The sequence below is a fragment of the Macaca nemestrina genome, chromosome 1, assembly GCF_043159975.1.
Source record: "Macaca nemestrina isolate mMacNem1 chromosome 1, mMacNem.hap1, whole genome shotgun sequence".
NCBI lineage: Eukaryota > Metazoa > Chordata > Mammalia > Primates > Cercopithecidae > Macaca > Macaca nemestrina.
The window spans coordinates 144,060,607-144,132,695 of record NC_092125.1 but is presented as its reverse complement, the minus strand read 5'-3'; the positions used below and the strand labels follow the sequence as shown (position 1 = coordinate 144,132,695).

The window sequence follows — 72,089 nt, the reverse complement described above, 5'->3', positions numbered from 1 at the left end:
GTCACCTTCACAGCACTTGTTTGATAAGGAAGGGGCATAGTATAGTTCAGGCAGAGTGGGCAGTCAGCACAGTGGGTAGTGATCAATTCTGTGTGAATTGATCCCCAATCATAGTCTCGGTTTGAAATAGTCACAACTGGTTACCCTGTGTTCTTGCAGTCTGTGTTCTTATTCAGCCAGTCTCGCACAACTGCAGTTTGAATTTCTAGATCAAGCTACCTTAATCTGAACACACGGGCAATATCCAACTCACCCCATCTTCAGAATTCTCACCACTGAGCTCATTCTCCAGGGTCATTCTCAGAATTTGTCCCAGGCCCAAAGAAAACTCATTTTAAATCTCTGCAACATGTCAGAAAAACATGACCAACTGTCAGAAAAACATGACAAACTGTTTAACAAAAAATAAATAACTAAACATTCCTCATCAACAACAACGTGCTCAATCATACACAGCTGAACCATTGGGATTCTGGCAAACTTCCTGAGAATGCATTTTTTTTTTTTTTCCTTGAGACGGAGTCTCACTCTGTTGCCCAGGCTGGACTGTGGTGGTGCAGTCTCCACTCACTGCAAGCTCCAGCTCCCGGGTTCACGACATTCTTCCGCCTCAATCTCCCAAGTAGCTGGGACTACAGGTGCCCGCTACCAAGCCCGGCTAATTTTTTGTATATTTTTTAGTAGAGACAGGGTTTCACCGTGTTAGTCAAGATGGTCTCGGTCTCCGGACCTCGTGATCCACCCCCCTTGGCCCCGCAAAGTGCTGGGATTACAGGCATGAGCCACCGCGCCCAGCCAAGAATGCAAAATTACGGGTGGCCTTGATTCATAGACTTCGGTTCTTTTCTTCTGATCTGACACTTCATTAGAACAAACTTGATCCATGATGCTGCGACTAAATTTAAACACCATGGCCGGGCATGGTGGCTCACGTCTATAATCCCAGCACTTTAGGAGGCCGAGGCAGGTGGATTGCTTGGGCTTAGGAGTTCGAGCCCCCCTGGCCAACATGGCGAAACCCTGTCTCTACCAAAAATACAAAAATTAGCCAAGTGTGGTGGCAAGTGCCTGTGATCCCAGCTACTCGAGAGGCTGAGGTGGGAGGATCACTGGAGCCCAGGAAGTTGAGGCTGCAGTGAGCCATGATTGTGCCACTACACACTAGCTTGGGTGACAGAGCAAGACTCCATCTCAAAAAAAAAGAACAAGAAAAAGAAAAAAAAGTTAAAATATAAAATGTATGTAATTAAACATTTTAATTGAGAACCCTTAAGGTAAACTTCCTCAGACCTCTGTTCAATGCGATTCTCCCTCAGTCCTGCACCAACCTCAACTCCCCTGTAGGAGGCTGTGTTCTCTCTGGTTATGCCTTCCCCACCAGAGTACAATATCTTTAAGAAGAAGAATTACTATATTTATCTTGGTATTCTCCCTCACCTCTGTCAGGTCCTCAGTGCTTTTTTTATGTGTTGTAGGCATTCAATGTTTAATTAATAGATATAAATTCAATGTTTAATAAACTTATTTCTTTAAAGAAATAGATTTTCATTCTCATAAAGTATTTTTCAAATACTAAATTGAAAAAAAAAAAACTTTAGTGTTAGATAAGATTGTCTTTCCTTTATCATAAAATTTTTCTCAAGACTCAGAAAAAACCAAACTCTTATCAAGGTGGCCACATGGAGCATAGCTTAATGTTGATGACACTGAGAGATTTTCTTTAAATTTTAGTTGTTTTTCAGGGAATCAGCCCAGGAGACACCTGCCAAACCCAGGAGTTAGGTGGTTATTTCATGTGGGTCATGGAATTCAACCACCAGAAGACCAAATTGTAGTGATTGTTTCATTTTCTATTATTTGTGACTTTGCTTATGTCACTGGATAGAGGAACTGGCCACACTTACTGTTCATTCTCATCCCCTTTATCACCTGAGTGTAAAGACCCTACCTTGAGGTATTCTTCAGATGTTGTAGAGACAGAATATTTTCATATTGGCTTCTTCACCAGATTCTCAGCTTGCCAGAAAGAGCCAGGAGGCTGGATTGGTTATTTTAAGACAAAGTTTAGGGCCAATAAGACAAAGGTAAAGGATGTAGTCCTTTTAAATCCTGCTCCTGTTTCAAAAGTTTAAGTTCCCTTCTCTCCATAACGCATTTTCTGACTACTTACACCCATGTTGTTCAATCTTCGTTTCCTTTGAGAAGAAGATGCCCTTGTTTTCTGTGTTCATCTAAGTTGTGGGCTGCTGGGGTCAGGGACCAAGTTTTATGCTTCTTTGGTATCACCCATGATGTCTAGCACACGGCTGGGCACATAATAAGTGCTGTGAGACAAAAATGGAATCTCTGGACCCCAAACTCACTATGTCAAAGGAAAAGTTAAGCTTTTCCTTTGAAACTGAGTCACTTAAAAAACTGCCTTCTTTTGTTATCAGGCAGCTGCAACAATAAAAGGCCACATATCTCCCCAGATAGTCTCCTTCACAAATTGCTTACAGAGAAATTCCTTGTAGGTCCCTAAATCTTTCAGAATGCATATCTCTCCTATAAATGAGCCCTAAAACAGAGTGAATCTCATTATGACAATAAGATAACAGCTCATCTTCACAGGTATGGTATAAGGACAAGACTAGAAATCATCCCTCTGCCCACCTCAAGACAAATTCATAATTGACTTTCCCCCTATTTTCACGTTTATCTTATGTAAAATGTAGATTTACTGAGCATGAGGGGAACACATAATCACCATTCCTCTACCCACTCCTCACATGCAAAATGTGAATTCACTGGGCACTAATCAAAGCCTCACAAGAATGTAACTTCTTCCCTCATTGCCTACCCTCCCACTTCCCTTTTTTGGTTTTTTTTTTTTTTCTTTTCTCCTTCCCCTCCTGCTGGCTCTTTCCCCTTTAAATATTGAAGTCCTCAAAACTCTCTTTGTAAAAGGCAGAGATCACAGACGTTCCTGTATTTGTGCTTTTTCCTGGTAAATGTCCTTAACCTGGCAAAATAAACCTCTAAAACGATTGAGACCCGCCTGTCATTTTTTTTTGGTGCTTAATATCACTATTTTAGACTTGGGTAAATCCGGCTGTGGAAGTAGTGACAGAGTCTTTTAGAATTTTCTTCTACCAAAAATAATTAATCAGAAAGTCCCTGAGAGAATTTCAGATATTTCTGTAAGGATCAAACCTAAATTTAAATACACTCATAGATCTGTTCATAATCCCAGTGTCTCACACATATAAACTCAATAAAAATTTACTGAATGACCAAGTAAAGAAATGTTCTTTCAGCTTTTCCTTCGAGACTCAGAAAAAAGATATCTGCAATTCCAGAATGGACTGAGTGAACAAGAACAGATCAGTGACACAAAGCCAGCCTTCTTTTTCCCTTTCAGGGTGACTCAAATTGTAGTCCTAATCTGAACAGTGTGAGACACAACTCCATCTCATATAACTCAATAGTGCATTTGCTATACTCCCATTTACACAAACTGCTCAGATGCCCCAAATGCTGAGTCTGTTCGCCTTCATTCTATTCCTTTGGGAGATGCCGGTACAAACTTGTTTTTCCTTTCTTTTTTAAATGGAGATGTGATCACCATAGCAACTAAAAGATATAAATCTTGCCTAATTGAATTAGTGTGCTCAAGATAATAGGGCACAAACTGAGTTAAAACTGGGATGAGGGCAAGAGTGGGGAAATGGATGAAGATGATAAAAATATTTACGTCCCTAGAATTTCTGGGTTTGGATTAATTGTTTCATAAGGAATATTTTTGGCCTTCAAATGCAGGGCCACTTGGGAGAGAAGCAGGTGGGGCAGTAGTTGAGGTGTCTCTGCAGTTGATTCGCAGTGAAAGGCAGGTTATGAGTATAGGGACAGCCCTTCGGCCATATGGTCCCCTCCCTATCCTGAGGATAAGGACATTTGAGAGAAGCCAATGGTATTGGAGGGCCAGAATCGAACTTAAGCCGCTTAGTTGGTACAACTGTAAACCCTCCCTCACAGGGGCTGGGCCCTGAAACCTATCTAAGCAGGGTAAAGAAAGGTAAAGGGACTTCCTTGTCGAAGAGGAGGTTCCCGCGTTCGCACCCTAGCTTTCCCTCAGGGTTCAACACGCGTTATATAAATGCCAAGTTACTCAGGGGCGCACACGTGAGAAGGCTGGGGCCCGACACACGCGGTGTACTGCCGGTCACCAGTGTGGCGCGCTGGGGGGACACACCAAAGCCCCTGTCCCTCCCGCCTCTGGAACGCAGTCCCCGCTCTTTCCAGCTGCTCCGCGGGGCGTGTGGCTGTGCGCTGCCTCCTGCGGATCCGAGGCTGGGCGAGGGGGCCGCGGTGGCCACATGGCGCGCTCGGGGAGATAGCAGCTGCGCTTTGTTTCCAGCAGAGAGGTGAGTCACCGGCTCCCGCAGCCCCAGAGCTGGGCAAACACTCAGGCCCAGGCAGCTGAAAAATTCACAGCAGGAGCAGCTACCCAAGCGGCTGCAGGCTTTTCCTCCTCTTCCTCCTCCTCCTCCGCCACTGCTACCGCCACCGCCGTGGTCGCCGCCTCCGCGTCCTGCCTCCGCCCAGTCCCCTCCGCCTCCACCCGCGAACTTAGTCAGCGGTTCGCGCCGCCGCGCGCCCATTGGCCGGCGGAACGCGCCGCGTCACAATGGAGCCGGTCGGAGGCGGTGAGCTGGGCAGCGCCGGGGCTTCCCGCTGAGCCCGCAGCCGCCGGCAGCCGGGAAAGTGCAGGCGCGGGGCCGCCGCCTGCGCGCCTGGAGCGGCCCGGGAGCACGCCGAGAGGAGCGCGGGCGCCCGGGGCAGGAGTCGCGCAGGTAGGTCGGAGCGTGACACCCGGGTTCCAGGAGGGGGAGTCGCGCCGACCGAGGTTGGGAGGAGGAACACCGGGTACGGGGACGCAGCAGGTGGGGCTGGCCGAGCAGGTGCGGTTACCTGTGCACGCCTCACCTGCGAGCCAGGCTGCGGGTCGGTGGCGCGGCTGCGGAGACGAGTGGCGGCTTCGTTCTGCTCCCTGCCTTCGGGAGAGACAGAGCCCCACACTCAGAGGACCTCTCCTGTGTGCTGGGGTCATTTGGGGCAAGAGGAGTGGGCGGTCGCGCGGAGGCGGTTCCCTCTGTCTCCCCCGGGAGTCTTGGCGTTGCACCTGAGCGTGAGTCCTCGGGGCGGGGCGGGAAGGGGGTTGCGCTTTCCCAGGCTGGCGTCTCGCTCCAGGTGAGCGCAACTCCCCTGAGGGTGCCCCCATTAGGTTGCTCTCTTTTGCCCCCTGCACTGGCGCTGTTTATTGGGAACTATTTTACGCTCTTGGATACTCGTTGTTTGCCTATAATTTGGTGGCGGTGTTGGCTGTTGATTTGTTTGAGAAGGAAGGGGCAAGCGATACCAATTTAAAAAGAAGACTCAAGAGTTTCCCCTGAGCTTAGTTGAGCAGGTGCTGAGAGGTCAGAAGGGTGGAGGCTCAGTATTGGCTCATTAATCTGTGTCCTCAACTGACTTCCTAACGTCCATAGATTGCCTTTAGATGACATTTGTGGAAGACTTTTTTTTTCTTTGTGGTCAAAAAGACACCCCTCTAAAAGAACAAAACCGACATGTGAACTTCCTTGAATAAATTCACTTCGCCTAAAGACAAAACAAACAAAACATCCCACTGATAAAAGATATAAGTATGAACATTTTAAATTGTAAATATATAGCCAAATTAAAACAATTTGTTCAGCGTATATTAAGACATTAAATAGCATGATTTTTATTAAAAGACTTAACCCATTTGCAAATGATATAATAGTCTTTCCAGAACACCCCAGAAATCTAAAAACAGATGTATCTTGATCAGATGATTCTGTCCCCTAAACCTAGGTGTAGGAGTGAGGATGGAAAAGAAGTCAAACTGCAGTATAATTTTTTAAACCATTCCAGTACCCTTTATGTGTACAGGCTACACCTCCTGAAAACCCCAAATGCTCTTTGTTTTTCTGTTTGTTTTGTTTTGAGACAGAGTCTCAGTCTGTTGCCCAGGCTGGAGTGCAGTAGTGCAATCTCCGCTCACTGCAACCTCCACCTCCTGGGTTCAAGTGATTCTCCTGCCTCAGCAGGCGCCTGCCACCACGCCCGGCTAATTTTTATATTTTTAGTAGAGGCGGGGTTTCACCATGTTGACCAGGCTCATCTCGAACTCCTGATCTCAAATGATCCACCCACCTTGGCCTCCCAGAGTGCTGGGATTACAGGTGTGAACCCAAATGCTCTTTGAATTGTGGGTGCCCGGGCGACTTTCTTTTTCTCTTGGCTTTCCTTGTCAGCAGCTCTACTCAGAGAATATAAAGTGACAGCCAACCCTCCAAGGTAATTGGGCCTGTGTAATTTTAGAATATAAGCCCTAACATGTCTGATACTTCTGTAGGCTAAAAAGAGGTCCCTTCATTCTGGTAGAGAATGGGGGTGATGATGTCATTGAGTGCACCCTTGGGTCATGGCACTTTCCTTAGCCTTAGTATCCCCCAAAACATTTTTAAATCTGCTTGTAGGAATTAAGTTTACCATTCTTTGAAATGTGTTCTCTTTTTCTTCAGTTGGTAAGGTGTTCCAACATGTTCAGCCTATTATGAATCTTTCACATTCTGAATGATTTGACTAGTTGAGATTTGCTTTTTTAAATCTCTACCGCTGTCACAATTTCCCATTGCTATTTTAATTTTCAGAATCCTCAGAATGAAAACACCAACAATAATTAAAATGAAAAGAGGCTTAATAAAACTTAAAGGATACTAAGCCCTCCAAGTATTTTAGGCTAATCTATGTGAGCGTTTTCCTGCAGTGGCCTGAAATTTGTTATTTTTTGTTGTTTTCTGAAGTTTAAGGGGGAAAATATTTTAAAATTTAAAACATCCTTGCTTTAGCCAAACTTTTTCTTATAAACAAGGGTTTTTGTTTTTGTATTTTAGTTTTCAAATTCTTCTGATGATACCTGAGTATTTTATGTTTTCTGAATTTTTTACTATTCATAGCCTGTTTAATCCAATCCCCGATTTTCATTTGGTGTGTCTCTAAAGTTGAATTCTCAAATTTTACTCTTATTTCTCCTTCCCAGCATCCTTCTACCACACACTGATATTTTTAGAAATGAATGCATTCTGATTCTGTCATGTTCTTACACACTTGGTGGAATGATTTGCATTGCCTTGCATGTAGCGGATACCCTACTGCTATCCTGACTCCCAGAGCACTGGGTACATCAGCAAACAGTTCAGACCTGTGACCGTTCAAGAGGAATTTGGGAGACCCAGTTATAGTGTAGAATTTATTTAACCATTTGTAAAATGCCTTCTAATTTGTGTCATATCTGTTTTCATATTGCTGCCTTTTATTGCTATTGCCTACTTTCATTTTCTTCCCCATCTGTATTTTCTAAACTTCCTACATGCCTTTATTATGACTTAATTTCTCTGGTGTTTAAACTAATGCCTTTGGCAGACATAATAACCTATTTTTCTTTTTCTGATCATTAAGATTGATCTTAAATAAAATTAGGCCTAGCTCCAATCATTGATCTCTCTCCTGAGTTCTTATCACTGTGGTTCATTTAGAAACTGAACAAAGGGTAACAATAAACTCCCTGTTCTATGACTGCCTTTCCTTTAGGATTCTACTGAATTGCAACACAATTTACATTTACTCCTTCAATGCTGCCAAGAACCTGAGTAAAGGAAATTAATAAAAATGAGTTGTCAGGGCTTCAACCTTGACCTTTCCCTTTGGCCTTTTTGACCTTTTTGCTGTTTTTGATATGGGTCATGTGATTCTGCTTGTTTCTTTCTAGACTGTATATATTTAAACTTCATCTCTTGCTTTTTTTAAATTTCAGAGTCCCTTTAAATTCTTTCTTCTCATCTGTCATCCTGTGACCATTTCCAGGGCTCCGTTCTGCAATGCCTGTTCTTCGACTGACAAGCACAGCATCTTTCACAGACACTGCCAGCTGCACAGCTTCTATTTCTCTTCTGTTTCCAGCTCCATGCAGGTGACTGAGATCTTCCTCTGCTCATCTCTGATGGAGACCACATTCTTTATTGTTGAGTAGCATATTCCTTTTGATTCTTTCTCAGGTAGCAGATATAAGAGCATATTTGAACCTTCCTTATTCTGTCAGATTCCTTTTCAGCATTTTGGAACTTTTTTTTTTTTTTCAAAATCTCTTGCAAATTACAAGCAAGAGTTCTTCAAGGTTTTACCTAAGAGAACAAACTTTGCAGACTGACAGGCCTGATTCTGAATTCTGTGCCATCACTTTGGATGAGTTGTGGATTAGTTAAAATTAGTTGCCAGCTACAGAGACTGCAAAGAACAATGGCTTAGTCAAAATGATGCTTGTTTCTCTTTCACATTAAAAAAACTTGCAGAGAGGCAATCTATGGCTGGTATGATGGTTCTACAGTCTTCTGAGAACTAGGCTGATTCTACCTTTTGGATCATCTACCATAAATAAGATGAGGTCCTCAGCTTCATGATCCCAAGATGGAGCTTCAGCCATCACCCCCAAGTTCCAAGTAGCAGAAAGGAGGAAAGAAGGAAAAAAGAAGGAGGGGAAATGCAAGAGCCCATGGTCTCTGAAGGAAAATTCCTGGATGCTGTCATATACTTCTTGTTATATGTCATTGCATAGAACTTAGTAACATGACCTCAGGTAGCTGGAATAGAGACTCGGAAATACTATCCTTATTCCAGACAGTCTTATTCCTAGCTAAATTTAAAAAAAAAAGAGAGGCTCAGATCCTTAGCAAAAAGTGGGGAATTTTGGAGATATCCAAACACCATAGCTATCCTAACCCTCTTTTTTCTTGACTAATACTGTCTTTCTCACAGGAGTCTTAGGATTAAAATAAATGTTATACATTAACACATCTAATGTAGTATCTGGCGTAAAACATGCTTTCAGTAAATGCTGTTTATATTGCTGCTTATTTCTTTTCCTTGAATTGTCTAGTTTCTCTGCTACAACATCACTGGCCCCCAAATCCTATTAATATTTTAAATACTTGGGCACTTACCCCACTTGGTGTTACCAGACTGCTGTGTTGTATCTTGTCATGGGAGGAGATGAGGTTTTTGAGTGTCAGGGAGCAAGACATTATTACTCAATGTCAGCATTTATTCTTAGCCTAAAAACATGGCCCATGAAATCAAATAGATCTGGACACAAATCCTCCCTCAGTATGCAACCATAGTCTCTCTCTCTCTCTCTCAGTTTTTTTTATCTGTAAACTGGATAATAGCTGACTGTTAAGGTTGAATGAAAAAAGTATATAAAGTGCTTAATACTGTCCTCAGTAAAGTGGTAGCTTTTCTTTTTTAATTTGGCCTAACCTGTGTGAGCCTTTTCCAAAACAGTACTTATTCTGTTTTTTTAAAACTTATAGAATTATCTGTAAAATCAGTTTATCACCCAAGTGATAGCAAAATTTTTTCTATCTATGTTGATATAACAAAATACAGAATGGTTAATGATACAGAATGTTTAAGCCTTAACCTTCCTCAGCCTTGAATTATTTTTGGCTGAGCCACTCTCAGAAGCTAAACATCACCACCATTTAAAATATTTCACAGTATTTTTTCTTCAGTAGCTATTAAGCATTTAGTTTGTGCCAGGCAATGATGATGAGCAAAAATGTACATGGTCCCCACCCTTATGAAGATCTGGGACCATACTGAGGAGGACAGGTGAATCAATCACTCACTGCAAACAGATGAGAAGTTGTCACTGTGAGGTTGCTATAAAGGAGACATTGGTTGGGCATGGTGGCTCATGCCTGTAATCCCAGCGCTTTGGGAGGCTGAGGCGGGCAGATCATCTGAGGTGGGGAGTTCGAAACCATTCTGGTTAACATGGTGAAACCCCGTCTCTACTAAAAATACACACACCCACACAAAAAAAAATTAGCCAGGCGTGGTGGCAGGTGCCTGTAGTCCCAGCTACTCGGGAGACTGAGGCAGGAGAATGGCATGAACCCGGGAGGCGGAGCTTGCAGTGAGCTGAGATCATGCCATTGCACTCCAGCCTGGGTGACAGAGCAAGACTCCATCTCCAAAAAAATAATAATAAATAAAATAAGAGTATATCATATATAACTTCTTAATGTGACACTCAGGAATAATCTAATGCTTTTACAGTTTATTTGGGCTATATTAGCAAACTTTAAATACAGATGCTGTCTCCACACAACAAGCAGATGCATCTGAGACGGCACTGTAAAGTAGTATATTTTTGTAGAGGGTCAGAGGGTTGATCTACATCATCCTTAGCCAATGGAATTTGAAACCACATGGCTGAATGGAGAAAGACTGTTGGCAAAAAAAATCAGTAGCCCATAAAGCAGCAATGGAAAATGACCACAGGATGGGAAGTATGAGCAGTGTGTTTCAGAGGGTTGGGTGACTGGACTAGGCATGGGATGGCCTTCTCAAAGACGGTGGACAACCCCCACGGCCAGTCCCTCTGTACCTTTCCATTTTGCACAGACAGGAACCAGCATGGCAGGGGGTGCTATTGGCAGGTGCATTAAAAGGTACCATTTCTCCTTGCCGTGTCCTGCTGAGCTATTAGGGGAGTTTGTGGGGGAAATGATGCCTCTCTAATCCCTGTAACAGCCTTGGCGGATGGCAGGGAACACTCTACTTTGATGCATCTTCCACGTATTGTGGTATTTTCCATGTATTGTGGTATGACGTGACTGAGCCTTGGGGGTTAAACCATGAGCCATTGCACTGCAGAATGTTTCTTGCTCTGAGTCGACAAATTTAAGATAAATTCTGTTCATCTAAAGATTTTAACTTCATTTCTCTTAACAAAACTGAGTTTATTCCTGGCCCCATTTCAATGCTAAAATAAGCAGTCCTAAGCTAAGCAATGACTTGTCTTTGAGAAGCGTTTGTGGATCATGTAGGGAAGCTTAAATTTTTCCCTGAAGGTTTGATAATTTGAGTCTATGAAACAAAGTGATAATAGCTTCACAGGAAAAAAAGGCTGATAAATTTTATTATGTGCACATGTATGCACAGGAGTTGTATAAAATATTTTAAAAACTCAAAGAAATGGCCAGATGGTTAATGCTTATATACCATCTTGAGGTAACAGAAAGAACAGGGGCTGAGAGCATGGCTAAAAACAGGTAATGGTGGTAAACCAGGTTATGGTGGCAAGACAGGTTATGGGAAGGAGAGAAGAGGAGGCCTGGCCAGCAAAGGTGGTCTTGTTTTCTAAATGAACCTCTCTGGTAGCAGCCCTCAGATAGAATAGATGGTAAATGTTTCTTTCAGACCTTTAAATCTGTCAGACTCTCAGTTAATCTTTCCTAGATCCAGACAGACAAGGTGGGGCCTCAGAGAAAGCCCGGCTGCATCAATGCAGATACTCTACAGACATAAATCTCCCCAATAAATGACAGCTTTACAGGCCTACTTCTGTTTTGCCCTCCTAACAGCCATCTCAAAATATGTCAAAGAAGTATATTTTGGGGTGCAATATTTTGGTTTCCTTCAGTCATCATGCTGTTTCTCAGAGGCACAGTGTCATGCATGGTGGTCAGGTTTGCAGGCAATCCTAAGAGAGTTTATCTTGGCCACTGGTACCCTCAGGTGTCAGAGTCTTTCACCCTCCCTCTCCCTGGAATGCCCTTGTAACTTGGACTTCCTGCTTCGGATTTGCCCGGGTATTTGCAATTCCTCCCTCAGTGGCACACCAAGCTCCTTCCTACCTCAGGGGTTTCTCAGTTGTTGTTCTTTCTGCCTGGAATGTTCTTCCCTTATAAATTTCCATGACTACTTTCTGCTCAAGAGTCAGCTCAAATGTGACCTCAGAAATACATTCCCTGGCCAAAAGTACCCATACCCCCTACCTATGTTCCCATCATAGTCTTTCAAACCTTGGTTTATTGTTTGCTTGCTTGTTTATGCTCTATTCCCCTCACCCCCACCAAAATATAAGTTCTGTGAAAGCAAGAACTTTGTCTCCCTTGTTTAACTGCTCTCAAGTCTGGTGTGCAGTAAACGTGCCCAAACTGCTGCATGTGATAGTGGGTGAATAATATTACCTCACTGATATGATTTGGCTGTGTGCCCGGGCAAATCTCATCTTGAATTGTAGTTTACATAATCCCCACGTGTCGTGGGAGGGACTGGGTGGAGATTATTGAATCATGGGGGCAGTTTCCCCCATCCTGTTCTTGCGATAGTGAGCTAGTTCTCACACTATCTGATGGTTTTACAAGGGGCTTCCCTCTTCACTGGGCACTCATTCTGTCTCCTGGCACCCTGTGAAGAGATGCCTTGCATTATGATTGTAAGTTTCCTGAGGCTCCCACAAGCCATGCAGAACTGTGAGTCAATTACACTTCTTTCCTTTATAAATTACCCAGTCTTGGGTATGTCTTCATTAGCAGTGTGAGAATGGACTAATACACCAAGTAGTTATAAAATGGGAATAATAATATCCATGCCACCTACCTCACAGAACAAATGAGGGCCTGGAGTTAGTGTATTGAATGCTTTCCTCAGAATTTTCTGTTCACCTTTAGATTCTGTGTTTTTGCCAACAGCAATACTATTTACCCAAGTATATATCCCAAGTTTCTTGGAACCCATTCTGGGCTTCTCCTTGCTTTATTCTCCCTACAGTCCTCTTATAGGATTGGTAACCCATTTGTCTAGAGTCTATAGCCTTCAAGTCTTTCTATCACTGTCCTTCCTCTACAGCCCATTTTCTGCTGTGAGTCTTCAGGAACACTGCCAGTTATCTTCTAACTGATAATGACTTTGTAGTCTTGAGCATAGTGTCTGCTACCATCACCTACAAATTTATTGTCCACACTGCAGAAAATAATCTTTCTAAAAGACAAATCTCATCCCATAATTGCCTGGTTTAATAAGCCTTTCATGGCTCCCTATGCCTCAGGATTAAGTCGAAACACCATGGTGTGGCATGTGTGAAAGTCTTCCTTTGTCTGACTTCTGCAGCTCTTCAGCTTCATCTCTTGCCACTCTGTCATTTCTGTGTCCGCAGTGCATGTACCATAGACACAGTGTGCGGTCACACCCCCATACACCAGCTGTCCTAAACTATTTGCAGTACAGGGAGGAAGGTTCTAGATAGCCAGATGGCTTCATTCCATAGCTTTGTTCCTTCCCTTTATTTGGGATCCTCTTGACAAGCACACGACCATCTTTCAAGGCTCAGTTAAAGCATACCTCTTCTGAAAGACCCTTCCTGACACCTTCTCTCTGCCTGTCACCCCCAACAGCTCCTCATTCCCGCTTCTGTGCCGCTTCTGAGCTATACCTATCATAGTACCTAGGCTAAGGAACATCTTGGCCTCCTCCTGAATGCTTCTTCATGATAAACACTATATTTTGTTCATTTCCTGGGATTTCTGGGCCAGATGTCATACATGGCATACTGTGGGCATGCAGTGGATATCCAGGAGAGAATTAGGGAATAAAATTAGCATAATTATTACCTAGTCTAGGGCTTCATTTCAATAATGTACTTTTGACTGGTATTTGCATAAAATTTTAAAGAATATCTCCTTGAAGGTTAGAAGTAACAAGGTATATTATACATGCTGTTAATAGATATCAGTTGAATAGCTAAAGTACTTTGTTTATGAGCTACGGTTTATTGAACACTTACTGTGTTCAGAGTTCCAGATTTAGCAACTTGTAGGGGATGCTTGAGATGGCTTTTGTACTTTAATGAAATAATCCTGACTTTGGCTTTCTATTAGAAGTCAAAATTTTCGGTGGTCAACACAGGCTCTTCTTCTTGGCTTACAAGTAGTTTATAACAGTATCTCTGAATGTTTTTGAGTATCCTCTACAAGGATTTTGAAAAACGATTTGTTCTCATACATTTTTAAAGTTAATGTCTAAAATTTTTCATCATAATTTTGAATAGTTGCAGACAGTTGCATTTCTAATGTATAACTATTGGGTTTTAAAATCACTCTTTTAAATGTACCCAATGGAAGTTAAATTAAATATCAAAGTAATTTGATGTCTCTCATCATCCATTTAAGAAACATAAAAATAAGCTCTTCTAGAAAAGTCAGGAATTTTACATAGATCTTTTTTCTCATGGAACTCATTTTATTCCTCTTCTATTCTATAAAACTTAATCCCAATGTAACACTGTTATGATTGAAAGTTTATCATTGATTATGATGTCTTACTTTTGTGACATACACACACACACACACACACAATATATTTGTTTTTAAAAAAGTACTTGTGACAATAAGGCTCTAAATGTTGAAAAACATTTCTTTTGAATTGTTATTATGATTTTTCACTAGTACACAATTGACCAGAACAACACATATAATCAAAGCAAGTGTTTCTTTTTAAATGGAAGTGCTTAAGAAGTCTTGCCATATAAACATGGGAATGAAGTCAGTATAATTCCATTCTGTCTTCTAAACTCCTGAGTTATATGCCCAAAGATATCTGATGATTTATCACAAAAACGATTTTTCAATTGCTTGATGGTTTGATTAGGTCTTCCTCCAGTGTTGATCTAATCAAAGAAATAGAAACTTTACTCTGACTCCCAAAAGGATTTTTCTCAGGCCTGAAAGTCTTTCACTTTGTCGGTATCTGTAATCCTATGGTTATTTCAAAATGGCCCTCTGCTTGGGGGCCTGGAGATTTTTACACCCCAAGACAATGCACCATAAGTGAACTCCTGAGAAATAAGATGTTTGCCTTTCTTTTTTACTGCACTAAAAGGGTGAATTTGAAAAGGGGACAAAGAATATGGTTGGAAAGAACAAGTTGGACAATATGTATTTTGAAGGAGGTCCTCTTAGGCAGGGTTAATTGATTTAGAAGTAGATTCCACCACATTGTCTATCGCTCAACCATTAGGTCCCTAGTAGGCCAATTTAAAGATTCCCCCTTGGTGTACACAGGGATATCAGATAGGGAAAGAGCATGGTTAGAACATATCACTCTTTTGGACCTAGGCATGGTGGCTGGAGCCTGTAATCCCAGCTACTCAGGAGACTGAGGTGGAAGGATGCGGTGAGCTATGATAGCACTACTGCACTCCAGCGAGGGTGACAGAGCAAGACGCTGTTTTACAAAAAACAGTAACAAAAAAGAACATCACCTTTATAAATATACCTAATAGAAACTAATTTGATACCAAAGTGATTTAGTTACCATCATCCATTTTAAGAATGCACGAACAAACTCACCTAGAATAGTAAGAAATTGTATACAATTCATTGATACCCATTATTAGACTAGATAGGAAAAGAACATTGGTTAAAGATAACCAGACGCTTGACTGACAGTCATCTGGGTGAGTGAGTGACTGGTTTCTAAGAACAAGTCTTAATCCCACTGGGAAAAAAAATGCTTAAGCATTTTATCAAGAAAACTAATTTCTTGGAAGAGTTTGTGAATTCCAGCATGCAAAAAGGTTTGGTCCTGGGCTAGCTTTGGGGCATATTTTTTTTCTTTACAGATAAATGCAATTGAGAGGGAAAGGAGTGGACAACAGGTTGGAGTTGGGCCTGGCCATCACCTTGTTAAGTTGGGAGCCTTTCCTGGGCCCTCTGGATTTCTGGACATTCTGTTCCTGTTTAAGAGGGTACTGTATAGCTGTCCCCTGCTCTCTTGCCTTCATATAGCAAAACAGCCTATAGCAAATCTCTGCAGAAACCCCCCCCCAACACATCACTTACTATGATAGACATTTGCCCATCACTGCTAACATATTAAGTGTTTATATTCACATTTATTTTCCTGATGACGTGCAGTAGAGGATACAAACATTATCCCCATGATACAAACGTGGAAACTGAGTTCCTGAGGGGATATGTGGCTTATGTAAGTGAACCACACAGTTACCAGCAGATCTGGCACTCGAATCCTGATAAAACAGCTTTTTCTATAATACATTGCTTGGCTCCTTTTTACAGGTGTATTATTTTAGAAAAATCTCTAAGGATTGGGAAACTTGCCTTAAAGTAATAGTATGAAGATTGAGATAGATAATTTCATAAAATGCCTGGTAGAGTGCACGGCTCATAGCAGGCCCTAGAGTTTTTGAAAAGAAAATTAATGTATTTGAGTATTTGCTCTCACATGCTTCATTTTACAGATTTTTTAAAAATTAATTCATTCAGTAGATTTTTTGAGCACTTAATATGTGCCAGGCACTGTTAACAGGCACAGGGAAAAAATCCAACAGAGAAAACAGAACAAAACCCTTTTTGCATGAAGCGTATATGCTAGAGGAGGGGAAATAGGCAAATGCAAGGTATCATGTCATGCAACAAAGTGCTATGAAGAACAGTAAAACAGAGTGAAGCACTAGAGAGTGGTTCTTGGTGGGGATTAGGTAGTATACAGTCAGGGACAGCATTTCTGGGGTGGGCAGTTTTGATACCGAGTATTATGCTCACCTGAGTCTGAGTTCAAGCTTTGAGTTTATTTGGGTAAGTTGATTCGAATCATGGTATTCCAGAGTTGTACGGAAGTAACCTGAGAGGGTACTTTTAATTTTTAACTTTTTAATATTATGGATATACTTGAAGGTCTTTCCCAGAATACACACATACTCATATGTGTACAATTTCAACATGCCTTGAAATCATCCTTAGAGTCCGCAAGCTCATACCCCTGTTCTATTTCAGTCATTTCTTTTAACTGGTAAGATACTAAGATTGAGAAAGGCAAAGTAAAAATTTTCCACAGTGTCACAACTAATTAGTGACTGAATCAAGGACCTAAGATTCCCACAAAGTCATTTATTGTTTTTTCTATTAAAATGTGTAAGTAACACCAGGTCTAGTAGGGGAGGCTTGAGGCTTGAGTTCAAGGCTGTGGCACTACGATCATGCTATAAATAGCCACTACATTCCAGCCTGGGCAACATAGCAAGACCCTGTCGCTTAAGAAAAAAAAAATTTGCAAGTGGCTAGAGTGTTTCTCCTGATTATTTTGTATATGCATTGCTATGATCTGAGTCTGAGTGTTGGTGTTCCAGCAGAATTCATGTGTTGAAACCTAATCCCGAGGCAACAGTAATGAGAGGTAGGACATTTGGAAGATGATCGGATTGCAAAGGCAAAGCCCTCATAAATGGGACTGGTGTTCTTTTTTCTTTTCTTTTCTTTTCTTTTTTTTTTTTTTTTTAATTTTGAGACAGCGTTTTGCTCTGTTGTCCATGCTGGAGTGCAGTGGCATGATCTCGGCTCACTGTAACCTCCACCTCCTGGGTTCAAGCAATTCTCCTGCCTCAGCCTCCCTAGTAGCTGGGATTAAAAGCACATGCCACTACACCAGGCTAATTTTTGTATTTTTAGTAGAGATGGGGTTTCACCATGTTGGCCAGCCTGGTCTCGAACTCCTGACTTCAAGTGATCCACCTGCCTCAGCCTCCCAGAGTGCTGGGATTACAGGCATGAGCCACCACACCTATCCAGGATTGGTGTTCTTATAAAGGAGGTTGGAGGGAGGTTGTTTGCCTCTCCCACCACGTGAGGATACAGCAATAGGGCACCATCTATGAGGAACTGGCCGTCACCAGTCACCAAGTCTGCTGACATCTTGATCTCGGAATTCCTAACTCCTGGAACTGCAAGAAATAAATGTTTGTTGTTTACAAGCCACCCCAGTTCATGGTATTGTTATAGGAGCCTGAATGGATTAAGACATGCATCATTTTTATTTACACAGAGTAAAACCTCCCCAAGTAGTTTGTGTGGCTGGTAAGACTTCTTGTCCTGTTTCCTGACCAGTATCACAAGATAAATAACATTTCAAGTATTCCAAATGTCCTAGAAAATTATGAGCAAGGAGAACTCTGGCTGGTGGCAGGAGAGTAAAAAGCAAATTAAGAAGTGGAGGTCTTGCAGTGGGAAAATTTCTTTCCTTACCAATGAAATTTTGGCATGGCAAAGAACAGTTAGGAACTGATAGTGCCTTTGAAGGTCTGAACCAATGGACAGCAGAGAATATTCCTCTTTCTTTCATAGAAGCAGTGACTCCCTTAGAGTGAAGCATCAGCCATCCCCCACCCCAACCCCAGTGATTTCCTTTGGGGACATTTTATACAGAGACTTGGAAGATAAACTTGTCACCTTTAGGAAAATATTCATCGTAGTAAGTTATCTTCCCAACCACACTTCCTTAACAGATGTCTCAACTTTTAGTACTGCAAAGTAACTAAACATTTTAAGTAGCAGTCATCCACACTGCGGCATGAATACGTCATTTCCAAAACTGGATGCTGTTTAAAGGTTTCAGTTAGCATCTTCAAGATTGTTTTGTTTTGTTTTGTTTTTGAGACAGAGCCTCTCTTTGTTGCCCAAGCTGGAATGCAGTGATGTGATCTCAGCTCACTGCAACCTCCACCTACTGGATTCAAGCAATTCTCCTGCCTCAGCCTCCCAAGTAGCTGGGACTACAAACACCCACCACCACGCCTGGCTAATTTATGTGTTCTTTTAATAGAGATGGGGTTTCGCCACATTGGCCAGGCTGATCTCAAACTCCTGACCTCAGGTGATCCGCCCATCTTGGCCTCCCAAAGTGCTGGGATTACTGACGTGAGCCATGGCGCCCAGCCCCTTCAAGGTTTTTAATACATCTGGCTTTAAAATCTCAGAAGCCTAGCAAGACTATCTCCTAGAAACATTGATATTTATTTAAATTTTAGGGTGTTTTCTATTGTTGCTCTCTTAAAGGCAAAGAAAACCTATTTTTCTAGTTAGAATTACCCCTTAATGCATTGACAACTCTGAAAGAAGAAATTCTAGCCTTTTCTCTCTTAATCAGTGAAAGGCCCTTTCCCCCATATTGCCCTCTCTGCCCCCCATTTTTGGGTATTTCTAGCCTAGTTTTTCATCTGTATGCCTTGTTACTATGGTGACAGGCACCATAGAAATAGAGAACAAAGCAGATGTAATAAGCGTCTCCTACATGGTTTACAATGCTAAAAAGAGATCTAAGATTTTCAGGCATTGCTTTTTCTTCATTGATGGTAGAAATGGACCAGCCCAACATTGTTGGGATATAGGGGCTGGTATGGGCTGCTTTGGACCCTGCAATTCCCATTGTCCTTGACTTTATCAGTCCTTATTCTACCCAGGAGTCATGAAGGTGAAGAAAGACTAATGGGAGTCTGCATGGAAAGTGTAATATAGAAATTAGGGCCGCAGAAACAGCGCGTTGCAAAGGACAGATACTTCTGCTGAAGCATATTCCATGGGAGGGAATCTTGAGCCAGCTGTAATGTTCACCACTCATTGATCCTTTTGCTTGATTTTGCATTGTTGAACTTAACCTTTCAGTAGAAAGATTTATCAGCTAGGTTTCTCCCACTTCAAGGTACTTAGCCTATATTAGATTTTTTAAAAAATTAAATAAAAATAAATCTGGATTGCTAATAACTTGCAATATTTGCTCCTGGCCATTGTGGCCATTGAATTTTTTAAAATAAGTAGTTAAACAGCTCATGCATGCTTATCTTGTACTTGTTTTAGAATTATAATTAAATATTTAGCAGATATTGTGAAAGTTATTGTTTTCCATAAGATCCAGGAGAAATTGTCCATAAACTGCTTTTAACCTTCTGCATGCATGTTTATTATTTTATTTATTACATCTTCTTGTATCATTTCTGGATATCTTTAATCAATTACCTAAGATTAAATAAAGTGTTCCAGTTACTCAATTCCATCACCTGGACAATTATTTTTAAGTTTATTATTTTTTAAGTTTCATGTTGCTTATATTTTTTGTTGGGGACATGTATAGTTTTAAAATAATACTATGTTTAGAATATAAAGTTATGATACATGAATCAAATGTTTGGAGCTATAGAAGCTGAATGATCCATGTGCCCATTGCATTGTGGTATGAGGGCCTGAAACTCCTTCTACCTCTAAATTCTTGTTTCTTTGCCTATGTGGCTCATTTCTTTTTGCTTGATGAGCAAAAGAAGTATTCTTTCCCAATTTTGTTATCTGTTGTGATGGCGCTAACAGTGATGTGAAAATATGTCTGAATCAACCCCACACTTTGAGTTTTAAAAAACCCACACCGTGTAACCTTCCCCAGTCATGTCAGCTTTTCCCCTTTGTGGCATGAATGAAAGAACAAGAGCATTGGAGTGGGAGTTGGAACACCCAGTGCTGACCTTGGCACAGCCTCTGCCAGGGGTGAGCTTGGAGATACATTTATAACCCTATACACAGCATACGGCTTCACCAGGAAGAGCCCAGGAGCCCCAAGGAAGGTTTTGAGAGATTATATTGATTTGTTTTGGGAAGTAACACTGGCAACTCTATGGAGGGTGTGCTGAAGATGAGAGAGATCATACTGCAAGACCAAGTAGGGCAGTGGGATGAAGTAGAGGAGACTAGTAGAAAAGTTAGTTTAGAAAGAAGTCATAGGATTAAATATCCTGTTTCCTTTTATCAGAAGAGCCTATGGTAATTACTTAAGTCAAACTGTGATTACTGACATTTTACTAGTTTTACTATAACTTCTAACTTTTTCAGAGAAGGAGTGGATCATTTTGAGCCAAATGATTTGCGGTCAAATGGTCAAATTTTGGGTTACCAGTGAGTGTGCTTTATATTAGCACAACTTTAAAAATCATAGCTTCTAAGCATGGATGTCTTCTGACTGGAAATGGGAAAGGATTTGGGAAAAGTACTATTTGTTGTATGGAAGAATAATGACATTTTGCACAGGAGAGGTTTGCTGAAACCAGGTCCTCCAGGCAGTGTAGCTCATTGTCTTCCAGAAAGCTAAAAAATTATGGGCTCATTGGGTAGGGTTTCTTAGCCTAAAGAGAATAGAGGTTGTATTTGTGAGGAGCTTATTCTTTCATGGACTGCTGTTCTCTAAAACCTCCCGGGCAGAGAGAGTTCCCATCACTTTTGGTGGTGTCATCGCTGTGAACGTAGAAAGTAGACCAGGTAGAATTATTTCTGTTTTTATCAGTTAAAAAGCTGACTTTCTGAGACTGCATAACTTGGCTAAAGTTAAGGCAGATGGTAGGCAGATAGGAGTTCAGTCTCCTCCATCTTTTTCCTGACTTCTACTGTACCATGTGCCTGAAGTAGCCACCTTCACACATTCTTTGGAACAGAAAGTGTTGACTATACCAAGAATCAAATTTCCCTGATAATTTTTGTAACTGTCCTCTTGATATAATCTACAAATTATATTATTTAAATGAATAATTCACAGATTTAAAAATTTCAATGTGCTATACGGCTTTTACCTTTAAAAGTTGTAAAATCCTGGGAGCATTTGAAACTGAAACGCAAACCCAGGGCTACTCTCATGTACCAAACATATGGAACTAGACAGAGATCTCCTGGCCTGGAACATGTCTTGCTTTCATGACGTCGTGGTTATTATTTATTTCTTGAACCTGCACCTACCTTTAGCTAAGGGACTAGAGAAGAGTATCATCTGCTAGGGCAAGCTTTTGAGCTCTCTGGCTCAGTTCTCACAGTGGCTCAGTCTCCTAAGAGTTTCAGAGTCTTCAAGGTGTTTCCTCTACCTGCCCCACAGCATCTAAAGCACTTATTATGATTATAATAAAATAACAGAGGATTTGTTTAATCTTTGTCTGTGTCACCAGACTATAAATTCCATGAGGTAGAGATAGCACCTGTTTGAGGACATCACTGGTTTTGTTTATTTTGTTGCTTCTCCAGTGCCATTTACCACGTAACAGCCACTAAATATTTACTGAATGAGTGAGTGAATGAGTGAATGAATGAATCCATTTAGCCTGTTGTTCCTTCCATTGAGCTAAGCTACTTTTTATTTTTCTCAGAGATCGCTTTGAAGAATATTCATATTAATGCTCATTTTACTATTATGAATTTACTAGTCGTGCATGTTTAGATAAGTCACATAACTGTCTCAGTGGCCTTATCTGTAAAGTGGAGAAAATCTCATGGGGTTTTTGAGAGTTTTAAATAACTTATATAAGCACTTATAAAAATACTTAACATAAAGCTGTCATCATGAGTATTGGCATCCGTTATTGTTATAGTATACAAGTATATTCAACTACTTCAGCCTCACATTAGCTACTTCTTAGGGCTTATGTGTCCTCACACTAGACTTGTTTTGTCTTATGTACTGGGGGGAGCTATTAAGGCAAGCTCCACCAGATTTATCTTTTGTAAGTTGTCAGTTCCATTAACTAGACTTAAATTTACTTTTTTCTGGTAATTTTTAAAGTAGAGTCAAATTACTTAATGCTGAAAAATTAGGCTTGCATAGTTGTTGATCTAATAAAAGCACTATTGACAAAATAGAAAAAATTAAGCTTTCTCGGGACAAGATCACAAAAGCCTCTACATTTCTGTTATAGCCTGAAACTTTTTCAGTCTTCACATTTTCTGAAATTCAACCTGATTTGGTAAATAGACAAGTAAAAGAAAACTGTGGTCCTTCACATTTTTAATGGATATTTTGAGACATGTAGACTATAACCTCGAAAAGTCTTTTATGCAAATTGGTCATCATGGGTAACAACACTCAAAGTATTCAAAGTAACATAAATCTAAGGTATAAATTCATGTTTTATTTGTTAGGAGTCTTAGAACTTCTTTGATTCTTTTTCTGTTGTGCATGAAGGTAACAAAAACCAGTGAGTGGTAGTTTTCTTATTATAAAACAATCTTTACAAGAGAAAATTTATTCTAATATTATCTAAGTTTTGAAAAACTGATTTTTTTTTTTTTTAAGATGGAGTCTTGCTCTGTCACCCAGGCTGGAGTGCAGTGGCACAATCTCAGCTCACTGCAACCTCTGCCTCCTGGGTTCAAGTGATTCTCCTGCCTCAGCCTCCCAAGTAGCTGGGACAACAGGCACATGCCAGCACGCCTGGCTAATTTTTTTTTTTTTTTTTTTTTTTTTTTTTTTTTTTTTTTTTTTAGTAGAGATGAGATTTTGCCACATGGCCAGGCTGGTCTCGAACTTCTGACCTCAGATGATCCACCCACCTTGGTTTCCCAAAATGCTGGGATTACAGATGTGAGCCACCGTGCCTGGCCATTTTTTTCTTTTTTTTCTTTTTTTTTTTTTTGAGATGGGGTCTTGCTCTGTCTCTCAGGCTGGAGTGCAGTGGCACTGTCATGGCTCACTCTAGCCTTGACCTCCCAGGCTCAGGCTATCTTCCTGCCTCAGCTTCCTGAGTAGCTGGGACCACAGTTGCATGCCACCAAGCCTGGCTAATTATTATTATTATTAATTATTTGTAGAGATGAAGTCTTGCTATGTTGCCCAGGCTGGTTTTTAACTCTTGGACTCAAATGATTCTCCCTCCCTGGCCTACCAAAATGCTGAGATTATAATCATGAGCCACTGCACCCAGATGATTTTTAAAATCTCTATAAATGTCTGTTTATGCAGAACAAGATGTAAGAATACATAGTTATTTGGTGTGTGCAGTAGGGTTTCATGAGAAGGGAAGGGAAATAAAAGAAAGGAAGCTGTTGTTCAGTAGTTTACACTTTTGATTCTTATTGTTTTCCTCTCTAGTAACATCCCAGGGATGTTACACATGGTGAAGTCATATTTAAAAAAAAAAAATATTTCTAAACAAAATGTTTCTTTCCCTAATGAGATTCTGGTTTGGGTGCTTTATTGTCAGTGTGCTGGGAATTTTGGAATGTTCTCTGTGTATTTCTATGATTTTGACCTAATAATCTCATTTGGATTTACCAGGCTCAGCAGCTGTTGTTTTTATCGACTATTGCTAAGTCGTATTAATGTCCAAAGTTGAAAAATCCTTTTCCTGTGCTGGCCTAGATTATTCAGAGTTTTATAAAATTTAAGTCTTTTCTCCAATGCCTGTGATTTTTATTTGCTTGTAAGAAACCTTATAATATTAATATCCCAGTGGGTTCTTGAGATGGGCTAAGCCTATTTGCAGATCTCTCACAGGATGCTAGTGATGTTTGCAGGATGGTTTGTAGAACAGTGCTTTCCTGATAGATCCATCTATCCTCTTTTCTACTGGAGCAAGAAAAAAGCCTCAATTCCATTGACTTTAAGTACTGTTTGGTGTAACATGATAGATCGTTGCAATTTGATATTAATGATTTTCCTTTGGCAAAGCAGAATGCAAAGTTGAGAAGTCAAAGACATTGAGAATGCCCTAGGAGAGCATAAACTCAAAATTATAACCATTTTATTGGATACAATTGAAAAGTTTTATTTGAAGAGGAAATCAGATGTTGAATTTTGCCTTTTGATTTGATTTTTAATGTAATAGGAAGTTTTCTTACATAGTTGAAAACATATTGCTTTCTTTGTAATTTCTAATTTGTTTGTTTTAATGATAAGGCAGTGGTTTTTGAGGTCTGAGAAAGATACTAGTATGCTGTTACATTCCTCCCAGGGTGAGTTTTCTTGATTCTTAATCCCATCTGATCTCTGTACTGTCACATTCCCTTTTTTTCTGTTGGGAGTTTAAAATTATTCTCCTTATACATTTAGGATTCAAACCAATAGCTTTTCTTGTTGTCTAGGGATATGGTTAATGATTTCCGCATTTACAGGTAAAGATGAGCATCAACAGTGTACTTTATCAATTATAAAATCATCTTTATATAATAATCATATTTGATTCTGACAATTTAGAGAGGGAACGAGGAAGAATGACTGCAATTAATTCCTGTTCCTCAGAGAAGTCACACAGTATACCCCAAATAGCATGTAAACAGAAGAGCAGGACAAGAACCAGGCCTTTTAGCTCTGTGTCCAGTCTTCTTCCCACCCTCTCATACTGTGTCTGCATACCCTGTCCAAGACATTTACCAAGGCATTTACCAAGACATTTCCCACGTACAGAATTTGGTTAATATGCTGAATAAAATTATTGTGTCAAATTTTAATAAACTCTATAAAACCAAGTGTGTATCCTTTGGTTCTTTCCCTGTTAAATGTGAATTATTGCACTATATGTACGGCGAGAGAGCTTTCCTGCTTTCAAGGCCAGTGACAGTGAGTGTCCAACTTTAAGGTAAGAGCAAGAGGACAACAATAAGACAGATGTCCCAAGGAGGCATATGACTCACAAGTTCAGTGGAAACATCGTAGGAGGTGAGGCTTGCAGGATGTGATAAGATTTGGAAAGCTGAAGAAGGGGGTGGACGGGAAATGTTTGAGCAGAGGTGTGTAGGAAAGAATGTATGCAGTACTGAAATCATTGCAGATGAAATGATACATCCAGGATTTGCTTCAAAACACCTGGCATGGGTGTGATATGAATTGATCATTGTTGAGACTGGGTAAATGGTATATGGGGGACCCTTATGATATTATTCATACTTCTATATACATTAGAAAATTTCCATAGTAATAATTTTTTAAAAATAAAAATGGTATGTGTTTTTTGGACAATAGGTTAGGCTGGCCTGTCAGAATAGAGAGCATTGTTCAAAGGCATAGTAGGAAAGGTTGGAAAAGCAGCCTGGCACCCAATTCGATGGTGAGAGAGGATTTGTGAATGTGTGCTGTGGAGTTTCGGTGAGTGCTAATAGGCACTGGTTCATTGGTTGGACTTGAGTTCTACTTGACTGTGAGCCCAAAGTGGAGTTGCAGTCCAGTGTTGGCATCTTATCAAGGATGACAGTACTCCACTTTATCATCTGCTTCAGGACTGTCACATCTAATGTGCCATATTCAGTTCTGGAAGGCACATTTAAAGAGGACTTTTTGCGAACCAAGTTTCAATGGTGGGATATGTCAAGCCCAGAAGAGTAACTCACATCTTCCTAGCAATCTTCTTTCTGTCAGAACACTCCGTCAGCTCATGGTTGTCTACCTGGAATAGACGTATTTTCCCTTCTTCCAAGTCTCTCTACTACTCCCTTTCAAACTCTTTTTCTTTTGAGAGCCAAAGAATAGGCAATAAAAAGCAAATTAATCACATCTCTATGATTCCTGAGTGACATGAAGGTACATAATCACAGTGGCATCTGACTCAACCTCCTGGCAACAGACTAACAGCTGGATGAGCTATACCCAGAAAGGAGCCCTTAGTGTAGCTTTCTGAAGCAAAGTTCCTCCTCCTCCCTGCTGAAGCTGTTTCTCTATAGCTCAGTAGAAAAGACAAGAGATGTATCAGAGAAATTTGGGTAATTGGTAATATTAAGGAATTGTTAATTATTTGTATATGATTTAGTAATGATTCTAGAGCTGACACACATCAGCTTGTGAAAGCTGTTGTGTTATAGGAATTTTGCAAGCTAGTCAAACATAGTCATTAAAAACTAAATTGTACAAACTTAAAGTACTAAAAGTAAAATAAATACTCAAAACTCTCACTCCCTAATAATTTTAATATAATTTGTAGTTATCTGTGCTGTTAAGGTTATTGATGTCTAAGGTGTCTGCAGAGTAGAAGTACTCTATAATGACGTATGACACATCTCTTCTCAACTCCACATTCAGTGACATCATGTTGGTACTTTGAAGTTGGCCATGGTGGGAATCATGGAAAATGGCAAAGATCCAGGGTCCTTTTTTTTTCCTTTTTCTCAGCAAACTGGTTGCTAAATATTTACCAGCACACCACTGGGTATTATGATGATATTGTGGTTATGTCTTAAAGACTCTTTCTGTTTTAGGGATCCAGACTGAAATAAGACAGAATATATCTAGAATCTGTTTCAAAATAATCCAATGAGGGTGGGTATTGTGATGTTGAATCAGAGTGGTGGGCAGATGGGTGTCATCGTACCGCTCTCTCAACTTTTGTGTATGTTTAAAATTTTCCATAATAAAATGTTAAAACAGCAATTGTGGAATGTTACAATGAAAATAAATTGCCTGTACCTAGTAGACATAGATAGCAATCCAGTCTGGCACCTGTCTGTCCTTCAAACTTTGATGCCAACATCCCTTTGATGAAATCATATTCTCAAATTTTTGAGCGCTTATTTTGTAAATGGTTCACATAGGTCATTGATTTTAAATATCTGTTTCTCATTAAATAAAATCAAGAAACCACTATGTGCAGTTTATCATGCCCATCAGGGCAAAGGAATCCACTAGAGCCTTCCCAAGGATAGCAGAAAGCTCTCTTCATAGTGGGCGGGCGGGGAGGCGGGGGGGGCATTCATTGTTGGAATGCAATCCTGTTTGCAAAACCAGTTGTACGAATAGGGAAAAATGAATCAAGTAATTGCTCAGAAGGCTACTTGCGGCTACATGACAGCTGTGTACCCTTCAGATTTATTTTCAGTCTAGCTGATTTGAGTCATTGCCCAAAAAAGGAGTGTTGTCAAGTGAATTGTCTTTTATGCAGATGATGACAGCCTTTCTAAATATTGCCTTGCTGATATAAGGGATGTGTTTGGAATTATTGGCCTACGAATTAAACTAGTCCTAATCCAAACGATTTAAAAAGTTCTCGCTTAGGTTATATATTGATTACATTTCACAAAGAGCACAAAAGAACTATATTTTTTCTAGCATATATTTAGACATCAAATGGAAAAGTTATAGCATGAATTACTCAGAATACATCATTTTTTTCTAAGTTTGAAGTTTTAATTTCATTCTTAATATCAATTTGGAGTATGGTAATAGTTTCTCCTTGGATTTGATTATGCAATAATACATACAAACTAAATCCAGTTTACCAGGAAAAAAATTTGTGTTGAGTAATGAATGCAAGTGGTCACTATGATTATCCCGTCAAACAGGGTAGTGAGGAAATTATTAGGTTTTATAATGGGGACAGAGAAGGACAATCAGAACCTTGAGGGGGAAAGTAGTCTATTCTGTCTTGTAATGTTAAGTTAATGTGAGTTTCTGGTCCGTGTAGAAATACAGACTTAGACCATTCTCTTAAGTTAATGACAAAAAAATTCAAAGCCTCGAGCAATGAAAACAACAGATGCAAACTCAGATTTGTTTTGACCCCTCAGTTTTGTTTCACCCTGGGCTGAAACAGATGCTGCAAATAGGAATTAAGATCAGGGAAGCCAGAAATCAGAAGAGTGTGGGTAGGAGAAAAATCATTATAACTTCTCCTCATAAGACAGAGCTGGACAGAAAAATCACCTGGAGAAACTGGGAGCCTTTGTTGACACTTTGCTGCAGTTTTTCCCATGTTAATTCCTTTGTACCAATACCCTTCAGGGCCCTGCAGGGTCCCGCCACAGCATACATTCTGAGAGTTTGTTTGAGGCATATCAATATAATAGAAGTCATAGTTCGAAATTAAGTTGGAGCATGAAGATTGGGGTATGATTGCTAAGAAAAAAAGCACATATTAAGTTCCTGAAGTGAGATAATCACAGGCTTGTGATTATTCACTCAGAAACCATTTACTGAGCCCCTACTATCTGGGCTAGGCAATGGGATACCACAGTGAGCCCTGCAAATAGAAGCCCTGTGCTACCAGAGCTTACTGCTTACTGTGCGGAGAAATGCGATAAACAGCATAAGTATATAGTACATTAAATGGAGACAGATTCTGTAGGAAAAACAAAACCAGAGCAATTCTTCAAAATTAAATTCCCAAAGGATAACATTTTCCAACTCTATCAAAGCTAGCAAAGAAAGGAGATTGATATTTATAAAACGTAACGCACACCACATCAGAAATTATTTCATGTTTCCATTAACCCTGTTGATATGATAAATATATTCACTATCTCTACAACCATTAGAGAACAAATTAAAGATGAAGTAGCTTGGGAAAGGGAGCAGCTTTTTAACACTGAAGTGAAATGAAAAATATGCCCTAATGTTTTGTTAGTGAGTTGACAGTTCATGATCAGGAAGACAGTGAGCACCTGCAATAGGGAGGCTGGAAGTTATTTTTATAAAGAATGTCTTTGATTGCTTCCAATTCTATTTATCTCCAGTTGGACAACTAAGTAAAAGTCATTTGAAGAGATGTTTTGTAGTTATGTGGATGCGGGTTTGCATATGTGGATGTTTTCGAACATATAAACTTCATATTTTAATGAATTCAGTCATCTTCACAAAAAACTAAATTGTCCCAATTTTAAATGGAAATATTCTGGAAGGAAGGTATTAAATGAGTTCTTTTATGTGGGAGATGGACTGAGACTGCATTGAGTTATTTAAGTAACTTTTAAAATTTTACCAAGTGCAGGTCTTTAAGTCCAACATTGGCCCGAGTCTTCGGCAAAAACAGCCTAACAAACTCATTGATATTTTTTCCTCTCCCTAGGGCTCCAGTTTGTGTTTTCAGTTGCCTACTAGACCTCACTACCTGGATGGCCCACAGGTACTGCAAACTCAGTGTTTTAAATAACACACTCACTAGCCTCCTTCATCATTGACCCTGTGGCCAAAGCTAGGGTAAGTCACTTGTCGTTGAGTCCTGACTCTCCTTAACATCTAATCTGCTACCAAGTCCTTCTAATGGATACCTAAGGAGCCCTAGAGTCTATGCCCATAAGCTAGTTAGCAGAGCACCTGCTTGAAAGCACTGACAAGTAATAGTAGTATTTTTGCTTCTGTCTGCTCTTCTCTTCCCACTCAGTTACATCTTAGTTCAAGCCTCCTTTCCTGATGTTTATCATCTGGACAATTGATCTATCCTGGTCTCCTCCCTATGTGTATTTCTCCTTTTTAATGAGTTGTTCATGCTGCTACCAAAGTGGCAAATTCTAACTTTTTAAATTTAAGATTTGACACTGACTGGATTAAGTCACTGCCTTTCACAAATACCTTTTTGGGTTCAGTAGAATGGTACCTGTGTCTCATTAGGTCTGGACCTAAATGTTCTTTTCATCTCACCTTCTTCAGCTTTCCCATTAGGTTCACTTGCAAGAACAGTACTCAGTCAAACCTTAGCTATGCCAAACCTTTAATAAAGTATAAAAGATTAATTATGTTAATTATTAGCCTTGCTTTGAAATGAAAGGGCAAAATTCACCACATAGCTTCTTGGGCTTCCACTGAATATTGGAATATTAACTAGCACTTTATAACAGAGCCTTTCACCAGGCCAACTTTACTGCTCTTCCCTTTTCCCATCTCTCTCATCAGCCAGAACCCACCGTTCTGCCTAAATTCCTTCATTCCTTCATCCACTGATACTGCCATGGTCTTCACTCTGACTGCTTCAGCATTGAATGACTGCAGTAGGATCCTGCCTGGTTCCCTTACCTTCATTTCCCCTGGCCCCTGATTCTGCCCCATTGTATCTCTCATGCCTCACCAGATTAATTTTCCTAAAACATTGCTTGCATTCTGTTTTAGAATCTATAATTGTTCTCTTTTGTAAGTCAATTCAAGCCATACGCTCATATTCTGGAATCTCCAACCGTAAATGTCCTCACTGCCTCATTTATTTGCGAAGTCGTCTCCCTCTGGCCGTGAAGATCCTCTGCAGCCTCACTGCTCTTCCTCAGACAACACCCTTCTGCTCTGTCCCTCCCTACCACCCCACTGGAGATCTTTTTCCTGCCCCAGCCCATGCATATCCCTAACAGCTCAGAGATACCTTATCTATATTGCCTTCTCCATTCCCTGAGCTATACCTGTTCACCTTATGGGAGGAAGCTTTGGATGGTTGGAAGAGCACCATGTTTGGTGTCAGTAATGGGATCAAGCTGTTGCTCACTAGTCATGTGTCTTCAGCAGCTAATTTTTTTCTCTCTGAGCTTATATCCTTATTCTAAAGTCAAGTATATGATTTAAATGACTGAAAAAAAATGCTCCAAAAACTTTTGAGCATTATATAGATGTTCAGAGTTGTTCTACTCCACTATTTAATCCTTTATTTTTTTTCCTTTTCACCTTGTGTATAAATTTCCCATTTTCCTAACTTTGTAAGTGTTTTAAGGATAGATATAAAATGAAATATACTTCCTTATCTTATTCGGACCATACCACAGCAAATGCTCAATGAATTCTCCCTGTCAAGAGAATTCATTGAATATAAATATAAAGGATCAGGCTCTGTGGTGAAAGTACAGTATTTGATAAAGTGAGTGAGGGAGTAACAAGAAAAGAGGGTGCCCAAAGAAAAGGGGACTGATTAGGGGACTGGCCAGCCTCAATACTTTTTGGTGCATCCACAGACAAGCTCTGAATGAGACCCACTAGCCAGGCTCTTCAACCTCTTAACACCATGGCAATAGAATTGACTCAGTTTCTTAAGTGTCACACTGTTCTTAAAACATAGTAGGCTCTCAAGTGTTTCTAGAATTCACTAACCACATGATTTGCGTATTATATATATTTATACACATGCATGTATGGTGCCAATAGATTTGTCTGTCACTGCTTATTTATTCATAGTTTTTTTTCCCTTTTAAATTTCATTCTTATACAGAGCAGCAGTATGTCTGCTTTGTCTGCAGAGTAGCACTAATGTTCAGATTTGCATTGTGTTTGTGCAGTGTCTAATAGGGGCTACCTGATCACTTGCTGAAGTCATAGGTAGTTCAGGAACTATCTTCTTATTTAGATCGCTACGAAGTTTTCATAAAAATATTGTCCTGTGTATAATACTAAACTTACTCAAATCCTGCTTAAAATTAAAAATAAGTATAAAGAATAATAATTAGTAAATGAGAATTTATTTTATTTTTGCATGGTGTCTTCTAGCCCCTTCTCCCACACCCGACCTCCTTGGAATAAGAAATATGGTAATGGAAACCAGAAATTGATGATCCTACTTAGTATCCATCTTAGCAGAAAAATTTAAACAGTAGTGAGTTTTGTTTGCTAACACTATCCTTGGACAATAAGAATAATCGTTAGGTACTTATAATAACTCTCACTATGTTTAGGTCACTGAGTCAGTTAAAAGCAGACTAATCAGTAAAATACATTTTCTGGTTTTACAGAGCTTATAATTTACAGTAGATTAAAGGGAATGACAGTAACCCCAGCAAAATAATTAAGAGAAATGTGATTTACTTGTTACCTAAGAAGCAAAAGATACATTTTTCTCCAAAGTAAGTCATTAAAGATTGCAATCGTTTATACCAAAGTTGATTTGCTAGCATGAAAATGATTGCTTAACCCTGCTCCCTGCATTCACCAGGCGGGCTGGGTGAGTGCTTGTGTTTCAGATGAGCCAGCCTGGCTACAGGAAAAGATATTTGCATAGAAGACTGGGGACATTGCCACACAACAAAATGAAGAATTATGCTTTCAAAATTCCTTTTATTACTGCCTTGATTAAATTGTTGTTTCCAAGGGAATGGATTTTCAGATGAAATTTTAATATGCTTCAGATAATTCCAATTGTGTTCTTTCGTTTTACTCGGCTTTCACAATATGATCATATTTGGTTTCACTTCCTGGTTAGTGCACACAAGCCTGTTGCTGGGAAATATTTGAATAAAGTGTTTATGAGAGAAGACTATTGTTTCAAAGTAGAGGAAGGCATTTTGGTTTGATTTAGACTTAGTTCATGTAGTAATTTTTATAGAAATAAAATTTCTGACATGTAAATTGGTTAAAAACACTCTTTAAAAATAATTTAAAGGACTTATTTGGCACTGAAATTAAGTTACCTTGTGGTGAAATCATCTCGTCTACAGAACTGTTTGATTAGGTACCAGTTGTGCAACAAATGAAATGTTTGTCCATAATTAGAGTAATTGTTACTTGATTTTAAACAGAGGTTTGATTGCATAGTGAGTGTCATAATGCCAAATGATTTTTCCATTGATTAAGGGCCCAGTGTATTCTTAAGTTGATCGTTTGCTCTCAGTGTGTTTAAGCTGGCTAGAATATATCTGGCACCCTTTTGTGTATGTTGTAAATGACTGCTCTTCTGTGTTACTTCATACAAAATCTTTGCCTATTCTAAAAGTGGTATTTTTACCATTAAGTATTTAATTCCACCAGAGTACTCAGGTATTACCTAGTCTAAAAAAGTACAAATCAAATTTATTTCTCTTTTGAAAAAGTCAGTTAAGACTTTCAGGAAACGTGTGCTTCCTTAAAATCTAATTGCTTTGTCCATTTGCGTCAATTTACTGGCTAAATCTGAAAGTTTAATTTTTTAAAGCGTAACTATTTTTCTACTCAGAATTTTAATTTTGAAGTCCATCTGTGTTTTATTTCTCAAGGTACCCAGATATATACCCTAATATAAAATTAGGCTTCCTGCTGTCAATCTTGAACTCTCTCTAATGAATTCCTTCTGATGCTTTCAAATTAATTTTCTTGGTATATAATAGTATGTCCTTAAATGTATTTTTCTATCATTCCCTTGCTCAGATACCACCAGTGACTTCCTACTGCTTATATCAAGCCTAAATTCCTCTCTGCTTATAAAAATATTTGAATATTCTAAAAGTGATATTTTTACCCCTAAAGCAATAATTTCTCAGGTGCCTGTTGCATTCTGTGCCTGAGTTATGTCTTGAAAATTTTTTAGTGTGGCATTTGAGACTTACTTAGCATTTGATCCTAATCACCTTTCCACTCTTATCCCTATCATTTCTGTCTCATAAATTCCACTCCATCTCTGTGTGTGCTAATTCATTAAATTGACCTTGACTTTCTTTTGCCTTCTTTATTGGTTGTTCCATTCCTCCACATAAAATATTATGTGCCCTGTTACTAACCACCCCTTTTTACCCCTTATTCCTTCACCCCCTAACTATATAAATCTTATGCGACTTTCTTGGTCCAACTCATAAACCCTGTGCAGTGACTATTGTTCTTCTAGCATGTATTACCTTAAGATGTAACTGTGTAATTCATTTGTTTGGTCTTGTACTTATGCCTTCTTTCACCAATGCATAAGCTCCTTTTGAGATTTAGGTCTGAGTGTGACACCTTTCTATTGCCTTCATCAGCTGGGCCAGTTCTTTGCACCCAGCAGAAGCCTCATCATGATTGTCAAGTACACCTAGTGTCAGAGCATGTGCAAGATGTAACATTTCCACTTTCTCTTGGTGCCCCATGACACCAGTTGGTGTCATACAAGACCCTCTTCATTTCTACCTTTCTTCAACTGACAGAGACTAAGTTGTTGCCTTCCTTAAATGGATAAGAGTCTCCACACAATAAAAACAGATGGTATTGTCAGATATAAATAGGTAAATATTATTTTGTGTGTGTGGGTGAGAGAAAAAAGACAGGAAAAAACTACACTTGTAGCTTTCTTGGCACAATCTTTTTGCCTTTCAAATTTGGTTGCTAAGAAATAACCATAGATTCGTCTACTGTGTATAAAAGAGAAACACAGAGACTCTGTGTGTTTTGCAGCCAATTTTGTCACTGAGCTATGACAGAGCCTCACCCGGATTTAGAAGTCATGTGTCAGACTTCCAGATGGGGAGTCTATCTTTTGTCTCCTGGAAAACCATTGTTTCCAGAGGGCCCATGTTTCTCCCCTTTGCTGAGACCAAGTGAAGCTGCAGAATCCTGCTGAGTTATGAAGCCCAAAGCCAACCTAATGTGCAGGAATGACCTGTCACATTTTTTGGAATGTAGGCATTCTATTTGATTCATATTAGTTATTTGTGGGTTATCTTAGAAGAAGCTTACTCTGTCACTTCAGAGTGCCCAGAGCTGCACCAACTTATTCTGAATGCCATGGCGGAGCTAAATTCGTCTTCTCTGCTGATGAGGCTCAAATGGAGTCTTTAGTCTCTGCTAAAGGATTCAGGAAGCCTTGCACGTCACATAGAATTTGGGATGTGAATTGAAGGTAAGAAGGTATGAAGATTGTAAGATACTTTTGCAGCTTTTGCTTCCAAGCAAGAAGGTCTAATTAAAACTCTTGTATCTGTTAAATTAATATTTACTAGCAGCTTCTACAAGCTAAGCCCTGGGATGCTATGATAAGCATGATACATGTAGACCAGACCTCAGAGAGAAATAAACCTTTAATCAAACAATTACTTATAGGTTTGTGATAAATGTTATGAAAGGAAGGGATAGAGAACTACAGGAGTATGTTGTGAAGTGACCTGTCATGTCAAGAATGTGTCCCTTAGGAAATAACTTTATTAGTCGTTGATTCAGGGCATCAATGACTTAAACGACTGCCTTGTTTTGGCCTTGAAAGCAAGCTTGACCTTTTAAGTGAACTATCTGGCACTGTTTGAAATTGCAACCGCCAGCTGAAATAAGAATTCGCTCTCCTTATGAGACTTTTCTTATACAGCATCATATTATATGTGTAATAAATTCATATTTGGCCTTTGCCCCCATGTCACATCACAGAGCCCCATTCCTGATAAGAGTGTCCTTTGTTATTCATAGTGAGCCCCTGTTAACCATACCTAAGTTTTGTTTTAATGTGGTAACTCATTGTAGGCACCTGGGTAGCCTCAGGATGGGGGCTGGTCACCAGAGGATCCAACCATGTGATTCCAGCATTGGAACTTTTACACCCACCATCAACGTCTGGAAAGGGGAGAGGGACTGGAGATTTTCAATCACTAATGGCCAATGTTATTTAATCAATGATGCCTACATAATGAAGTTTTCATAAAAACCCCTAAACAATGGGGTTCAGGTAACTTCCAGGTTGGTGAACACATCAAAGTGCTGGGAGGGTGCTGAGGTTGGAAAGAGCAGAGAAGCTCCATCCTCCCACTGCCCTCAAATACCTTGCCTTTTGCATCTCTTCCATTTGGCTGTTCCTGAGTTGTATCCTTTATAATAAATCAATAATGGTGAGTAAGGTGTTTTCCTGAGTTCTGTGAGTTATTCTAATAAATTATCAAATTTGAAGAGAACGTTATGGGAACCCCCAAATTTATAGTGAAGTCAAACAGAAGTACAGGTAGTCTGGATTCCTGGGACTTGTGATTGAGTTTGAAGCAAACGCAGTCTTGTAGAATGGAGCCCTTTAAACCTGTGGAGTCTGATGCTAACTCTGAGTAGTTAATGTCAGAACAGGATTGAATTTTAGGACACCCAGTTGGTGTTACAGGGAGTGATATCAGAAAAAAAGACATCTCACTCTGCATTTACCCTAAATGTAAACCAGACGTTCTCCCTCTCCAGCTGAAGAACAAATGGCAACCAGTGATTTTGACTACCAGCAACCATTAACCAAGTCACAAATGTGAAGCATTAATTTAACACCAAGGTAAAAACGGACATTTTACCTGAATCATACGTGACACAAGAGCTTGCTTTTTCAAAACAGACTGGTTTCTCTCTGAATGCGCTTGCCCAGTGTTTCATTCCCCACACCTTCTTCCATGGAAAATAGGAGCTGGAACAGATAAGCAGTGTTGACTGACTGGAATCTTTTAGAAGAGCTTCTCTGGGTTGGGCAGTTAGGCATGTGCACTCCATTGGCACAGTGAGCTAGAGATTGTGCGCATTCTCTTTTTGTCTTTTTCCAAATCCCCAATTAACAGACCTTAAGTGATCCATTATCCATCCATTATTACAAGGCAGATTTGGAGAATAATTTCCTACTGAGGTTGTTGTTTTGTCACAGTGAAACAAATGACTGACATTCTGTGTTTGGGCCACGTAGTTCTTCTGAACCCCTGGGCCTCAGTGCCTTTTTTGAAGAGTTCTTTTTGACTTCGCAATAGGACCTAAATGTGATGAAATGTCAATGTCTTTGCAACACTTGCTGTTTTGTTTCCCTGGAACCAGAGTGGCATAAATAAAGCTCACTTCCTGGGTTGTTTTGTTTGAAGATACTGTCCCAAGGCCAAAAGCATCCTCTTTTTAAATCACTTTGCTAGTAAAAGCATTAGCTTTCTTTATGAGTTCTCTTTTGCATTTGTTTGCTACTGCAGTGATTTCAGAGTGCTTCCATGATATTTGTTTTACCACTAATATCAATTCTTGAGCCAGTATGATTGTCTGTATATTAAAGCTGAGGAGATGGAGGCCTGTATTTGATGAGTGACTTAAGCCCATGCAGATAATGGTGGAGGCAGGCCTGGGACTCAGTCCAGTGTTCATTTTCCACACTGCTGCCATGGAAAACCAGCCCCTGTGTCTTACTCTCACTAGTGCGAGGAGTGGAGAAGCAAAATGATACTGTACTCAGTCAGCAGCAGACACATAAATAAAATTTCCTAATTTTTATGTATGTGTTTTTTCCTATATTGTGTGTGCCCCTGCTAGGGCTTGGGGAACATTGAAATTAGGAAATTTGTACTTACCTAAAACAGCTCTAGAACACTTAACACAGCAACAGATCAGCAAGTAGGGCAATTGCTCTAAGATGTGCAGGGTTGACTCTCACAGCAGTGACTGCTGCTGACCAGTAAGTCAAGAAAACTGGGCCTGGCGTGGTGGCTCACGCCTGTAATCCTAGCACTTTGGGAGGCTGAGGCGGGCGGATCATGAGGTCAGGAGCTCGACACCATCCTGGCTAAGACAGTGAAACCCCGTCTCTACTAAAAATACAAAAAAAATTAGCCGGGCGTTGTGGTGGGCGCCTGTAGTCCCAGCTACTCGGGAGGCTGAGGCAGGAGAATGGCGTGAACCCGGGAGGCAGAGCGTGCAGTGAGCCGAGATTGAACCACTGCACTCCAGCCTGGGCGACAGAGCGAGACTCCGTCTCAAAAAAAAAAAAAAAAAAAAATCTGTAAAAATGCCTAGTATCTGTAAGCATAGACACCACTGAAGTATAGATAGAAATAAAGTCAGAGACTTTGAAAATCCCTTGCCATCACAGCAGGGTTCCAAACTGATTGGAATCCATAAGACAGGCAGCATGATAAAGCAAGAGGTGGCCATAGCTAACTGTGAGGCTGAGTGAATGTCCACAGTGAGTCACAGGGCGAAGCATCCTGTTGTCATGTTTGTACTGTTCTCAAGTGATCCATGATCACTGTGATCACAGAATTAATAATCCAATCTGCCCTACATTTTGGGGTCAAACTTAGCACTCCTGGGAGGGAAACAGTAAGAGCCAATAAAACATAAAGCAAGAGAAGCTGGAGATCACCACTCTTTCCCCTCACTTCCCAGTGGCAAGCCTCCCAACCCTCCCTGAGACATTGCTTTGTCTTTATAATAAGAAAGCAGCAAGTCAAGAGGTGACATGTTTTAGAAAGAGCTCTCTGGCTGCAGTATGGAAATGGGACTAAGGAGGGCAAGAGAAGAGGTGATTTCAGAGTCATCCTGCCCAAAGAGGACATGGGCCCCACCCAAGACAGTGGTAGCAAGATTGTAGAAGGAACTGGTTTAAGAGGCCGTTGGATTTGAGGGAATAGAAGAAGAGAAAGTTTCTGGGTTAGGTGCCTGCCTTAGTCTGTTTGTGCTGCTGTAACAAAACACCTAAAACTGGGTAATTTATAAGTAACATAAATGTATTCCTTTCCAGCTCTGGAGGCTGGAAAGTCCAAGATCAACATGCTACAGATTTGGTTTCTGGACCATGAACATGTTATAGGAGTAGAAGAGCAACAGGGATAGAATGAGAGAACTTACCGTAACTTCAAGCCCTTTTATAAGGCACTAAATCCCATCCTTGAGGGCAGAGTCCTCATAGCCCAATCACCTCTTAAAGGCTCCATTTCTTAATATTGTTGCACTGAGGATTAAGCTTCAACATGAATTTTGAAGAGGACACAAACATCCAAACCATAGCAGTCAGTGCCTTAGCCCTTGATGTTGCTATCAACCTGAGATTCAGGGATCGAGGAAGGGCAGGTATGATATCTAGGTGTGGGAGGAAACAGTAGATGCAGTTTGGGACATGCTGCTTGAGTTGCTTCCACACATCTCGGTATATAGCCAGGACGATGTTGGGGAGACGATTTTGCAGCTTGGGGTTAGGAAGCTGGGCTCATCATATACACAGAGGTGGTGGATGAAACCTTAAGCATAATGCTCAGGATGTCACCCGAGCATAGCATATGTGTGAGTAGAGAAGCAACAGGCCCAAGACTGAACCCCAATGCTTAAGGGGTAAGGTAGTATTAGAAACCTTCCATGGTCCTAATACCTTTTTATCTTCAGTTAAAATTAGTACTTCCTGCTGGGTGTGGTGGGTCATGCCTGTATACCCAGCACTTTGGGAGGCCGACGTGGGACAATCGCTTGTGTCCAGGAGTTTGAGACCAGCCTGAGCAACATTGTGAGACTCTGTCTCTACAAAAAAATCAAACAATAGCTGGGTGTGGTGGCGTGTGCCTGTAGTCCCAGCTACTCGGGAAGCTAAGGTGGGGTGCATTGAGCCATGACCACAACACTACACTCAGCTAAGTGGCAGAGTGAGACCCTGTCTCAAAAAAATATATATATATATCTATACACACACACACACGTACACACATACACACACCCACACACATTTTTGTGTATATGTGAGGCAGAGTGAGTGCCCATAGCAAGCCACATGGTAAAGCATCCTGTTATCCTACTTATTTATAAACATATAAATAAATTTTAAAAATTAGTACTTCCATTATATTGGCTTGGTGACCTTTTCTTGCTATAACCAATTTTTACTCTCTTTTTCAGTGAGACCAATTTATGAGTTGGCAATTGTAGACATCGTACTCCCTTTCTAAGAAAACCTGCACCATTGCTTTTCCTGGTGTTCTAACTTTAAACCCCTTCTCAATCCTCACCACTCCAGAGGAGTCTTTCAGACTAGATATCCCCTAGCTCCAACCACAGTTAATAAACTCATTGCATTGTGGGAAACTGGAAGTAGAGACTCTCTCAATCATTTGCTCTCTCTAACATTACATGTAAGGAAAATTAGGTTAAGTGAGGTGACAAAGCCAACATTATACCATCAGTAAGATGTAAAGCAAGGAGTAGAACTTGAGTTTCCTAACACCTAGTTGGGTATTCATTTGATCAGGTCATGCTGCCTTGTAGTGTTGATCCTTCCCTATATCTCAGTAATGGTTACTTTCCTTCATTTGAACATCTAATCACATTACTACATTCCCATCATCCACCTAATATAGTTCTATGGAGAGGCAGAGCAGCTGTTTCTCTATTATTAACTCATTTGATATGGCTTTTAATATATCTGTCTCATTTGATATATCTTTTAATATGTTTGTCTCATTTGATATGCCTTTATCCACTTGTGCTTTAGGTGAGCAGTTCGACCCCACATATCCAGAGACTATGGAAGTAACAAGGCAATCATGCAAAAATGGGTTTATTACGAAAGTCTCAGGGATACGTGGATGGATGGATGGATTGATCTGTTTGTTTCACATAGGCACCCAGTAAGTGTGTCTACTATCACTAAGGCCAAGGATTGCTATTACTGTCTTACAACCACCTCCCAAAACACTCACACACACACACACACACACACACACACACACACACACCCCCTCTGCATTACCACCACCCATCCTCCCACCTTCTTATCTTTTCCTTTTCCTCCCTGCCTTTACCTACCCTATTATTGCTGTCCTTGATGTCTTCTGGTGGATTGACCTCTTAACAAAAGATTAACAAGAGGATCAAATACTTTGCATATCCATTAAATTTTTAGTGAATTTTATAAACGTGGAAGCTTCAATTGTTATTTTAGGGAAAAAAAGATCTCCCATATTCAGTTACCTTAATAGTTACCAGAAGATTTTTAAAATTTCTTAACTTCATATATTGCGATTTATCCTTTTTTTTTTTTTTTTTTTTTCTTTCAGAGACTTGATCTCACTCTGTCATCCAGGCTGGACCTCAGTGGTGTGCAGTCTCGGCTCACTGTAGCCTTGACCTCCTGAACTCAAGTAGTCCTCCTGCCTCATCCCCCTGAGTAGCTGGGAGTACAGGCAGGTGTCACTATGCCCAGCTAATTTTTAAATTTGTTGTAGAGACAGGATCTTGCCTTGTTGCCCAAACTGGTCTCAAACTCCTGGGCTCAAGTATCTTCCCATCTTGACCTCCTAACGTGCTGGGATTACAGACATGAGCCACCATGCCTGGCCATATTGCTATTTAGTAAAGAAGGCGTAAACCTTTTCTAGACAAATTTGGGGGATCACATTCCTCTCCCACCCAAATCAGGATGCTCTCCCACCCAAGGAAGGATGTACCCTTCCTCTGGCTATCTATCATGTCAACCTTAAGTATTTAAAACAGGCAGGCAGCATGGAAGAATTCAAGGTAACAAACAAAATTGATAATTAAATATTTAGTATTTATTGTAACCTATGAATTATGAACAAAGCAAATTCAACACATTAAAATTTTATTTTTTGTGTTGGTATGTTTTCTAGTATATTGAGACCGACAGTATATTTAATTTGTGTAATCTATTTATGTTCATTTTAAAGCAATAAGAACAGTTTTCCTGTTTTACATGAGTATAGATTTTTTTGTGGAGATATATATATGTAACAAAATTTACTTTTTAAACTATTTTAAGTACTTTTTACTTTTTTAAGTATTTTAACTATTTTTAATTCTGTGGCATTGAGTTCATTTATATTGTTGTACAACCATGATTATAGATTTTAAGTCATGACCCTCTGCTTGGGTGACAGTCATATCAGACCTGTCTGCAGCATAAATCTTGATAGACATTGCATCAAAGAGTAGAAGTTACCAGCACAGGTTAACTTTTTAAAAATGTGGCATCAAGGTATATTAAAGATTTCACAACACTTTGCCTTCCTTATGGGCCATATAGTAAATGATTAAGAACAGTTACATTGATATTTCACGACACTTTCTAGTAATGAGTCTTGTGATGCATGGTGAGAACTGGCATGGAAATCACAACTTAGGTGGAAAGCCAGACCTCCAGTATCTAATCTGCTATTTGTTTATAGGATCATACTTTAAAGGCAATCATTAAAGGATTAATTTTAGATAAAGCTACTACTGTGTTAATAAATAACCATGTTTAGTGCTTACACTGTACCTGCTGCTGTGCTAAGCATTTGAATTGTAGTTGCCTCAATTAATTCTTAAAACAACTCCATTAGGTTGAAACCATTATTATGGTTATTATCCCTATTTTACAGATGAGAAAAGTGATAGCTTATCTAAGATCAAGCAGATGGTAAACAACAAAGTCAAACCTCAATCTTAACTATTCTGCTACCTTCCCTTCCAAGTCTCTCACATTTTCATCAGTTTTAGGATAAGAACTAGGCCAAACAAAGTAACACATTGAAAACATGTGATACTCCTTTTTAAAGTCTTTCAAAAAGAAGGTCGTATATGGGTAGTATGGTTTTGATTTATTTTAACCACATTTTAATCGATATGTCTGGAAGAAAAGCCATGTAAAACACTATTATTTAACTGCAGATTAAACTTGGGTTATTCATCTTGTTATTAAATTGTTGGTAAATGTTTCTTCATAAGAGGCTGTGCAAGCAGGATGTACCCTTGCTCTGGCTATCTATCATGTCGACTTTAATTATTTAATAGGCAGCCAGGATGGAGGAAGCACTTGTTGATTCTGTTTCCTAGATGGAATACTGAACAAAGAGCTAGGAAAACAAAATAGATCTCATTCTTAAATTGTCTCTTTTAGTTCTAAAAGATAGATTGTAACTTTGAGAAAAGGAGAAAGCTGTCACATTCTATATAAAACTCCTTTTTATATAGCTCCTTGGGGAGGCTGTGTACCAGATGGCTCTTAGTCAGCTCTGTTGTGAATGCTGGGTCTGCCTCTGAGCTTGAGCAAGTTTGTTTCTCGGAACCTCAACTTTTTCACCTTTAGAGTCGGCTAATACCTATTTCACCAGGTACACCGTAAATGTTACCCTTCCCCTACCATCACCCCTTTCCATTCAACAGTAATTATTGAGACTGTTAGTGTTACTTCTTCCTGTACACCTGACTCTTCCAAGAGCTCAAAGGCTGAAGCAGGAAGACATCAAATCAGATATTGGTGATTCAGTTTAATGGAAGCATAATAGAACTATCAGTATTCCCTAAATGCTAAAGAAGCATGAAGGACTAACTGCTTGTTTACGGGGACACATAGGGTAGCAGTGTTTGTTTTAAACATATTTTGTGTTTAATAGTCACTTAATACTGAACATTAAACCTTTGTGTTTTGTGGTCAGAAATTAGCTCAAGCACTAGGCTGATTTGCAATGCATAACAATTTGATTTTGTCTTTGGGTTAAGAGTATATTATAGCAGATGTAGCATTCTTTACAGTGATCATTATCAGATGTTATTGATTTTATGAGACTAAAGCAATAAGGACATGCAATATTGGCAGCTCAATCATAGCTCACAGCATTGTGGAATTATAACATTTATGAAGCACCTAATATGTGGTTGACTCTCAGGACACTAGAAAGGTCCTTGCCCTCCAGAGTTCAGGACAAGTGGGCACAGAATTGTATGATATGCAGCATGCTTGTTTGGATGATACCTTGATAATTCCGTTGGTCCCAGTGTTGTTCTTGTTGCATTATACTTAGGTTAACTTGTGGAAAAGGGAATAATTGTGAAATCATAATTTGATAAGATATTAAGGTCATTTTGGAATGCTCTGGCATTTACCCAGTGGTCCAACACTGATTCAAAATGACTCTCAGTCATTATAATGCAGCCACTCAGGCTGAATTGACAGCAGTTTTCCATTCAGATTTGTGAAATGTCCCATTTGGTGAGTAAGTTGGCAAATACAAATTTTTCTCCTTTCTCCCTGAAGGATGAAGACTTAGTCTCTGCTTCTGAATTTCTGCCCCTGCCATGGGGTCTTGGAAATGCCTGAGTCTCTGTCCCTGTCATGTTGCCACCCTTCCATACCCACCATGTGTGTGCATAAGTGGTGTTCACAGATCTTTCTGAGAGCCAGGCCTTCTCCTCTGTACCCTTGGTTCCTAAATGGGTGGTGAAACCTGATCTGCTGTCCTTCATTTACTCAACAGTGATTTACTAAATATTCATGGCACAGAGAGAGACAAGACTGACGCAAGGGGAGTGGGCTTATCACTGATCACTGTGGGCTCTGGACAGGCTAAGGATTTGATGCCACTTCACACTGGTATTCATTAAATATTTGTTCACAGTGTTTTTAAGTGGAGTAGTGAAGCACTGTATGGAAAAAGAGTAGCAAAAGAGCCCTCTGGGTCCTCCTTTTGCCAGTTTCTGACCCAAAGGAAATAGACTCATGATATTTTCTTCCAACCACATTCAATACCATCCTTGAGAAAGGTTCAGTAGGTACTATTTTTGTTTAATCTAGTTAAGTTTCCAGAGATCTAAATGCCCCATTGATGAATCCATACATGGTAGCTGCTATAATATCTAGGACCTTAATCTAGCCCATGAAAGAGACATTGGGATACATCCCTGGGATACCGATAAATGAGATACTGCCCCAGCCCTCAAAGAATTGGAGGCAATAGCTTCACATATATTAATAAACACTGTAAAAGAAATATTAGCAAATGACTTCCTGGAACACAGATGAAGGAGCAACAAATTCAGCCTGTGCTGGTCTGGATGGCTCATAGAGGTGATTCCACTTGATCCAGAATGGGAGAGATGATGCAGTGGGATGTTCTTTTTTTAAATCCATCTGTTATTTATGATTTTGAGATTTTCAAACTGATGAAATGGGAGGCTTTAATTTTACGTAGTCTGAAGCCTTAAACTTCTACAATTGCCTGAGGCAGGGTGAATGAGTATGATATTACAGTGATTTCTGCCGTAGCTCTCCTGCCAAAAAAGGTCCCAGTGACTATGCCTTTAACCCAGTTCAGGTCCTTTGACCAGAGATTCTTGACATCTTGCTAGATCTTTCCTAAGATTTAACTATCCCTACAAAACAAATACGCCCAAATGGAAAGCCATGCTCAAATTCCAAAATTGTATAGTAGTTCTTTGTGCACTACAAAAAAGTTTGTTTTGTCAAATCCACCATCTCTCCTAACCAGAAAGAAACAAGAACATCAAGAGTAAGATCCTTTGGGGCCTTTTGTTTTTCTATCAGAAAGCTGATTGTTGCTGTATTGTTCCTTAATCCTCAGTCACTTGGGAGCCGTGCCTTGTATGTCCTTCATTGGGAGCCTTCCTTTCAGGAAGAAGCTCTTATTTGAGAAAGAAGAGAATTCTCAGTGTTATACTTATCTCCAAATCTTCCAGAATACCCTTTTATTTTTAGGTTATCTTGGAATTGACTTTTTAAGTTAAAATACACACGTCTTGTGTCCTTCCTCTGGAGAGAGAATGTTTTTGAAGGGGTAGATCAGCTAGTTGTGTAACACTCATTAGCATAGCAAGCTGGCGGACGTGCTGACGCAGGCCGCCTGCCTCAGCAGCTGGGTCGGTCAGAATTGCTGTAACAATCTTTGTCCTCTTTTTATCCTGCCTAATATGGACTATTTATGCTATTCTAAGAAGCATTGTCATTTAGTATTTCACATTTCATTCTTCCAACTTGGTACTTTTGTGTTCTGCTAAGGAGGAAGAAAGGTGATAAGTTTAGTTATAGTTTCTAAAATTGGTTTGAATGATTTGGTTTTATCCTGAATAAAGAAACTCAGCTACATTTTGTTATTTACTTTACTTGACAGCAGTGGCTTCACCCTGAGATGACAAATTTTCATTACGAGAGAGCTGTCATTGAGCTCTACATTTATATCTTCTCAGCAAAATATTCCTCCGGTTTAGGTAAATGTTAAATAGGAGAGAGGAATGAAATGTATTAGTAAGTATGCTGAAACATGTTCAATTCAACTCAAAGAAATGCCAAATAAAGCAACAATAAGATAATTTTTCACATAGGAATTAGCAAAATTTTTTAATAATAATTTCTAAATCTGGTGAGGTGTTACTCATACATTGTTGACAGGAAAGAAAATTGGTATAACCTTTCTGAGAAATAATTTGATGCTGTATATCAGAGGCCTTAAAATGTTTATGCTCTTTTGACCTAATTCCTTCATTTTGGAAGTATATGCAAAACAAAACAAAACATATGAAGAGTACAGAGATGTTTACAACATTATTAGTATTAAAAAAAAAAGGAAAATTGAAAATTTAGTAGGGGAATGATTTCGTAAACTAAGACATATCCATGCATGAACTATATGCTTCCATCAAAAATGATTCTTAAAGAAACTTCGTAGCAGTATCAAAAAAGCCTGTGTTATATAAGTGGCAAAAAAAGATCTCAGTATTGTGCCATTGAATTTTATAATGGCATAATTGTATAAAACCAGTAGGTCAACAAAAATTAAAAACTGGACAAAGAAAACTATCCCAAATGTTAAGTCTTTCACTGCGTTTCCCCTTTTAAAAAGCATAGATACTTTCAATTTGTTTTCTGTCTTATATTTATAAAATCAGTGGTACTCATATGTAATGCTGTCTTATTCTCCATTAAAAATTCATTGTGCACTTTGGGAGGCCGAGGCAGGTGGATCACGAGGTCAGGAGATGGAGACCATCCTGGTTAACATGGCGAAACCCTGTCTCTACTAAAAGTACAAAAAATTAGCCGGGCGTGGTGGTGGGTGCCTGTAGTCCCAGCTACTCAGGAGGCTGAGGCAGGAGAATGGCGTGAACCCGGGAGGCGGAGCTTGCAGTGAGCCGAGATCGCGCCACTGCACTCCATCCAGCCTGGGTGACAGAGCGAGACTCAGTCTCAAAAAAAAAAAAAAAAAAAAAAAAAAAAAAAAAAAATTCAACGTTTATGTTTTGTGCCTTGTAAGCTACTGTTGTGATGAAGTAAAATGTGTAGTTTGTGACAGTGATTTGTTTCTCTCCCTGGGTAATAGTTAACCTCTTTGAGAAGTCAGAAGGTGATCTCTTTAATGCTTTCTTTTTAAGTAAGTTATCTTTTGTATGTTTCATAAAATTATTATATATGTTGGAAATTTTAGAACCATATCAGTGGATGAATTATCTTGCAGTCCTGTGATGTGTAAAATATAACAATATGCTTGTGATTTCTCCTTAGGAACTTTTCAAATTGAGACTAATTGCAGAGGTTCCAGTTGACCAGCATTCATAGGGTAAGATTAACATCCTGAATTATAAACACATGGTAAAGATAATTACAATTAAGTTGGTAGCTTGGGGCAAATAGATACTGAATACTTAGTATGTAAAAGAGATTACTATTCTTACAGATGTTTTGAGTAAAATCTTTCTGAGGTTTTTAAACCAGTTAATAAACAGAAAATTAGATCTGTAACCTTTTAGTAAAAATGTCATCTTCCTACCTTTTGTAGATTTTGTATGCAGGAAAATATATGTGTATATGATATTCGTCATTTTTAACAGTAAAATCTAAGGAATATAATAAATGCCCATGGCAGACTTAGAGTCCATGTCTGTATTTTTCTGATTTTTGTTTAAGGTAGAATTTTTAATACTGCCATAGATTTGGTTTGCTGTATTTCTATAAGTAAAAGATGGCCATACTTTCTTTGAGTAGGCAAATCAGAAATAAGCCCTATACTCCGTTGCTTCCTGCAAACATCATTCCGTCTTTTGTAATTGCAGAAGATTAATCTTGAGTTAGATTGTAGCAGTGCTTTTAGCTTTGACACAATGAATGAAGAATTTGTACGCTGTATAATAGCACAACTCTCTAATGTTCTGAATACAGCTTAAAAGTGTCACCCAGCTCTGAACATATAGTCTAGATGAATCAGTGGTGAAGATAAGCGGTCTGTCACCTACTGCATTCTAAACACCTTTCTTTTTTACAGATGAAGGTGAAGATCCTTTGACTTCTTAGGTATATTCACATTTCCATTCTGACTCATTGAGTTAACCACAAATTCTTTTTAATTTTATAATTTCAACTTTTATTTTAGATTCAGGGATACATGATCAGGTTTGTTATCAGGTTATACTGCATGACACTGAGGTTGGGAGTAAGGAGGATCCTGTCACCCAGGTAGTGAGCATAGTGTACAATAGGAAAACTTTCAGCCCTTGCCTCTCTCCCTTCCTTTCTCCTTTTGGAGTCCCCAGTGTCTGTTGTTCCCATCTTTATATCTATGTGTACCCAATGCTTAGCTCCCACTTATAAGTGAAAAAATGTATTTAGTTTTCTGTTTCTACTTTAGCTCACAGAGGATAATGGCCTCCACCTTCATCCATGTTGCTGCAAAGGACTTGATTTCCTTCTTTTTTATGGCTGTGTAGTCTTCCATGGTGTATATGTACCATATTTTCCATTTTTTTATCTTTTTTTTTAATTTTTAAGTTCAGGGGTACACGTGCAAGTTTGCTACATAGGTATACTTGTGTCATGGGGGTTTGTGGTGGATATTATTTTATCACCCAGGGATTAAGCTGAGTACCCATTAGTTATTTTCCCTGGTCCTCTTTCTTCTCCCACCCTCCACCCTTTGATAGGCCCCAGTATGTGGTGTTCCCCTCTATGTGTCCATGTGTTCTCATCATTTAGCTCCTACTTGTAAGTAAGAACACGTGGCTTGCAGAACATTTGGTTTTCTGTTCCTGCATTAGTTTGCTAAGGATAATGGCCTCCAGTTCCATCCATGTCCCTTCAAAGGACATAGTATCATTTTTTTTTATGGCTGCATAGTATGCCGTGGTGTATATGTACCACATTTCCTTTATCTAGTCTATCATTGATGGGCATTTAGGTTGATTCCATGTCTTTGCTATTGTGAATAGTGCTGCAATGAATATACACATGCATGTGTCTTTATAGTAGAATGATTTATATGCTTTGGGTATGTGCCCAGTAATGGGATGGCTGAGTTGAATGGTGTTTCTGTCTTTAGGTCTTTGAGGAATTGCCACATTGTCTTCCACAATGGTTGAACTGATTTACACTCCCACCAACAGTGTGTACGCATTCCTTTTTCTCCACAACCTCATCAGCATCTGTTTTTTGACCTTTTAATAATATCCTTTCTGGCTGGTGTGAGATGGTATCTCATTGTGGTTTTGATTTGCATTTCTCTAATGATCAGTGATGCTGATCATTTTTTCATATGCTTCTTGGCCATGTGTATGTCTTCTTTTGAGTAATGTCTGTTCATGTGTTTGCCCACTTTTTTATGGGGTTGTTTTTTCTTGTAAATTTGTTTAAGTTCCTTAAGATGCTGGATATTAGACCTTTGTCGGATGCATAGTTTGCAAAAATTTTTTCCCATTCTGTAGGTTGTTTGTTTACTCTGTTGATAGCAGAAGCTCTTTAATTTAATTAGGTCCATTTGTCAGTTTTTGCTTTTGTTCCAATTGCTTTTGGCATCTTCATTATTAAATCTTTGCCCATGCTTATTGTCCTGAATGGTATTGCCTAGGTTGTCTTCTAGGGTTTTTATAATTTGGGATTTTATGTTTAAGTCTTTAATCCATCTTGAGTTAGTTTTTCTATATGATGTAAGGAAGGGGTCCAGTTTTAATCTTCTGTATATGATTAGCCAGTTATCCCAGCACCATTTATCAAATAGGGAATCCTTCCCCCATTGCTCGTTTTTGTGTTGTTGAAGACCAGATAGTGGTAGGTATGCGGTCTTATTTCTGGGTTCTCTATTCTGTGCCATTGGTCTATCTGTCTGCTTTGTGCCAGTACCAAGCTATTTTGGGTTATTGTAGCCCTGTAGTATAGTTTGAAGTCTGGCAATGTGATGCCTCCAACTTTGTTTCTTTTGCTTAGCATTGCCTTGGCTATGCAGAGTTTTGTTTGTTTGTTTTGTTTTGTTTTGTTCCACGTGAAGTTTAAAATGGTTTTTTCTAGTTCTGTGAAGAATTTCAATGGTAGTTTAATAGGAATAGCATTGAATCTATACATTGCTTTGAACAGTATAGACATTTTAATGATAGAGATTCTTCTTATCCATGAGCATGGAATGTTTTTCCATTTATTTTGTGTCGTCTTCAACTTCTTTGAGCAGTGGTTTGTAGTTCTCCCTAGTTAGCTGTATTCCCAGGTATTTTATTCTTTCTGTGCCAGTTGTAAATGGGAGTTTGTCCCTGAGTTGGCTCTCGGCATGACTGTTGTTGGTGTATAGGAATGCTAGTGATTTTCACACATTGATTTTGTATCTGGAGACTTTGCTGAAGTTATCAGCTTAAGAAGCTTTTGGGCTGAGACTATGGGGTATAAGACCATGTTGTCACAGACAGGGATACTTTGCTTTCCTCTTTTCCTATTTGGATGCACTTTATTTCTTTCTCTTGCCTCATTGCCCTGGCAAGGACTTCAATACTGTGTTGAATAGGAATGGTGAGAGAGAGTATTATTATTGTGTGCTGGTTTTCTTTCTTTTTTTTTTTTTTTTCTCTTTTTTGCTAAGGAGTGTTTTACTTCCAAGTATGTGATCAATTTTAAAGTATGTACCATGTAGCAGAGGCAATGAGAAAAATGTATATTGTGTTTTTGGTTGGATAGTTCTGTAGATATCTATCAGGTCCATTTGATTCAGTGTTGAGTTTAGGTCCTGAATATCTTTGTTAATTTTCTGTCTCAGTGACCTAATATTGTCAGTGGGGTGTTAAAGTCTCCTACTATTTTTGATGGGGAGTCTAAGTCTCTTTAAGGTCTCTAAGAACTTGCTTTGTGAATCTGGTGCTCCTATGCTTATGAAGCTTCGTTTGGCCAGATATGAAATTCTGGGTTAAAATTTCTGTTAAGAATGTTGAATATTGACTTCTAATCTCTTCTGGCTGGTAGGGTTTCAGCTGAAAAGTTTGCTATTAGTCTGAAGGACTTTTCATTGTAGGTGACCTGACCTTTCTCTCTAGCTGCCTTTAACATTTTGTCTTTCACTTCAACCTTGGAGAATCTGTTGATTGTGTGTCTTGGGGATCATCTTCTTGTGAAGTATCTTACTGGGGTTCTCTGCACTTCCTGAATTGAATGTTGGCCTCTCTAGCTAGATTGGGGAAGTTTTCATGGATGATATCCTGAAATATGTTTTCCAGGTTGGTTCCATTCTCCCCATCTCTTTCAGGTAAACCAATCAGCCATAGATTCAGTCTTTTTATATAATCCCATATTTCTTGGAGGCTTTGTTCATTTAGAAAGGCCATCCTCCAACTTTGAGATTATTTTGTCCACTTGGTCTCTGCTGTCTGCCTGTCATTTGAAAGGTGAGAGTGTGATTCAGAAGGGATTACATAGGCAGTGGGTTTTGTTCTACATAGTATGACTTGCTTACTGTGGTGTGGGGTGTGGTCAGGAAAATAGTCTTATAAACAGCAAAAAGTGATGGAGAAGGATTTGAGGTTGTCTTCTCTATAAGAATTATCCAGCAACTCGTGGCTTATGCTTGTGTTCATCTTACAAGAATATGGCTGCAACTTCTTTTATTTTAAGTAGATTTTAGAAAATATAGTAGCTTACTAAAAACTTCAAAGAATTGGGAGATCTTTTCCTAAAGAGAAAAATATTATCTACATTAAATATATGATGTATTCTGTAACTGCCAGAAATAAGTAAAAGTGAAGCAATATTCCTTAAAGTTTAGAACAACTCAAATGTCGGCCGGGCACGGTGACTCACGCCTATAATCCCAGCACTTTGGGAGGCCGAGGTGGGTGGATCATGAGGTCAGGAGATAGAGACCATCCTGGCTAACACAGTGAAACCCCATCTCTACTAAAAATACAAAAAATTAGCCAGGCGTGGTGGCGGGCACCTGTAGTCCCAGCTATGTGGGAGGCTGAGGCAGGAGAATGGCATGAACCCGGGAGGGGGAGGTTGCAGTGAGCCGAGATCACACCCTGCACTCCAGCCTGGGTGGCAGAGCGAGACTCCATCAAAAAAAAAAAAAAAAAAGAACAACTCAGATGTCATTAGGATTTCTATAATTTCTATATTTTTCCCATAGTTTTAATTCACTCAGTAACTTTTTAATTTAATTTATTACTTACTATTTATAGTTATTTATTTTATTTCATTTATTCAGTAACTTTCTCCGAGGGCTTCTGATGACTAGGGTAATTTTCCTAATGTTTAGAGTATTCATCAGATTGTTTCCCAGACCCATTATCTTACTACAGCTTTGGGTCAGAAGCTCTGGAAAGGCAGTTGTGTGTCTCTCTTCTCCTTTGGTTCTCTGTATTATTTTATGATGATGTCAGCTTCTTTCCTTGAATTCTGATTTTTGTGTTCCAGAAATACTGTGCTTCTCCTTTACCACATTGACCCTGCTTCTCTATCCTTTTTCACTCTTCCTTATCTAATAAGCCTTCCTGATCTATTTTATAGAGGGAACAGCAATTCTGTCCTTCACTCACTAAATTCTTTCTCTCAAATAATTCATTTCTGTGGCACTGACCACCACTTAAATTTGGTCATGACTTCCTACAGTGGGCTAAACATGGCTGCTAAGGCTTAGCAACTTATCCATCAAGAGGTGGAGTTGATTTCCCCACCCTTGGAATCTGGCTGGCTGTGGTAGGTTTTTTGATCAATAGAATGTGGCAGAAATGGTGTGGAGTAATTTCCAAGGCTGGGCCTTAAGAGACTTGTAGTGTCTGCTTTTGTGTGCTTGAAACATTCCTTCTTAGCTCTTAGTCTCTTGCTGTGAGGAAGCCTAATTAGCCATATAGAGGACTGGCAAGGCCCCTGGTCGACAGCCTAAGCTGGGCTCCCAGCCAGCAATCAGTAGAAGCACCAGTGTTGTGACTGAGGCACTTTGGGCCTTCTAAGTATTCTAGCGCTCCAGCCAACACCATATGAACTGCCACATCATTCCATAGAATCATGAGAAATTATTAATTGTTAGTTTAGCCACTAAGTTTTGACTTGTTACACAGAATAAAGAATCAAAACAAAAGTTGGTACCTAGAAGTGAGATGCAGCCATAATAAAAAATCTGTCATTTTGTCTTTGAGACCAGGTGTCAGTGAAGGCCTGAAGGGCAGTTAGAATACTGTTGCTGTTGGAGGATGTCAAATGGTACCCTTGCTTTATATTGAGAAAAAAGTCAGCAAGACCATCACCTGCAGTAACATGGAACATAGATAATGAACCTAATGAACTTGTGGATCTAGCTTAGGAGATTTTCCAGCAAAATATCAGAAGCTCCGAGTGACCCCTTTAACTCCTTTTTTAACTCCTTTTTCTTTTTGTTTGATACTATGATCAAAGTATTTCAAGAAAGAGACCAATTAAAGAAGAAACTATTTTGATTTTAAGCAGACTTGAGAGGAAGTATTTCCAATCTTGAATTTTCTCAGATTGTAAATCCAACTGTTTCTCATCCCCAGCTCTTCTACCCAGCAAAAGATACTCAAAGAAAGAAATGGCCTCAGGTCCAAAGATCAGATCAGATCCAGAACATTACTGCCAGTAAAACATGGTCTCAAGGTGAAAATAAAAGTAAAGGCATAGCTGTAAGACCCTTTATTAAAACTTTAAAAAGATTGAAGGCAGTGCCTCATAGAACTTCTCAGCTAAATGGTAGGGCTTCTAATAATTTCAAGGGTCTTGTCCCACAGCTTTCTGGAACTGAGTTAGATGACAAGATCCTGGACTTCAAGCCTGAATTTGATGCCATAGTGGGATGAAGTTTTGGGGGGGATCTTGAGAAAGTGTTAGTGTGCTTTGCATGTAAGAGGAATGTAAATCATTGCATGGTGGATTAAGCATGGCTGGAGACTCTTTGCCACTCCTCCCATTAAAAGGTGGAGTCCACTTCCCTTCCCCTTGAATCTGGACTGGACTTATGACTCCTTTGGCCAGTAGATTTTGGTGGATGTGTCAGTGTGTAGCTTCAAGCCTATGCCTTACAAGAGCTATAGCTTTTACTTTTGTGCTTGGAATGTATTGTCTTAGAACCTACCCACCATGCTATGTGAGGACACTCAAAGAGCCACATGGAGTCTCACATGAAGGAGTTACCAGCCAGCAGTTAGCACCAACAACCAGCCTAAGGAATGAGGACATTTTGTACCTTCCAACCATCTGGAAAGTGTGCCAGCCAACACTATGAAGTGAAAGAACCTCCCACAGAATCTCAAGAAATAAAACTTTTTCTTAAGCCATTAAGGCTTGGAATATGCAGAACAGTTAGCAAAAACCCTCCCATCTCTATTGCTGCTGAGTTCTTGCCACTCCCTGGGAAAGGCTCTGCACCCTGAATACACCCTAAAAGTTTGAATGGTTGGGGGATCTTTTTCATTTTGTACATTTAATTGTTATATAAATATTTATTGTGCCCCATGTGCTAGAAACTGTGTAAGATACTATAATATCATAGGATCAAAATCTGAATCCACTTGACTCCTGCCTCTGCGTGGACCTCTTTATCTGATGTTGCTATAGGTGGTACTGAATTTTAATTTCCCTTGACTATTTTATTCTTGGCTTTCTTTGTGAACATATTATAAACTTTACCCTTATTATTTCTCACCCACATAATTGAAATAGGCTTTCAGCCGCTCCCTTTGTTTCTAATCCCTCCTCCCACAAACCATCCTGCATATCTCCATAGCTCAGTGATTCACTGTTCTACCGCTTCACATTTCTGAGACTCTGAAGGGTTCATGTGGAGATGGTATCTGTTACTTTGTAGTCTGTAGAGTGGAGAGAGCATCCTAGATGTCTAGTGCAACTTCCATGAAGACTTAAAAGGCGCTTTTCTCAGATAACTTTATTGTCTATCTTGTAAGCTTTCTCTTCCTGGGGAGATTTGGGGGAAAAAAAAAAATCTGGCCTCTCCTAGACCAATTGACTTGCTCTGTGGGAGTAAGGCCTGGGTTTAGGTTTCTTTTAAAAGTGCCCCAAGAGGTTCTAAGGTGAAGCTGAGATTGAGAATCACTGTCTTAGATTTGTGATACTTGAAAAGTGGTCCTTGGACCAGCAGCATCAACATGAACTAGGAATTTGTTAGCAATGCAGTTCTCGAGACCTACTTCCTACCTTATGAATTGGCCACTCGGAGGGATGGACTCTCATGTGATGTTTTAATAAGCTCTTGTGATTTTTATGTCCATTAATGTTAGAGAACCACTATTAGAAAAATCTAGGTCTCAAAACTACAACTGAGTTTGGGAAGTGTGTTTGTTATTTGAAAATCACTGTACTAACAAGATCTGAAAGAGCTGGAAAGGGACATAAGGAAACTGGTATATCAAATGTTACTGCTGGTGATCATTTAGGTACTTGAAAATGTTTAATGCGTGTCATTAAATCTCTCAAGAGTGGTTAAATGAGTTACTTAGCATAAAGAAAGGGGGCAAATTAATCAGAGATACTGATGCATTGTTTCCTGGAGAAAGAACTCAACAAAAGGTGAATTTAAATTTCAGTTAGATATATGTTAGTCCCAAAAAACATCTTAATGGGAAGTAGCACTAAACATTTTGAAGGGCTCTAAGGTGATTTTTAAATCAGTGTTCAATGAGAGTAATGTAGAGAACCGCTTTTTGGAATTGTTCGGCTATAATCCCTGCCTGGGGTCAGAGACAGATCTTTGAAGTAGCCTCCAGTTCTCAGTATATAATGACACTAAATACCATCTGATCATCATTTGTTTATTTTTTCACTTGTTATTTTAGAAATGCTTTCAAAGTAAAATAAGGACTACTGGGAAGTACTGATGCCTAACTTGAATGTTGATTTTACAGTCTTAGAGACTTTGGAGTAAGATTGTCAGTGAATTCATGTGTTTTGAAAAAGCTTTTATGACTTCTTAATGAGGTTTAAAAGCTGAAAGAATGGGATTACAACTGCAAAATCCATTACTCTTAACATTTCTTTGGAATGATTTAGTGTGTTTGTATATTAGAAATAGAGATCTTATTTGGATTGAGTCACCATTGTTTACTAAAATATGGTCTGGAAACAATTTCCTGGACAGACAGTATTAAATGGCATAATGACAAAGGATAGCTATGCTTAAACTCTCTAGTTAAGCACTTCATAGGAAAATTAGCATCATTTTATATATAGGAATGCTGAGATATTTTATATATACTTAAATCCAGATGCTGTATATTTAAATATTAAGTTTTAGTTCAGTAGAAAATATTTAGTAGGAAAATGTTTAGCTGAAAAAGTAGATTGTATGTAATGGAAGACATTACAGAAAACTAGATTTACATCCTTATTCAAAAGATTATAATAGAACCCAGTTATAATGCAGATATTGGGTGAGTTGGGAAAGAGCGATAATTAGCTTTTTCTTCAGCTTTTGAGAGACCTAAGACTGTTAATTGGATTGACTGAGACCATGTCGTCTGGTGTGCATGAGGTTGGGATTTGAGTCTGAGGACCTAGGTTCCAGTTGCAACTTTATTTCTTGCAGGTTTTGTCACCTTGGGCAAGGTAAATTCTTTGAGCCTGCGTTAATTTCTATGCATATAAACATAAAGAGTAATACTATTTATTTCAGTGGCTTGTTTTAAGTATAAAACAAATTAATGTAAATGAGACATGCTTTGAAGGTAGAAAAACAGATGTTAAATTATTAATAAAGTAGAAAGTGTATTTCTGATATTTAAGGAGAACTGTATTGTATAAAAAGAATCATGGCTGAGTAGCATTTTTGAATTATGCAATAAATTCTTTTCTGGCATGTTACAAATGCAGCTGCTGTGAAAGAATATGTAAAATGTTTCACACATCAGATGTCTTTATCATGCTCAGTGCACATAAATGCAGTCATGTGATATATGTTGTAAGACTTTTATAAAGGCTTGTGAATTGTGAATGAGAAATTCTTACTCCAGTGGTGCCATGTAATTATGAATTAGTATACAGCTAGGTTCTTATACATACTAAGTGTGCTTTCTAACCTTCAAAACAATTTGATGCTGGATGGTGACTAATTGTAAAATAGGCTTTGCACATGACTTGGTAAACCCAAAGTAAGTTTCGGACATGCCCAGCTTTTTGATATTTGAAATGACAAGCTTACAAGATTATTGCTAAAAATATCTTAAATACAATTTGGGGTCAGTACTCTTAGGAGTGTTTGAAGTACTTTTTAAAACGGATTGTATAATACAAAACCTCCCTAGAAACTTTTTTTTGAGGTTTCATAGGTACTAAAAGATATAATTTTTACATTCAATTAAAAACAAATTCTAGCATTTTACAATTTTCTCACAGTTCAAATTATCAATATATATGTAATTTAACTATCACAAATTATTGAACTATAAATGTTACAAATGGGTTTTATTAACCTCTAAATTAAACAAATATAAAGCCTAAGTATGTTTAATAATAACATAATTTCCAGTAATTTCAGCCATATTTCTGAGCTGTATCTGGAAAGGTGTATTAACTTGTCACTTTTTCTAATGAGATTGGTAGGCTAAATTTTAGGAGCACTGAGACTTATTTGGATAGATGTTTGGTTTTAAATATGGGTACAGAAATCACTTGGTGTGACAAGCCATCTGAAAAATGCAAATAAGAACAACTGTGTATAAGGAATGAGTGAGATAAATTAACATATGTCGACTACTTAGAAAAACTAAGTGTTCATCTAAGTGTTGTAGATACAGAATTTTAAAATATGTTGTGTTTAAATTTCTGAAGGAACTTCCCTGTAATTGAAAAGAAGTTCAGGGAGTGAGTATGGTTTAATGAATATGAGTGGGGCCCTGTAGATACAACTTTGCCAGAATGTGCCCCAGTGTGAAAAGTAAACTGGCCTGTGAAAATCTAAGCCAGGCACAGTGGCTCACACCTGTAATCCCAGCATTTGAGAGGCCAAGGTGGAAGGATTGCTTGAGGCCAGGAGCATGAAAATCTATTTGCCATATCATGTCTTATGACAGAGAGGGTTTCTGGAGACAGTATCTTCAGTTTGTTTGTTTGAATGACTATAGCTATTTTAAGATATTTATGTTTTCTCATAGAATGAAGACAAACACAGAGATGGTGTGTCTAAGAAACTTCAAAAGGTGTAGACCTCCTGACTGAAGCATATTTATTTATTTAATTTTTTTCATTATAGTAAGTATAAATATTTAAAACACATTATTCTGGTCAATGTTGACTTGTATTTTTATTGACTAAATATTCACTCTCTGTCAAATACCTTTATCATTGTTAGAGCTACTGTTGTTTTCATTCTTCTGCAATTTCAGTTGCATATCTTAAATTAATTTAATTCTCAGGACCTTTGAGAGGACAAATGAAACATGAATTCAGAGCTGAAAGAATCCTTTGAAATTATCTGCTTCACTCTTTTTATCCATTACAAGAAATTCCTTTGCAACTTCCCTGATGGATGGTCATTTTATTGATCAAGATTCTGCTCAGGACATAGAGCTGAACTGTTTCACAGAGCAGCCAGTTCGATGACTTTCCACCACAGACTGAATCAAAATGTAATTTTCTAAAGCTTCCACCTACCTGGTTCTACCTTGGGAGCAAATCCACTATTCTTTCACCTGTGAGGTTGTTGTGCAAAAATGTAAAGATAAATTCTCAGGCTCACCTAGTCATCTGTTATCTCAGCTGAATTTCATCAATTGCCTGTGTTCCTCTGTAGGAAATGGTTTGGAAACAACAGCTCCTGGTTGGTTTTTGGCCCATTTTATCTTTAACCTGTAACTGAGCATTGGGTTTCAGTATTGTGATCTCACCAGGCAGGTACAGGAGGACTGCAGCTCCTTTATCTGGGTTCACCTATTAATATGGCCAGAAGTTATAATCAATATTTCAACATAACAACTATCACATGACTAGCTGAAAGTATGCATACATGTCAACTAAAATCCTAAAGTGTTTTTCACATGTTCTTTCTTTCATCCAGCAGTGTTTTCTACCATCCCTCACACCCCTGGCCACATCATATTTATAGTATTTTGAGGTCTAAGCCCAGGACTTTCTCTTTGCCTCATATATTCCTCTCATTTTAGTTTCTGTCTTACCTTGACACACAATTATGTAAGGCAGAGAGGTGAGGCGGAATGAGAAGAGTTGAGAGTTAGAAATAGACCCACTTAGCTGGAGTGAAGGAGAGAAGCCCTGAAGAGTTATATAATCCACCTGTAGGTCCTAGGAGGAAGGTGAATCCATATAATATAATGTGATGCCCAGAGAGGACACAAGCAGAAAGTAGTGCTCCAGTCCAGCAATTAAACTCAGAAATTGTAGAATGCCCTAACAGGTACAAGAGCATGAAGCTGTAGGGTTCAGGGTCAGATGGTCAGGAATATGCTGAGGATGAGACTTATTAACAGGGAGCAGGGACTCTGTAATGGGACTCTAAGGTTCAAGGCAAGATACCAGACCCCAGAAAGAGGGCAAATGAGAGTAAAAAAAGTCTTCCTGGCTGGGCACAGTGTCTCAGGCCTATAATCTCAGCTCTTTGGGAGGCCAAGGCGGGCAGATCACAACGTCAGGAGTTCGAGACCAGCCTGGCCAACATGGTGAAAGCCCATCTCTACTAAAAAGACACAAAAATTAGCCGGACATGGTGGCATGCACCTGTAGTCCCAGCTGCTCAGGAGGCTGAGGCAGGAGAATTGCTTGGACCTGGGAGGCGAAGGTTTCAGTGAGCTGAGATTGCACCACTAGACTCCATGTCAAAAAAAAAAAAAAAAAAGTATTCCTTGGGGATGCTACTAATACTAGGGTGTCTAGAGAGAAACTCAGGCCCAGAATAGATGGTAAGACTCCAGACTCAAGAAAATCCAGGAGAAGCCCTTGGAAATAGGTTAGAGCTGGACTACCAGCAAGGGAGGACCATGCTACCATTACTATTTTTCTTCTTTTTCTTAGCAGATATTTTCTAAGACCCACATATTTCCTTTTACCTTACTCTGTGTTATCTTATAGATGATCTGGATTTTACTGATTAGCAATTTTTGAAACGATGTATGTAAGACTCAACATAGAAATTCTCAGGAATGTTGTCTGAATACTTTTCAGTATGAAAATACAAGATAATCTTGTTTTCCTGAAGTCAAAAATAATTTAATAATGGAATATACCTTATTCGTTTATCTTTTTAGTACTTTGCCATCACAACATTAAACATGAGAGGGAGTCCCCGTGATCGAGTATTCTAGCAGAGCTTTTCTTCCTTATTCTTTTTTAAGCCATAACTTTTAAATACTTCCCAAGTTTTAAATACTCAAAGTTTTTTAATACTCACGTACTTAAATTACAAAGTGAAAGCTTGTGTGGAAAGGAGATATAATACATTCAGTGGCAGGTTGTTTTGGGCATAGAATTGTAGACCCCTCTAAGCCTAAGGGGTAATTTTACAAAGCAGAGCTTGCTTAAAAGAGGCTCCTTGTGGTGACTAAAACAACTTTCGGGCTATAAGTGATGCTTCAGACATGGGAGAAGGTGTGGAAAGGAGCTTACTCAGACATTTTGGAAGGTACAATGTGACCATTGGAAATTAGGTGGCTGGCTGTGGTGGCTCATAGTTGTAATTCCAGCACTTTCAGAGGCCAAGCAGGGAAGATCACTTGAGGCCAAGAGTCTAAGGCCTGTGAGACCCTGTCAAATAAAGAAAGAAAGAGAGAGAGAAAGAGCGGGGGGTGAGGAAGGGAGGAAGGAGCATAGGAACAAGTTTTTCAAATGTCAGTTGAAGACAGATTGACTCCTGGTTTTTAGTAGCCTAGCCTGGAGTTGAGATCCAAGACGTAATGAGATAATTACCTCAAGAGCTCCCCCTAAATTTCTTTCTAGTCACTATCACTAAACGGTCCCCCATCTAAGAGACTATGGCTCAAAGTTGGATGGCCTATGGTTTCAAATGAAACCAGAAGACTTATGTGCCCCTTGATCAGCTCTCCCTTTTAGGTTTGACCCCAGAGCTAAATCCTGCTTGGGAAGGAGGGCATGTGTGTATGAGCATTAGAGTGAAATGCTTATTTGAGTACTTGCTTCAGTAGTGTTTATTTTCCTCTTCCAGTTTCTGTCCTCCTACAAGGGAAAGTCATGATTACACTAACTGAGCTAAAATGCTTAGCAGATGCCCAGTCATCTTATCACATCTTAAAACCATGGTGGGACGTCTTCTGGTATTACATCACACTGATCATGCTGCTGGTGGCCGTGCTGGCCGGAGCTCTCCAGCTGACGCAGAGCAGGGTTCTGTGCTGTCTTCCATGCAAAGTGGAATTTGACAATCACTGTGCCGTGCCTTGGGACATCCTGAAAGCCAGCATGAACACATCCTCTAATCCTGGGACACCGCTTCCACTCCCCCTCCGAATCCAGAATGACCTCCACCGACAGCAGTACTCCTATATCGATGCCGTCTGTTACGAGAAACAGCTCCATTGGTTTGCAAAGTTTTTCCCCTACCTGGTGCTCTTGCACACGCTCATCTTTGCAGCCTGTAGCAACTTTTGGCTTCACTACCCCAGTACCAGTTCCAGGCTTGAGCATTTTGTGGCCATCCTTCACAAATGCTTCGATTCTCCATGGACCACCCGCGCCCTGTCAGAAACAGTGGCCGAGCAGTCAGTGAGGCCTCTGAAACTCTCCAAGTCCAAGATTTTGCTTTCGTCCTCAGGGTGTTCAGCTGACATAGATTCTAGCAAACAGTCATTGCCCTACCCGCAGCCAGGTTTGGAGTCAGCTGGCATAGAAAGCCCAACTTCCAGTGTCCTGGACAAGAAGGAGGGTGAACAGGCCAAAGCCATCTTTGAAAAAGTGAGAAGATTCCGCATGCACGTGGAGCAGAAGGACATCATTTATAGAGTATATCTGAAACAGATAATAGTCAAAGTCATTTTGTTTGTGCTCATCATAACTTATGTTCCATATTTTTTAACCTACATCACTCTTGAAATCGACTGTTCAGTTGATGTGCAGGCTTTTACAGGATACAAGCGCTACCAGTGTGTCTATTCCTTGGCAGAAATCTTTAAGGTCCTGGCTTCATTTTATGTCATTTTGGTTATACTTTACGGTCTGACCTCTTCCTACAGCCTGTGGTGGATGCTGAGGAGTTCCCTGAAGCAATATTCCTTTGAGGCATTAAGAGAAAAAAGCAACTACAGTGACATCCCTGATGTCAAGAATGACTTTGCCTTCATCCTTCATCTGGCTGATCAGTATGATCCTCTTTATTCCAAACGCTTCTCCATATTCCTGTCAGAGGTCAGTGAGAACAAACTGAAACAGATCAACCTCAATAATGAATGGACAGTTGAGAAACTGAAAAGTAAGCTTGTGAAAAATGCCCAGGACAAGATAGAGCTGCATCTTTTTATGCTCAATGGTCTTCCAGACAATGTCTTTGAGTTAACTGAAATGGAAGTGCTAAGCCTGGAGCTTATCCCAGAGGTGAAGCTGCCCTCTGCAGTCTCACAGCTGGTCAACCTCAAGGAGCTTCATGTGTACCATTCATCTCTGGTCGTAGACCATCCTGCACTGGCCTTTCTAGAGGAGAATTTAAAAATCCTCCGCCTGAAATTTACTGAAATGGGAAAAATCCCACGCTGGGTATTTCACCTCAAGAATCTCAAGGAACTTTATCTTTCAGGCTGTGTTCTCCCTGAACAGTTGAGTACTATGCAGTTGGAGGGCTTTCAGGACTTAAAAAATCTGAGGACCCTCTACTTGAAGAGCAGCCTCTCCCGGATCCCACAGGTTGTTACAGACCTCCTGCCTTCACTGCAGAAACTGTCCCTTGATAATGAGGGAAGCAAACTGGTTGTGTTGAACAACTTGAAAAAGATGGTCAATCTGAAAAGCCTAGAACTGATCAGCTGTGACCTGGAACGCATTCCACACTCCATTTTCAGCCTGAATAATTTGCATGAGTTAGACCTAAGGGAAAACAACCTTAAAACTGTGGAAGAGATCATTAGCTTTCAGCATCTTCAGAATCTTTCCTGCTTAAAGTTATGGCACAATAACATTGCTTATATTCCTGCACAGATTGGGGCATTATCTAACCTCGAGCAGCTCTCTTTGGACCATAATAATATTGAGAATCTGCCCTTGCAGCTTTTCCTATGCACCAAACTACATTATTTGGATCTAAGCTATAACCACTTGACCTTCATTCCAGAAGAAATCCAGTATCTGAGCAATTTGCAGTACTTTGCTGTGACCAACAACAATGTAAGTAAATCCATTCCTTCTTTTGTTCAGTATCTGCCGCACTTGTAGTGTGTTACATAGGGCAAGCAAACACACTTCAAATCATGCTATGTGTTCTCAAGCCAAGCCCAATCTGATCTTGTATAAATTACCAAAACACTGAGCATCCATTTTTAATCTAACTTACAAGTCGTCATGGAGATTTTATGAAAAAACATATAAGCATTTGGCACAATTCCTGGCACATAATAGTTGCTCAGCAAATGTTTTTCTCTTTGTGTTTTTTTTTCCCCCAATTTTCTACATAAACATCACAAAATATTTTAAACTAATTCGTTATGGTAGAGCTTACTTTTTGTTTTATGAAGGTTTTAGGTATTTAGGGAGTTTGGTAAAACTTTTCCGCTTTCCAAATCTGTCATAATAAAATAACTTCTTATTTTAAAATGCTGGGATTATGAATTATTCATAAATCCTTTTTGTGACGTTGTGAAAAAGATTTGAAATCTGCATGCATGTCTAGAAAGATGATTCAAAATGAAAGGCCTGCCTCCATAATGCAACACTATGGCTTCTTAGAAGCTTTTTCCAGGATCCATACTTTAGAATGAACCATAATTTGCAATAGTAAAGCCAAGTTAAGGAAAACTTAACTTTACCAAAACATGAAAAAACAAAATAAATGAGTAGTTTCCTAGGTTAAGATATGGAGGAGGAAGAAAAAGTAAAAATTCATGGTAGTCTAAAGGTAAGAGAGTGAGGCTAATGTCCATTTGGGAAGAAAGAGGGAAAACCTGGTCAGAAATCAAATCTACCAAGGGATGAAACTGACATTCCTCTACTTGAAAATGGGTACAGCTGTTCCACCACTCTTCAAAATATATTATCCAAAAATTAGCTGGGCGTGGTGGCGGGTGCCTGAAGTCCCAGCTACTCAGGAGCCTGAGGCAGGAGAATCGCTTGAACCCGGGAGGCAGAGGTTGCAGTGAGCTGAGATTCCGCCACCGCACTCAAGCCTAGTGACAGAGCGAGACTCTGTCTCAAAAAAAAAAGAAAGAAAAGAAAAAGAAAATCTATTATCTTTTAGACTTTTTGTAGTTCATATGTCATGGTAAATATAGTTATGAGCATCGTGTTGGCTAATAAACATATTAATTATACATTATTTTTGAAAACCATGGGTGTTAGAGAAATACCAGAAAATTGGGGGGTGAGAGCAAAATTCATGCTGATTTTTAGAACTCTCTGACTTTATTCATATATAAAAGGAGCGAGTCCATTGTTAGACAAATGAGACATCTTCAGATCTTAAAAGTTTGTGAGATTTTAAAACTGCATTAGGATTGACCTAGATTAACAGTGTGCAACAGAAAGGGCTTGCTGAAACACAGATTCCTGAGCCCTGCTCCCAGGGTTTCCAATTCAGTAGGCCGGATCTAAGACCCAAGAGTCTGCATTTCTAAAACGTCCCCAGGTGGAGCTGATGATGCTGGCCTAGTGACTGCACTCTGAAAATCACAGGTCTAGAAGTATATCAATGCCATTTAATTAGGCACATGATTAATATTAATATTTTGCTCACTTTTTTTATTGTTAAATTTTAATAAAAATATAAATAATATTTTTAAAGGCATTGGTTCCACTAAGCAGTTACAGACAGTTAAATCACTTTCAAAAAAGGATTTTTGAAAGTTGCAGCTTATTCAGGTGTTAGCTGGCCATGCATTATTTAAATGTATGAGCAGGTGAATGTTTTCACCGAGTTAATGTAATAAAGAAACCTTAAGACCCTTAGTACTTTTGACACAAGTTTATGGAATGGAATCCTGGACAAGATCTGAAGAATAAGTGTGAATATCAGACACATGCTTTCTTGAATAAGAAAGGATACTTTGTACCACAAGAAAAGTCTTATGCTGAAAATACTTTATAACCAAAATAGAATGGTATCTTTTTGAGTGGGTTGTCCCAGAAATCTGAGAAAAAAGTAGTTGCTGAGCATCTTTGGAGCCAAAATGATGAACATGACATCTTTGGTGAACTTAGAGTCAAAGAAACACTGTGCAGACACTATGTAACAACAATATAAATAAACTAAAACTCATCAGAGGACAGCCACCAGGAAGATGAAAACCCTGATGGAATACTTTAGCCTCATGATGGGAAGTACAGGTGGGAAGGGAGAGTCGTCCACAATATTGGTCTTCAGATATTTGAAAAATTTACATGGAGAGTAAAACTTGCTGGGAATAACTACAGTGTTAGAACTTAGGGCAAATGGAGAGAACTAGGGCCAGCAGGGAAAGATTTCTCATCTTTCCCATAAGCATCCAAAGATTGAATGAGCATTTGAGGAGGGAAAAGTCATTTTCTTATTAATAAAACTCTCCAGACAGGGACTGCCAGATACTCAGCAGGAGGGTTGTTAAAGGGCATCAGGAATTCATGTTTCATGTGGGGATTTAACGAATTTCAAGATTATTTCCAACCTTGAGAGTCTCATGATTCTGAGTTAGACCAAAATATTGAACCATGAGGTCAGGAGTTCGAGACCAGCCTGGCCAATATGGTGAAACCCCATCTCTATTAAAAATTAAAAAATTAGCCGGGCATGGTGGCACGTGCCTGTAGTCCCAGCTGCTCAGGAGGCTGAGGCAGAAGAATCGCTTGAACCCGGGAGGCAGAAGTTGCAGTGAGCCGAGATTACGCCACTGCACTCCAGCCTGGGCGACAGAGCAAGACTCCATCTCAAAAAAGGAAAAAAAGAAAATATCACACTGGCTGCATACATAGTTAGATATGCATATACTCAGAAATTCAAGCCAATTAATCCATGTGGAATGGCAGTTGATAAAGATTCCTATAGCATGCATTTTAAACGTCTGATCTCAAGACTTGGGCAGTGTATCAGGTTTATAGATGGAGGCAACAAATACTACCTCGTAAGCAGAAAAGACGTTAGTTGAAAGGATATTAGGTATCTCATATTACCACTGAAAAGACTGCAAAAGTAAGCTTGGAAAACAGGCACAAAGTAAGACAGCAGTGAGGACTGTAGCCAGAATCATAGCGGAAAAGCACAATGGTGAGGATACACTTCCGAGGACCTTACCGGCTCAGAGCACTGGTTCTGTTCCTGAAAACTTGATGTTGCTGCTCTTGTGACCCTGGGCCTCCCACAGAATAGATTCTTCGTGGCTTCGACTTCTTTGTGATGTTAGCCCCAATTCAAAGTCCGAGTCTGAGCAGCTGATTGGCACAGCTAATGAATGCCCACATTGTGGCTGTAAGAGAGCTGAGAACACAAGAATCTGGTGGTGGTAGTTTCTCTAGTAGGAAGTGAGCTCTACTACCCACCAAGACTCATAAGGTAGGGAATTACCTCGACATGGGAAGGTATTCGGCAGTCCCTGGGTGGCAGATATTCACTGAGCGGGAGAGCCTTTAACATATGAATATGCGTTGTGCTTCTCCAACGAGAGATGGTATGCAATATTTGCCAAATGTGTTTGAGCAAGACGCTTTTTTTATAGAGTGACTCTTGTGTTCTGTGAAGCATACCCTAGAACACTGGATTAGGGAAGTGTTAAAAAATAGAGGTCATCCACAGAGGACTGAAATAAGCGTGCCCAGATGTACAAAGAGATGAGACCATTTAGTAAGGTAGGTCAGAATGGAGAGTGCCTGGAAATCTCCTGGTCAAATTCATGTTTGATTCATTGGATAGTGACTAGGGTAAGACTTGAGCTTGAAAGTGCTAGTTAGCCTGAACTGGTACCTTCAAAGGAGGCTCTGATTGTAGCATATGAAAGGCTTGTGAGAGGACAGCCAAGAAACAAAACCCCATGGAAAGGCTGAATCAGTTACGATTTAGAAGTAGGAATCCAGATTTAAAACAAGAGACAAAGACTCTCATACCTGAAAGGAACACTGAATCCGCAGACTGCAGCCTGGGGGTCAGGTCTACCCACTGCCTGTTTTTATACAGCCCAGGCTAGGATTGGTTTTTACATTTTTAGATGGTTGGGGGAAGAAAATCAAAAGAATATTTTGTGACCCATGAAAATTATATGAAATTCAAATTTCAATTTTCACAAATAGATTCCATTCTTCTTATTAGGGGGCCTGTATTACAACAAAATGATATTCAGTTGTTATATTTTGAATTTCATCACTTAAAAATGTATGGAATTTTTTTTCTATTATATAAGGACCTACATAATATTTTCAGTTTTGCCTCTTGGCCCAGAAAGCCTAAAATACTTATTCTTCTGGTCCTTTGGAGAAAAACTTTGCCAGCCCCTACTCTAGTCCACTTCCCTTATTTTACTGATGCTCAGAGCAGTTCACCTGAGGTCTGAAGTTTCCTGGCAAGGGGGCTAGGATGGAACCCAAACATTCTGATTTCTACTCTACTGTTCTTCTACTATGTCTCGTTGGATCAATCCAAGTGATTTTACATGGGGAACAGTATGTGCGGGTGGGCGTGGAAGGTGGGAGAAATGGAGGCCAAGATCCATCCCTATCGCAGTGCCAAAGAGTAATTGGATTATGGTGGCATTGATTGTAATGGAGAGAAGCACAAGGCTTTGAACTAGGTTTGCTGAAATCTTAGACCAGTCCAGTTTACAGCTAGGTCTTCTTACTTCCACATTTGTGCTTTTTTTTTTTTTTTTTTTTTTTTCTTACATTAGTTTGAAGACTTCTAGCCAGAAGATGAATAATGTAGAAATTCCTTCTGAAGATCATCTGTGTGACACTGAGTTTTGTTGTTTTTGGCATCACTACTTAGAAATATTCAGCTGTGTTTCTTGAAATGATTGGACTTTAGGGTTTGGTAAGCATTTCCCAAGATAGCATGTGTCATTGGCCAGGAAAAAAAAAGGAAATCTGGTATTGAGAAGGATTCTAAAGTAAGATCCCAGCCTCTGGGAAAAAGCGGGGGTATTTAATTTACAATGTCAGCCATAGATGTAAAAGAAAAGCATCCTGTTCTCGGGGACTTCAGTTCATTTTGCTGAAGACATTTGGTTGTCAGAGAATTCTAGGATGTAGAGAGATTACATAGCCATTAGTTTCTGTTGTTGTCATCTATTTTGTAGTTTATTATATAGTTTATGTAGGTGTGTATTATATATTATAGTTTATTGCATAAAACCATTTTGTTGTTGAAGTATGTCATCCCCATAATAGCCTGTAAGCTTTCTCATTGGTTTTTTAGAAGAAATCAGTGATCCATTAAGGTAATATTTTGCTCTCTGGCTCATGTGTCATACAGTCTAAGAAAGGGCATGCTAAATAAATTAGTTTTAAGTAATTGTTTTCCAACATTTTTTATAAAATTTGTTTTTATAAAATTTGTTGACCCAGGCAAAATTGGAGTTCTTGTAAGCTTCAAGGCAAACTATTTTTAAAACTATAAGTAGATTTTTCAGGATACAATTGCTGAGTTGAAGGAAAGTCTTGAGTCTTTAACAAAACTCTCCAGGCTCATTTAGAAAAATTGAATGAGAGTAGGTGAGGTAAGATCCTGTGCCTTAGTTGGGCAGAGAGCTGGAGAGAAAGCCCTGGAGATGGACCCTTGCACATAGGAGGAGTTTCGCCAGCGCAGCTCTTGACTCACATTCACAGCAGCAATGCTAAGGGACTGGCCCTGAGGCTCACTCCCACTGCCTTGGGAAATCCCTTTCCTCTGCTGGAGCCTGAGAAGTCCACTGAAATCACAGATGTAGAGATTTGAAAGGAGACTGGTGGGAATGTGGTAGTGCTGATAACCAGACAAGAGAGTGAGGGCAATGGCTTCAGGGTAATCACCCAGTAGGAAATCAGTCCAGTTAAAGGAGGTTCTTGCTGGGAATCTGAAGCTGACTGAAGAAGGGAAATATGGAATTCCCTAATGCAGTTCAGGTTAGGGTACTTTTCTTCATACCACTCATTACAGACAATTGTGTAATTGTTTAATGTTTCTCTCTTCCGTGAGACTAGTGCTTCTCAACTGGGAATGATTTTGCCTCCCAAGAGACATTTGTCTGGAAACATTTTTAGTTGTCACAACCGGGAAGGGGAGTGTCACTGGCAACTGGTGGGTAGAGGCTGAGGATGCTGCTAAACATCCTACACTGCACAGGACAGCCCCACAGCAAGAATTTTTCCACCCAGAATGTCAACAATGCTGAGGCTGAGATGTCAATGGTGACCTGCATTATTAGGCTAGTTTTCAAAGGCAGTCTTTCTAACTCAGTACTTTATCCCAGCAGCTAGCTGGGAACCTGGCACATCAGAAGGCACTCAGCACGTGCTCACTGAATATAAATGAGCCAAGCCTAATTTCTTTTTTAGCCAGTTTGCCTGAGTCATTTCATAGGCACCAACAAGCACTCTTAATAATGCACACTGTAAAGGACTGATTTTTTCTCCACTTGGACATCACTGACCCTACATCTGAGCTGCAGGTGCCTCTGTGCAGAAGGGCTTGCCTTAGAAAGAGGTTGCATTTCTTCTCATCTCTCTGCCTCATCTCTCAATATAGGTCTGCATATGTTGGGTTTGCATTGCTCTTGGAAAGGAAATGAAAGTAAAGGGTAGATATTTTTCCCTTTGTTTATATCTAATATTTTAGTGTACAGTGACGATCTATATGGAATGTTGTTCTTAGCAGTGACAGTAATTAGATTTATTTTTAAGGATATACAGCACTGAATGTGTGTTAGAGGGAGGGGTGATGTTGGAGAATGGAGTTTACAACATCATTAACATTTTTTATGGAATTTGGTCATTTTTTAGCTTATATAAAAGCTATTTATCCTTTTGAGGAGAGACAGTTCTGGATGGCCCTAGAAACTTGTCTCCCATCAGGTCTGCATTAGCCCATCAGAGGATATAGGCCAAGTCCCTGAGTGCCCTTTTTATCCCTGTTTCTAACAAAGCCAGTTTTTGAACCAAGGAACCTACATTATTTCATAGTTTTGTAGGTGGCCCCTGTCCCCAGCCAATATGTAAAGTATTATGGGGGTGGGGGGCGGTGATATGTGCAGTCTATCTATGCTGAGGCCAGACTTACCCCTCAGTGAAGTGATGGGTTGAAGGGATCGTGTATGTGCTCAACTTCTTCTCTGGAGGTCTTTCCTCAATAAACCCTATTTCTTGTATGTACTGTGGCTCCCTTAGAAATCGACATACAACCTATCTACCATATAGGGGAGCAGTCAACGTGAGCAGCTTTAGGAGTTAACCTAATTTGCATAATATGTATTATATTTAAAATTATCTCTGTATTATAAATTATTTAATTGAAACCATGCCAGAGGGAAGGAACAAGAGTAAATATTCAGGTGTATGTGTATGTAGAGGGGAATGAAATGTGCATGTATATATAATCATGTTTTTTTGCTTCTGCTTCTGTAGGCTTTTTTAAAAAAGAGAATAAAGTTCTCAGGCTGCTCTCAGGATCTTAGGATGTTTTTAAGGGTATTATTCATTACATTACACAGTAAATGTTTTATGAAGACTCTTGAGGGTGATTTATTTCTGATCCAGGACTCAAGAGTAATTATTATTCTTCTTACTGGTTGGTTTTTTATCTTAACGACAATGTGTGTATAACTACATTTTCTTTAAGAATTGCTTGTTAGAGTGTTTAAAACCAAACTCGTTGCCCACCCATATACAGCAAGGATGTAGGTGTCCAAGGTAGCCACAGTCCTCACTCCTCGCTGTACTCCTGTCTTTATTTTCCCTCTATCTTTTCATCTGCTTCAAATTTATCATCATTGTGGTCTACATCACTTATAAACCTCCAGAAATGTGTTTTTGGGCAAAAGGTAAATGTCTTATCATAAAACACCAAAAATCTATTTTACCAATTTCTTTTTTCTTCCCTTTCTAGATTGAGATGCTACCAGATGGGCTGTTTCAGTGCAAAAAGCTGCAATGTTTACTTTTGGGGAAAAATAGCTTGATGAATTTGTCCCCTCACGTGGGTGAGCTGTCCAACCTTACTCATCTGGAGCTCATTGGTAATTACCTGGAAACACTTCCTCCTGAACTGGAAGGATGTCAGTCCCTAAAACGGAGCTGTCTGATTGTTGAGGAGAACTTGCTCAATACTCTTCCTCTCCCTGTAACAGAACGTTTACAGACGTGCTTAGACAAATGTTGACTTAAAGAAAAGAGACCCATGTTTCAAAATCATTTTTAAAAGTATGCTCGGCTGGGCATGGTGGCTCACGCCTTTAATCCCAGCACTTTGGGAGGCCAAGATGGGCAGATTGCTTGAGGACAGGAGTTTGAGACCAGTCTGGCCAACCTGGTGAAACCCCATCTCTGCTAAAAAATACAAAAAAAATTAGCCGGGCATGGTGGCATGCACCTGTAATCCCAGCTACTTGGGAGGCTGAGGCAGGGGAATTGCTTGAACCAGGGAGGTGGAGGTTGCAGTGAGCCAAGATTGTGCCACTGTACACCAGCCTGGGTAACAGAGCAAGACTCTGTCTCAAAAAAAATAAATAAATAAAAATAAAATAATGCTCCAGGGCTTTAAATGAGAAGTATAATTTTCTAAGTTAATAGAGATGAAGAATGGGTGACTATTATGATGAACCATAACTAAATGTCTTATTAAAGCAACTCAGTGTCTAGCCCTAAATTAACCAGGTAAAAACTGTTAACACTAACCTGAAGTTTGTGAATAATTGTTCTTTAACTTATTGAGATGTTGCAAGAAATGCACATCGAGGGTGGACTGGGAGCTATGAAATGACTGAATTCCTCCTTGCAGTGTTTGCCTTCAAGATTGTATAGGTGTTCTCTCCTCTTCTTCCCCCAGTCCCCATTACTTATTTGCACACTTGTTTTAACTGACTTCCTGTTTTGATATTTATCACCAAGAACATAAACTCATCAATATGAATTGTCTTGATGTATACTCACCACTGTCTTTGATTTATGTTCCTAAATTTTTTTAGATGGGGTGTATTGTGCTTGGCAGAATTTGTTTTTGGCTTAATTTTTACTTCCTTTCCCAGCTTGCTTGAGTCTTCCTTAACCTGGTTTTCTCAACACCAATTGACCCTGAGAAAATGCCTGCATTTGGCCTTTGCCTAGAACAGGAGCTGAGTATTTAAGATGTATTATCCCTGGGGCATCCTGAAAATTAATGTATTCCCCAAAATTTCTTCTTGTCTATCATCAAGGCCTTTTTTTATTT

At 39.5% G+C, this 72,089-nt stretch overlaps 2 protein-coding genes across 2 annotated transcripts; both read left to right on the top strand.

Moving 5' to 3' along the window:
- Positions 1 to 29,267: 29,267 nt before the first annotated feature.
- Positions 29,268 to 57,784, top strand: LOC105482826 (leucine rich repeat containing 8 VRAC subunit B). The gene is made up of 3 exons (XM_011743183.3): positions 29,268 to 29,326; positions 46,868 to 46,922; positions 57,721 to 57,784. The coding sequence occupies exon 3, from the start codon at positions 57,722 to 57,724 to the stop codon at positions 57,782 to 57,784; it is 63 nt and encodes a 20-aa protein (XP_011741485.2). The 5' UTR covers positions 29,268 to 29,326; positions 46,868 to 46,922; position 57,721.
- A 2,982-nt stretch (positions 57,785 to 60,766) lies between these two features.
- Positions 60,767 to 71,055, top strand: LOC139355257 (leucine rich repeat containing 8 VRAC subunit B). Its single transcript, XM_071082263.1, has 2 exons — positions 60,767 to 62,905; positions 70,770 to 71,055. Exons 1-2 carry the CDS (start codon positions 60,767 to 60,769, stop codon positions 71,040 to 71,042), a joined length of 2,412 nt encoding a protein of 803 aa, XP_070938364.1. The 3' UTR covers positions 71,043 to 71,055.
- The last annotated feature ends 1,034 nt before the right edge of the window (positions 71,056 to 72,089 follow it).

What these genes read in the sequence shown, in the direction of transcription:
- LOC139355257 (XM_071082263.1), top strand. Translation starts at nt 60,767, where the DNA reads ATGATTACACTAACTGAGCTAAAATGCTTAGCAGATGCCCAGTCATCT. An exon ending in TTGCTGTGACCAACAACAAT is followed by an intron (nt 62,906 to 70,769) that starts GTAAGTAAATCC and finishes TTCCCTTTCTAG; the next exon opens with ATTGAGATGCTACCAGATGG.